This window comes from Lolium rigidum, unplaced genomic scaffold (genome assembly GCF_022539505.1).
Source record: "Lolium rigidum isolate FL_2022 unplaced genomic scaffold, APGP_CSIRO_Lrig_0.1 contig_32528_1, whole genome shotgun sequence".
In the NCBI taxonomy this organism is placed as follows: Eukaryota; Viridiplantae; Streptophyta; class Magnoliopsida; order Poales; family Poaceae; genus Lolium; species Lolium rigidum.
The window spans coordinates 72376-131291 of NW_025900202.1; the positions used below are offsets into that span (position 1 = coordinate 72376).

Consider the following 58916-nt stretch of genomic DNA (forward strand, 5'->3'; position numbering starts at 1 on the left):
TAATTTGAAGTAATAGAAATCAAGATTGTCCACACAACATAACAATCTGAAAGGAGTACTAAGTTACATCGCGAGGGCAAGAAACTTAGGTCTTCCGCGTCTCCCAGGCGGCGGCGGCGGCGGAAAAAAATTTCCTGCTCCAATCTCCGGCGTCTACGTTGGGCCCCTCTCCTTCCGCTTGCCGCTCCGGCGGTAGGAGGGAGGGGGACCCCGTTTTTTTGCATGGTACTTAGGGCTAGGCCGGAGTTCTCTGGCATGGCGCGCCGTTGGGGTGGTGGGAGCGGCGTCCAGGCAAATAAATCTGCCTCAACTCTTCTCCCACACCGGCGTTGTCCTTCATGGCGGCGTCTCGGAGTTGATGGCACTGTGTGCTTGCCGATCTTTCAGATCGGTGGCTTTAGGGTTCATGGATGGTGTTGGCGAGGCGGCGGCGGCGACTCCATCAGATGGTTTTTTCCTCCTGCTCTGTCCCCGTTGCTGCGGCGTTGTCTCCGGCGCCAAGGTGGAGCAGACAGGATTCGTCCAGGAGTACGTGCAGACGGTGGTCTGCACTGGTGACGACTAGAAGATGGTGCACCTTGTGGTGGGTTCGTGGTTGAAGGCTGATGGTTCCGGTTCCCTACTCCGACATCGCCGTGCGTGGGTGCCGGTCGTTGAAGTTCGATGGCGTGTTCAGGGACATGCTGCCCTGGTCTGATTCTTTCAACGGCAATGGTTTGTCCTATGGCAAACTACATTGGAGGTCCGAAAAGCTGATGATCAGCGATGGAGCCGCGTCGAGCTCAGGTGAAGAGGTGATCTGTCCATTCTTTCCTTGGTGGCTGCTACGGTGGTGCCAAAGAAGATGGATAGGCATTGGTTTGTCACATAGGTTTATCCTATCTTTCCAGATCTGTAAGATTGGTGTATACGTACTTTGTATCTCGTCTTTGATTTATCAATGAGAATCGTATTACCATGCAAAAAAAAAAAACATAACAATCTGAACTTTTGTTGGCAGATTGTAATCTTGTACTAGAGGAATAAAATCTACTCCATAGATGTTTTGCCCGTCTTTCTTTTTATCTGAATGTTAAATTAGGCAGCGAAATTGCCACATTATCTCCATGTTTGTCGACCGATGTGGGTCGTTCCCTATGGGGTGGCAGGGCAACTGTATAGGATCTCTACATTATGTGAGATCGTAAAATCAGCTCTTAAAATCCATATTTGTGAAATGTGAAAAAATATGGAAAATGTATACAACATAATTATGGGTTGTATCTATAATGCAAAAAAAAGCTCAAAACCCAATCTTCATTTAGAGAAACAAAAACGACAAGTTCCAAGATTTGGTTTAATAGTATTTCACTCCCAAATTTATCTTTGTTAGCTCTCTAAATGTAGGTCGAATTTGAATCAGAGTTTTTTTGGTGTTGCATATATAACACACATGTAAGTCACCAATTTTTAAAGAATATTTGAACATGTTTTTTTTAATAATCTCATAGATCCTTTCTAAAGAGAGATATCTCATAGATCCTGAAAAAAAAAAGTTGTTCCCCCTATGAGGTCCTCTGCCATTAGTTTCCATTGCCGTACGTGCATGGTAGCTTCCCGTGCTCGATTTGCCGCACCTCGGTCGCAGGCCACGTACGTTTGCTTGACCAGCAAGACCGATGGACAAAAGCCACTTCGCTCGCTTGAGACTGTACGGTTCCGTTTAACCTCGGTAGCAAGCCAGCAAGGCAAGCTCATGCTCCTGGCGTGCACGTGAAGGTAAGGCGTTGTGTGTCGACGTGCACATACCATGCGCCGTGCAGCCTATTTCGCTCGCTCTAAATTGACTTTCATCTTATACTAATATATCAACCACCCGATACAAATGCTAGAGCCTAAGGCCAAACAAAAAACAACAGAAAGAGAAGAGAAAATGCCGTGCAGCCTACTTCGCAGCCGTGCCAAGTTGTCCCCCATATGAATTTCTCTTTTCTATATTAGCTAGGCAATCACAAATTAATAAATCAAGGTAGTTGCTGCCTTGAGCTCATCCTCCACCCAGCAGACGAGATTGTACATTATTGTGGGTGTGGCGGTTAGGCATTGACCACGGAACCACGTAAACGATGGGATTGTAGCGGTATGTAATATGTGCTCACGCCTTACGTACGTAGTCGTAGCGGCGGCGAACTGGCTCTTGACCGATCTGACTCTGACCGAACATTGACCGATGATTTAATTCGAGATTTACACTACTACAGGTACGGTAGTAGTATGTAGCAAGTTCTTGCACGCGCAGGCAAAATATGCATCCTATGATCGCTGCTGATGTCACCGTATATGCATTACCATGTCGATACACTTAAGTGAACAGTGAAAACGTGTGCGCCAGTTAATATGTACTTGATAGCTTAGGACAATTAAGTTCCGTGCCTTGAGACACCGATTTTAGATAAAGACAAGTGGAAGAATGACGACGACGTCTCTATCCACCTAGTATATATCACCCGAGTCACCACAATTAACACGGTTAAGCTAATCATACCTGGTCCATGTCATGTGCATCTAACCTGGTCTCTGGATCTACCTAAAAAAAACCCTGGTCTCTGGATCAACGCATGCATATCCATCAGTTTTGGATCGATTAGTTAACATTTTTACTAGGAAGTGTGCAAACTTTGTACTCACACTTTTAGGAGCACACGGTGAGAATTAGTTTACTTAAGGTATCGTACAAACCGTGCACTCGGCAAATTACGCGCTGCGGTAGTGGTGCTAGTCCAGCCGACAACTGCCGTGCGTGGACAAACAATGCGCTTAATTTTTTGGAAAACGCTTAGTATCTGCCCACCGATCCACTGCGAAAGATCGGTCGCTTCGCTGGCCACATGTGTGACGTAGCTAAAGAACCCAGCACCCCATGGGCCATCCACGTTGCTCCCACTTTTTCGTTCTTCCTTATCTTATCTTCTTTCTTCTCTCTCGCGTGAACTCCGCTGGCCACCTCTGATCCGCACCGCTTCCGCCATGGATTTCCTCATCCCAACATCCCGCGCTCACGCTGCTGCAAGAGGTCTCCGGTGCCACTCCCTCACCCTCCCACATCTCTGCGCTCGCGCTGCTGCAAGTTGTCGAGAGTTGACTCTCTTTCACGCCTCCGCCTCTTGCAACTGGTAGAAACTGGACAACCTGTCCTACAAGCTGTTGCTGCTGCAAGCCGTGGGCCGCCTTCGCTGCGGCGGCGGCGCTGCAAGCCTCCCTCGTCGTTCCCCCGCCGCCGTCATCTGCTCGAGCTCCGGCGCTGATGCCCCGGTGGTCAGCGGCCACCGCATTCAAGGGCCGACCGCAATGTTCGGTAAGTACTATTCCCCGTCAAGTCGACTGCTTCAATCTGTCGGTTTCTCTCTAGGTCCTTTTTGTGTTCTGCCCAAAGATTTTTGTAGTTTTTGTTGCTGAGTTTTGTGGTGAACCGTGCAGTTTTTTGTTGTAAAGATATTCTGGCACATGCAGTTATTTGTGTTGAGATTGTTTCTTCACGTAGCTGAATATTTTGTTATTGTGTATTGCTGTAAATGACCATCATTTTTCTTGATTTTGTTGTTGATTTTTGTGGTGAACCACTTGAGAATCAGTTGGAATTGTTGAAAATATTTATGATATCACGAGACCAATCACATTTATTGAAATGGTTGTTGACTATTTTTGTAAATAGCTAACATTTTATAGAAATTGTTGTTAATAGTTGTTGTAAATAGCTATTTTTCTGTTATATTTGTTGTTAACCCAACATTGTAATAGCCCATAATTTTGTTGGAATTGTCTTTAATGGTTATTGTAAATTGTCAATATTTTGTTAGATTTGTTGTTAATTATTGTTGTAAATAGATAGACAACATTTTTTGTTAATTATTGTTTTAAATAGACAACATTTTTATTGTTAATTATTGTTGTAAATAACCAACATTTTTGTTGGATTTGCCGTTGATTATTGTTGCTAATAACTTGCTGATTTTTGCAATGCAACATTAGTGTTTTATATTTTATTGTAAAACTATGCAAGTTTTGCGCTAAGACTTTGTTTTAAAGACGTAAGAAAAGAATTTTTTCTGAACCGGACGTGTAGTGACATCGGACGGTGGACGCGGGGACCGATTTTCTGGGCAAAATCGGTCGCCCGACGCCTAGCGCGTCCCTAAATTTTTTTTTTTGCGATAACGCGCTTAATATGTTCTCAAAGAAAAAAGGGAATACATACTAGCTGCAGCCTCTGGCGGCGACTGAAAGCAGGCCACAAAGAGAACACCGTGTCACCGTCCAGTTACTGTCCGTCTGCTCACAGCGACTAGCCAAGCATACGAACAGATGCAATGCTTATGGTCCTGTCATTCTCCGACTTTTCATTTGGCGGAGAAACTTATCCAAAAGGTGTGTGAGGCGACGTCGATCGGCGGCTACGTGCTCTCGTGAAAAAGCGGAGTTCGACCCACATCACATCAAGCAGCCGAATCAGAATCGTTAGCCTGTGCACATGTTTGATCCATTACAAAAGTTCCAACAAGCATCTCGCTTCCCCGTACGTGTTGCTTTCTGCAGGGTCTGCAGGTCGGCCATAAGAAGACTGTTTCCCGGCCACCACTGCATTACCAAACAAGAAACGGCCACGACGCTGCGCTGAAAAGTGGTCTCTCTGCTCGCCACATGTTGCAAGGGCAAGCAAAGTGGGGATGAGGGAGGAGAGAGAAGATAGAGGGAGAGTGGGTTGTGTCTGTTTTTTTCCCTTAGTTTTTAGATTTTTATTTTCAAAATGAAATATCTCGAGAACAGTAAATCTAAATTACGATCTGTTTTCACTTTTGAGATTCTCGCGTCGAGATCTTCAAAACTAGATTCTATGTTAATAGATTTCGAGATATTTTTCCCGTACTTCCAATATTATTATGATTACACTCGTGGTGTGTAACTAACTATACTCATACTTCAACTCATAAGTACTTCTTTTTGAATATATTTGTTGGTGCAGTTTTTCCTTTACTCGGTAACTATATTTGCTTGTGTGTCTAACGGTACTTACTATATTTGAATGTATTTGGTGCGTGATAGTGTAACTATACTTGCTCGTGTGCGTGACTATACTTTTGTACGTATATATACTCGTGTACACGACTGCACTTCTGTACTTGTACTCGCTCGTGTGCACAAATGTATTCGGGTGTTCTTTGAATTGTACTTATTCCTTTGTTGTAACCGTGCTCAACCGTGCGTTATCTTTTTTCTCTTTCTTGTACTCCACCTCTCTACTGTATTAAATATTAATACGTACATGCATAAGTTATGTTCCCTTGCAGGGGTGCTCACTAGGTAGCGAATCCATCGCTCACTTGCGTTTTGCTCTACTCCAGGTTGCTAATCCAGTCGATCGGCCCGAGTCCATCTTGTTGAGATGGTGGTGGCTAGGGTTGGGGAGAGAGACGCTAGGGTTTGTGTGTGAGAGGGACGATGAGAGGCGGCCTTTTTTATAGGCCGGAGGGAGACGGGGGAGCGGTGGCGCTCATTAACGCCGGCACGCAGAGCTAGGCGCGACGAGACGCGTCGCTGCGCCTCTGCGGGAACTACACCGTTGCTGCGGGAACTGCACCGTCGCTGTGCACCAATAACTTCCGTCGCGAGGTAGGCGACGGTTAGATTAAAATTTATTGTGCCGCTGACGGGTCGGCCCCACCACTCCCCGCCTCGCTTTTCGGTGTGTCCGGCGGCCCCGGTGCGTCCCCTGTGGGGCGGGGACGGGCTCGGGGCGCCAGACACCGTATCGGGGCGCGTCGGACAAAAATGGGCTTTGGGGGACGCGGTTGGAACCGTTTTTTGATCCGGTGCGCCCAAATTGATTTGGGGGACGCGACTGAGATGCTCTTAATATATAGTAGAGCATCGGTTTTCTCTTTTGCTCAGAAAAAAGAAGGAACGCATCATGTTGGTTCAGTTCAAAGCCATACGAAGCTATAGAATATACTATCTAATCTGACACAGAAAAAGAAAGAACGGGAGCAACCAGAGCATCGGTTGCAGGAAACAGACAACAAAAGAAGGAGTTTATGCTGAAAACTGGACCCCATTGTTACTGCCACAAGCGACTCCATACATGGCAGCTTAATTGGATCGAACCGTTCTTTTCCTTGAATCACACCCACCTAGTACATGGTCTTACAAGTTACTAGGTAAGAGATGTCACCTCTACTAAGTGAGTGAGAAGAGATGGTGGTCACACGCACTCCTCCTCTTCCGTAGCCCATCTCAGCGTGCATATAACTTGAAATACGTGAATCTTTTTAGTGACATATAACTCATTTTTTTGTTTAAATTGTTAGTTAAATTAAGTTATACCCTGAAATACGTGGTGGCCTTATATTTTAGGATGGAGAGGTACATCAATACCGAGATAAAACGGCAATTCCCCTATGTCCCAATTAATAGGGTTTGCGCGTTAAAGATCATAAATTTAAACATGATAATACAAGATACATATTAAAAAACATATATCATTAGAAAGGTTAGATGTTCTACTTTGTACTGACATAATTTTTATGTTGTATAATTAATATTATGTTGATCAATTTGACAACTTAAAAATAAGTGCAAACCCTATGAACCGGGACAGAGGTTGTATCACTTAATTTAAAACGGAGGTTGATGTGGCATTACCCTTCAGGTACTCGATATTGCTATACCCGATACAGATTATGAAGATGGACCAGCACAAGGACTCGACAAGCTGAACCCACAAGGAATATCAACTTGGATTACAAGAAAGAAGACTCCAATATGAATCATACTAGAACTCTTGTAAACCCTAGCTTAGCTGATATATAAAGCCATGCAGGGGCACCCCTTAGGGGAAGATATTGAGAAACATAAGTAAAGATCGCACACATGACACGTCTAGACATCGCAGCACGCAGATAGAACTAGACTAGATACAACAACTCCGCTTATGGCGGCACCCTGTACACATATATTCATATAGTGGATTGCTAGCAGGACGTAACGATCATCCACCGCGGAGACTTGAACCTGGGTACGTCGTGTCTTCTCTCGCTCCCGGAACTTCCATCGTCACCTTTCTCTAAACTCAAGCCCCTCATGATGGGCTTTGCCGAGGAGCTGCCTCGTCAATTGGCGCCGTCTGTGGGAAGCGCGACGACTAGATTTTGTCATCTGGGCGAGATCCATCATATTCAACATCATCCAGATCGCATCTGGCTAATTCATCTATCAGCAACAACAATGGCGAATCCGTGTGCCCTAGATTCCATCTGGCTTCAACGTGATGAAGATCAACATCGACATAAAACTATATTACGGCGCAGCAGCCAACCGGTCACGCTGTCGAAATTGTCGCTGGATCCGATACACCGTGTTGTTCCCAAAAGCAGCTAGAACAAGCTTCAACGATATCAGTGTGTGTGAATAAAAAAAGAGGATAAGCTGATGCTACACGTCAAGATCAAGAAGGCTTGGCAAAATAAGCAGTTTACATGCAACACATTCGTGATCTTGTCGGTCAAGTATCGAGGAGCAGCGGTCCAAACAGTCTTAGGCAAAGGAAGTCAATACGGATCAATCAGGTGATATTCCCGTAAAGCTAAGAAAAAAAAAGGTACCCGAAGGGTTGATCAAGCTGCTAGCTAGCTCCTAAGTGCGTATGAGTTGAAAACACTACATAAGTAATCGGGCTGCATGGATAACTGGGAAAACACTTCGACTTCTCCGTAATCGCCAATGACTTCAACTACAGGAAACTACGTCATCTTCGACTCCGGAGAAACCTACATTGCCATCTAACACAAGGATCATCAGGTGGTATATTTCTTCGACTCCGGAGAAACCTACATTGCCATCTAACACAACGATCATCAGGTGGTATATTTTCAATTACGCAAAATTTATTTGGCCAATTTTTTTTTTGGCTCGTACTATTATTTGCGCACAGCTTTTTACGCCGCAATATAACTGCAGATTGGAACAAAGGTTCGACTACTCTACTCGGTCGATCGCGTCTAGCATCGCGCATCCTCCATGTGCTTGGGGCTCGCCTATCGTGGACCCGACATTGCGGACTCGATATACTCGGGTGTTCGCCAGTCACGGATCCGCCATATCAACTATGTCTTCTTCATTGACCATGCCGGCTAGGCGCCACGCGGCTAAATCAACTATTTTCTAGCCGCGCGACTACTTCAACTGCGCCTGCTGCATCGACTATTTCTGGCTGCGCAACTGTTTCGATTGCGCCCGCCACATCGACTATTTCTGATTGCGCAAATTACTTCGAATGCGTCCACCATGCGACCTGTTTCCACATTGACCTCGTCACAGCCGTCTAATGGCTTCATCACTTATGGTTATTAATGGATTTATCTTCTTCGGCTCTAGATATATCTTCTCCCGATGCACTCCTGGGTCAGTGGCTTCATCACTTATGGTTATCAATGGATTTATCTTCTTCGAGGATATATCTTCTCCCGATGCACTCCTGAGTCAATGGCTTCATCATCTATGGTTATCAATGGATTTATCTTCTATGGTTATATAAATATCGACCCGATTATTCCCGGGTCGGTGGCTTCATCATCTATGGTTATCAATGGATTTATCTTCTATGGCTATATTGCCCGATATACTTCCGGGTCATCGACTGTGATCTTCAATGGATATCATCTTATATAATATTGACTCAATACACTTTCGGGAGCGCTGGAATCACTCGGGGGCTCCTGGAAGATCTTCGGCTATCACAACTATCACTCCCATCGGGAGCGCTGGTTCGCTAGAATTCAAGCAAACATGAAGACTCTTTATACTATCAATTGATTTCATCAAGGCCTCAGGGAACATGTGAGTGCTGCAATTGATGAAAATCTTTATCGGTTACTACCACTCCCACAGGGAGCTCTGGTTATCAACGTATTGTGACTTACCCGGCAATACTCGGGGTTATAAGGTTTATTATAAATTCGTCGGTTACTACTTCTCCCATCGAGAGCTATGGTTATCGGCATACCACAGCTTACCCGGCAATACTCGGGGGCTGCAAGGTGTATTATGATTCTCCTCAAGAGCCTCAGGGAACATGCAAGCGCTACGATTGGCGGGAATCTTCATACAAAAACGATTTTTTCACCAAAAGCCTTAAGGAAAATACGAGTGCTGCAATTGGTGGAAGCAATAAAACATATGGAAGGCTCACACCGGTGCACTGGTTACGAATCCAAAGAGGTGCATGGTTCCTTCGTTTACTCGGGGGCTGCCGCTATTACATACGAACTTACGAACGGCCCTGCAGATGTATTTGCGATTACTATGGGGTCGTCGAACGAGCTAACTGACCTGATCCCTCAGTTGCCTTCGACAAACAAAAGATTCGACTGGGCTCACAGTTCATAGATTCGAAAGACAAACAAAAGATTCGACTGGGCTCACGGTCTATCGACTCGAAAGAAAAACAAACGACTCGACTGAGCTCACGGTCCATCGATTCGAAAGAAAAACAAAAATCTTTGGCTGGGCTCACGGTCCATCGACTCCTCTTCGACAAACAAAAAAGCTTCGGCTGGGCTCACGGTCCATCGACTCCTCTGCGGCTTCATAAAAATCATCGACTCCTCTGTGACATCATCCAAAAATCGCCTCCTCTGCGGCATCATAAAAATCATCGACTCCTTCGGGATATCATCAAAATCATCGACTCCTCTGTGACATCATCCAAATCATCAACTCCTCTGTGACATCATCAAAATCATCGACATCATCAAAAGCATCCAAATGTTCTCAGAACTCGAAGAAGTCTATGGTATTCAACTCAGCATTTTTTACACCCTATACATGACTATTTCATATTCATCTACATGCTCGGAGGCTACTCCTATCGGGACCGCTGGCCGTGCACCCGATAAAATGATGGAAGCCTCGTTGATAAAGAAGAAGATCGGACCAATCCAGCTCTTCGGCTTCTCTCGAAGCTTGCACTATTTTGAAGACCCGATAGATTTAAAAGTATCAGATGATGGAATAATTTCAAGATGTCGACATCAACATCAAGTTCTTCGAGTAGTACAAATTAAATCTACGCACGGTTGCAAGCATCCGTCCATAAACTCGGGGGGCTACTCCCATCGGGAGCGCTGGTCGCGCATCCAATAAAGAATAATTTCGACTCTACATCAAGCACAAGATTCAACAGAAGATAGAGATATTCAGACGATGACAACTTTAGTCCCTGCCCGAAGCTTTACTTGGACCAGACACTCGGGGGCTACTGATGTGGGCATTACCCTTCGGGTACCCGACATTACTATACCCGGTACAGATTATGAAGAAGGACCAACACAAGGACTCGACAAGCTGAACCCACAAGGAATATCAACTTGGATTACAAGAAAGAAGATTCCAATACGAATCCTACTAGGGCTCTTGTAAACCCTAACTTAGCTAATATATAAAGCCATGCAGGGGCACCCCTTAGGGGGAGATATTGAGAAACACAATATGTAAAGATCGCACACATGACACGCCTAGACATCGCAACCCGCAGATTAGAACCGGACTAGATACAACAACTCCGCTTATGGCGGCCCCCTGTACACATATATTCATATAGAGGATTGCTAGCAGGACATAGCGATCCTCCACCGCGGAAACGTGAACCTGGGTACGTCGTGTCTTCTTTCGCTCCCGAAACTTCCATCGTCGCATTTCTCTAAATCCAAGCCCCTCATGGTGGGCATTGCCGAGGAGCCATCTCGTCAATTGGCACCTTATCAGAGGTAATACTAGTTCTCCCTCAGTTCACAAATATGTGTACGTTAGGACATGTCTTAAGGCAATCTTTATTAACTTTGACCAACTTTCTACAAAAAAGTAGCAGCATTTAAGACACTAAATTAATATTGTTAGATTCATCTTGACATATAGTTTAATAATGATCTTTTCGACAGAATCGAGAACGTTCCAGGCACTTCCGAGCCCAGTCGCTCTCCAAAAGTTCACGTGCACGCGCAACCTAGATCGAGTATTCGAGTAGCCCAGTCCAAACTCCAAACCAACGAAGGCTGGAATATTCGTGCTGCGATTAACAACTCTCAGAGGTCCTCCTCTTCAGGTATACTTTCTGGAGCTCCTGGAACGATTCCTCCTGGGAGGAGGTGCCTGGGGTAGAAGATGGCCGGGGTGGATCGATTCCGGTGGGGAGGAGCTGCCTTGGAGGATCGATTTCGGTGGGGGACAACGGGGAAATCGAGATCGGGATTCAAATTTTGACAAGGGTATCGATGTCATTTTACAACATTTTCACCTGGTCGGAAAACCTCCCCAGCGTTTACAACATTTTCACCTGGTCTTCTGCTTGGCGGCTTTCGGCTTTTTGAGGCTCAAGGAGCGCAAATGTAGGAGCTCGGTAACCTACCCAAGGCACGCATTTGGCGCCAGCGGGGCGCCATGTGGGTTCGATGGATCAAGGTAATGGCGCGCGCACTCACCTTTTCCCTGTGCGGGGCATGCGGGCTCGAGGCGCCAGAATTGGCGGGGCTTGAGGGTGGAGCAGCTGGGGCGGGTCCATAGATTTCGGAGACCCTAGGGTGAAATGACATCAAGGGCCCCTTGTTCACAGTAGCGAAGTTTTCTTAGGGTAGGGGGCAAGGGCCCCCTTACTCCAGATTTTTTAAAGATATATCTATTTATACTAAAATTTTATATATTACTTAAAGTTTAGGCATGATTGGTGTTCTGGCCCCTTAATAATCTCCATCACACACAAAAGACTTAAGAGAAATATTAGGTAATGAACAAACTAAATAATATTTACATTTGAAAGATCCATGGTCTTCAAAATCTTAAAGAAGACGTTTGAAAATATTTATTTCTATTGGTCAAGCGAACTATGACATGATTCTTATTTATATCAATAAGTACTTATGTACACGTGTATATACATATATATTTTAAATTAATCATAACAAAATTATGAGGATCGGTGTTGTTCTGGACATTTGGGTAGGCCAGAGAGAAATCGTATCTTAGAAAAAGATATTTAATTATTTTTTTGTTAAAAGAAGTTGGAGTAGAGGCACAGTAAGCTGCAACTTGGATCTTATATATTTTATAGAATTATTATAAACGTTACATCCGAAAGCGTAAATACTAAAATAAATGTTTGGTAAAAGGCACGGTAGGGCATCTATATTTTCTAGAATTATTTTAAACTCTATAGCCTAAGTACAAGTATGTAAAAAAGTCTTGAACCGAGGCCCTCTCTTCTGAAGGCCCGGGGCGAGCGCCCCTTTGCCCCGCGCAATGAGCCGGCCCTGCATATAGCATTTCAGTCTGCCGTCGGTTATCTTCAAATAATTGTTGTCCCGCTTTATAAATAAAGCAACCATATGTATACAAGGTTTAACAACGAAAAAATAATAAAGACCGCTGCGACAACAACATAGACATACCTAAATTAAAAGAACACAAACGATACAACCCTACATAGAACATCAACTCATCGGCCGGATTGCATAGATAAACGGAGTGCCGCTGCTAGTTGATCCTCCAACACGCCATCTGCCAGTTTCTATCCCACTCCCTACGGAGCGAGTACCACTACTGCGAAAAGGGTCAATAATTTGAACAATGATTCAGATGCCCATCTAGAAAATATTGGCTCAATGACCATCTTATTGTTGTTAGTCTTAAGGGCCATAGTACCAAACACTACCCAGAAGAGGCGCCTCCTACCGTTACAGTTTGCCTTTATTTCTAGGAATTCACCAAAGTCTAGCGCCTGCCACTCAGGTCCGAGCGCCTCAAGGACGAAGATCAGTAGAAACTGCGCCACAGAACAATAGAGCATACTGTGAGAGTCGTAGACTCCGGAACCGCATAAAATAGGCACTTGTTCGTTCCTCGGCCCCTGCCGTTTCAAGACCTCCACGCCTGAAGGTATGCGAGCCGAAGCAATTGCCGCATAAAGATTTAAGTTTCAGAGGTTGCGGAGCTTTCCAAAATGGGGAGGCCCAAGGAAGAGAGGGCCCTCTGAATAGGGCCCGGTATGCTAACCTAATAGTAAAGGACCCCTATTGAGATATATCGAATATTTGTATAAGTAGTGCTATAATTGGACTTGTAATTGCACAGTATCTTATGTATTAGAGACTTGGAGTCGAACTCTGTAACCTGACCTATTATATGAAGGCACTGAAAACAGCTAAAATAGACTTGACGCAAGTTATACGTTAGGCACAATATCGATTTTTTGGGAAGGTCTGGCACCCGTGGAAGTAGTGCTGGACCGACATGGCGTTGGTAGATCCGGTATGTCTGTACACCTCAGCGGGCTTGTCGTGGATGGTACCGTTATGGTATATGGGGAGGAGCGTCCGTTAAGTGAGTCCCATAGATGTAGGCGTTGAGCACTAAACTGTGTTACCAAATCTCAAAATCGTGTTGTGATTGCTTGTCCATGATAAATTGATTTAGCACCTCCAAGGTTAATGAGTGGTATCAGAGTAAGGTTTAGAGGCCAGGGAATTGATCTACTCTTCGGTTCCGTTTTCCGTCCGCACTCCGCAGCAAGGCAAGATGCTGTACACGTCTGCTGCTGGTCATCCACTCATCTTGCCGTAGGGGAAGGTCACGCACACACACACGGACGTGTCGTACGCGTTTTGTGTGGACGAGTACATACTCTGCTGCTTGCTGTTTGGCAGCTGGCCAACTACTAGCTACGGCAAGCAGAACATCATTCCCTTAAGCATTGACCTACGAATCGCAAGTTGCATATATACCATGCTCGGTCTCTCTCGATCTCACAGCAACACGTACGTAAAACGATGAGATCGTGTACCGGTATGTATGTGCTCACGGGTTACGTACTACGTGGTCGTCGTGGCGGCGAACTTGACCGATCTAACTGACACCAAACGTTGACCGATCTAGCTATTTGACTTTTTTAGACTCGCTCTAGAAGCAGCCCGTTCGGCCGCCACAAAACTTCGAACAACCACATGCGCTCTAATTAAAGCGTTAATCTAGGTAAGAGGTAGCGTAGTACTAGTCGAGTAATGCTACACGTACGGAATTTTTTTACAGAAGAGTCATACGGACTCACACGGCAGCGCTAGAAATCCAGAGTGTGGCCCGGTTTTTCAGGAGGGAATCACACAGCAACCAACCATAGCAGGCTATTGTCCGTAACGTTTCCGTAAACCAATCTGTCTGTAAGTCTAGTATTACCGGTACTAGTCTAGTAGTAGCAGTACCTATAGCAACTTCTTTCATGCGAAGGCGGATTATATACTCCCATGATCGCGTACATGCTGATGTCACCGTCCATGTATACATGCCCATGTCAATCTACTTGCTTGTGTCCCAAGTGAACAGTGAGAACGTGTGCACCAGTTAATTTCTGGATAATGGGCATGTTCTGAATCGATCAGATAAGCAACCATTGTTCGTTACAGAGAAGTGTCCAAACTTTGTACTCCCACGGTAACTCTGTATACTCTACTGTTCGGGCATTTCCAGCGGCGCGACGCATTTCGGACGCTCAAAAGTGGTCGCGAGCGTCCGTTTGCGTCGCCCCGCGGACATATTTTGTCCGCTCGTCCGTTTGCGTCTGGGTGTGCTCCCACCGGGGCGGCCCATTTTTTTGAATTGCAATATAGTAAAAACATTGAAAGTAGTACATAAAAATGCATAAAAACTATACAAAGTAGATCTATAAGCCTAGACTACTTGCTTCCTGACGGGCCGGCACCGTCGTTGCGTCGCTCCGTCGCCTGCTTCTCCGTCGCCTCCCGCGCGGCCGCTATGGCTCGGTGCGCCGCCGCGTCCTCTTGCAGGCACTGCTCCAGCCTCGCGTTGGCGGCCTCGTCCTTGAGCGTCTCGAAAGACTCGACGAGGGCCCGCTGCTCCGTCGCCTTCTCCTCCGGCGTTGGCGCATCAGGGTCATCGGATGACCAAGATATCTCCGAGTCGGAATCCTCGGCTGCAGCGGCAGCCGCCAGCCTGCGCTGTTCCAGCTCGGCGTCCAACGCCGCGTGGCCCGCCAGCTCCTCCTGTGCTTCCTTCTCCGCTTCGGCCCGGGGCCGCGGCGTCCCCGACCGGGTGGAGGAGATCGGTGCTATCTTCGGAGTCGACCTCCTCGGAGGAGCTCGACGCCGGAGGAGGTGGAGTGGGAGGTGAAGGTGGAGGTGGAGGCGCGGCGGCTCGGCCGCGTCCGGCGCTGCTCATGGTGGATCTGCTTGGAGGAAGCGGCGCTACAGCAGCGGCGGCTAGGGTTTGTGGGGAGGAGATGAGATGCTCGCGCCCCTGTATATATAGCGCGGAGGCAGGGTGACGGCCGCGCCACGCGTGGCATCGCCATTACTACGTGCGCGAGAGGTAGGCGACGGCCGCGAGCCACGCGAGGCATCGCCATTAACGCGGCCGCGGACCGCCGAAGCGACGCCTCGGTGCCGCATCGGCGGAGAAGACGCATCGACGCCGCGCACGCTCGCGGAAGCCGAGGCACGCCATTAACGCGGCCCCGCAAAGGCTGCAGCCGCGCCGCCCGGAAGTAATGCCGCGGAAGACGAGCGGTTGTGCCGGCCGTCGAGTGGGCCCGCGCGAGGACCGAGCGGACACTCAGAGCGACCGCCGAGCGTCCGCGGAGACGCAAACCTGGCGCATATTTGGGCCAGGTTTGCGTCTCTGCAGACGGCCCGGTCAGTTTGCACCGCCCCGCTGGAACAGGCCCCAGACGCATTTCCGGTCACGGCGGACACAAACGGTCGCTCAGCGTCCGTTTACGTCGCGCCGCTGAGATGCCCTTCTAGGGGCACACGGTCACACGGTGGGAATTACTTTACTTAAGTTACAGTACATACACACTGTGCAGTCGGCAAATTACGCGGTGTGATGCTACTCCGGCCGACAAATGCCGCGGACAAACAAGGCGCTTCATTTTCTCTTAAAGGAAATAAATAAATAGCTGCAAACTTCGTCTGGCGGCAACAGAAGGCATGCCACGGAGGGAACGCCGTATGTCCGTGTCACCGTCCAGCTACTGTCCATCTGCTGACAGAGACTAGCCAAAGCATATATACGAACAGATGCAGCGCTTTTGGTCCCGTCGTTCTTCGCATTTTCTTTTCTTGGAAAGCTTTGCCTGAAAGGTGTGTGCGGCGACGTCGGTGGCTACGTGGAAAAGCAGAGCTCCACCCACATGCATGCATATACTCTTCCCCAAGTAACCAAGCAGCCGAATCAGCAATCACAAGTGATCGGATTCCTTAGCTCCTGAACATGTTCGAACCTGCATCTTGCTTCTCAGTGTTTCTTTCTGCAGCGGTTGGTCGGCCACTGCCACGTTGTTGCGCTGCGCATGCACTACACCACCAGGACCATAGCGCACTACTAGGCAATTTCCGAGGGAAAATGATTGTGTTCCCCCGGGGGACGAAGCGTTTCGATCCTCCGTCTTGGCTGCGCGCCGCGTGTCTCCTTGGGCCCACCGTTTCTCTTATCCTCACACGCGTACCTTCCTCCTCCACTCGTTCGTTCCAGGGAGTCAATCCCTTTTCTCTCTCCAGCTCGCTGCCGCACTACCAAGCCGCCGCCGCTAGCTGGCGACCACTGCACGCAACGACCCATGGTCGGCCGCCGCGACCAGCGCCGCCTTCCTCGCCCGCGCGGACTGCCCCCAACTTTTCGCGCGCCACCGGCCCGTAGTCGAGCGCCGCCGCCGCCACTGGCCGGTCGCCGCCGCCGCAGCCAGCCGACCGCGTCGACGCAAAGGGCCACGCCACGGAGCTGCGGCCTCTTGCGTCGTCGCGGCCGCACACGCAGGCCTTCCACCTCGCCTCGGCTCTCCCTCTTCGCTCGCTTCTCGCCGCCTTCGCCGCGCCGCCCATCCTCCCCGCGCCGCGCCCGACACTCGTGCTCGCTCCGTCCGACGCCTCCGCCGCCGCCGTCGCCTCCTCGCCGCCGCGCTCGTCGGGCGCCTCGCCATGGGCTCCGCCTGCGACCTCCTCGGCCCGCGCCGCGCGTCCGGGGTCGCCAGCCTCGTCTGCGCGCTCGCCCTCGCGCTGGCCGCCGTGTACGCGTCCTCGCCCGCGGGCTTCGTCGCGCTCCGCTTCTGCGCGGTGCTCTCGCTCTCCAACTTCGTCGCCAACCAGCACTGGATGTCCCGCATCTTCGCGCCCTCCACCGTCGGCCTCGCCAACCCCGCCGTCCAGATCAGTGCTAGATGGAGGCGAAATCAGTGCTAGAATATAAAGCATATTTTTCGCGAATTTTTGGGAGTTTGCTGCCTTAGGCCTCGGAGGTTGCTATCAGCGAAGGCAGACTTTGCTACCTGACGTTGCTACTGGCGGAAGCCGGGTTTTGCTACCACGGAGGTCGTTTCTGCTACATTAGGTGTCAGGTGTTGCTGTCTTGGTCGGAAAGTTTTGCTGAATTAGTATTTTTTTTTTGCTACAACTTTTTATGTGGTTTTGCTACCATTGTACAATACGGGGTCTCCGGCGATGTCTCTGGTGACTTTCCGTTTATATCTGTTTTTGCTACAATAGCATAATTTTTTTGCTACGAGCTCGCCGGCGAGGTCTCCGGCGAATCTCCGGCGAGCTTAGCCTTTTTATTTGATTTCGTGGCTGAACCGTTTTTCAAAAGCGGGTTATTTTTTGCTGCCGGAAGATATTTTTTTGCTGCATCCGGTAACAGTAGATCTGACCGTACAAGATAGCCGATCCAACGGCTGGGGACCCGGGGGCTGGGAAATCAAATCCCCCGGGGGACGCCCAGCACTGTCCATTTCCGAGCGCTTGTTCCATGGATGGACGTGCTCTCTCACCAGATTAACCATGCATTATCTTTGTTTAACAGTATTTTGGTTGGGTACAAAGATGTTTGGAATCAAATTATCAAACTTGGATTGGTCATGAAGCGTGGTTCCTTCGGCGAGATGATCTACCTACAATTTGCACCAATTCACACTCCACTGCCAAGAAGTAGCTAGGATCCGTAGAGATGGAAAGCCAGTAATCGTTTTGGATCTCCGGCTATACACAGCTTGGTTTATTAAATAATACAGTATAAAAGCACATATACATGTCTAGTGCGCATGCATAATTTTTTATGTGTCTTCTTCAAAAATGCTGGAGCTAAAATTTCAGTTTCTTTAATCTTTATGCCTTTTAGGGCCACAATTTGTGTAATACCCCGAGCTTCACGTAGCTCGTTTGAAAAAAGAAATCAAAACGACTTTTAAAAGTTTCGAAAATATGCAAAAGGTACAACCAAGATGTAGATCATGAAGTGTTTATCAACGTGCAGAGTATCAGCTGCAAATACCTGTATTCTTGGCTGCGCAAAAGTAACACAATCTAACATCTAAAAGAACGTGTGAATAGTCCAAAATTTCAATGCCAAGAATACGAGATATTTGGAGTTCATGTTTTGCATGTGAAATATTACCACAAATTATTTGGAACCTTTTGGCACTTTAAAATGTCGTTTGTGAATTTTGTAAAAAGAAGGGGCTATATTTGTGTCTCAGGCAAAAAATAAATAAAAAATCCACGCTCCGTTTACACAAGACTGGAAAATATCCCAGCTGGCGTTGCCCAAACGCGGCTAAGCAAGTGGGACACGCCCCTAGCCGCGCACAAACTTGACACCCAAGTAACCTGCCTCGACACCGCCTCCTACGCAACCTATATATAACTTCGCCGCCGGCCTCCCGTGCCGACCCATTCATTCTCCCGTCTTCTCTCGTACGACAAAACAACACAGAAGAGAATCGATATCCATCAAGCTGATAATCAAGACAGGCAAATCATCCATGGTAGCGGGGATGAAGCGCGCGAGGGAGGATGAGCCGGTGTCTCTGGCCCTATCGCTGAGCACGGACTCGCCGACGACGTCCGGCAACTCCACTGCGTCGGCGGCGGCACATAAGAAGAAGACGCGCCGCGGCAGGGTGGTTGCGACCTCCGGGGAGGGGGACTTCGTGTGCAAGACCTGCAGCCGTGCTTTCATGTCGTTCCAGGCGCTGGGCGGGCACCGGACCAGCCACCTCCGGGGACGCCACGGGCTGGAGCTCGGCGTCGGCGTCGCAAAAGCCATTCGAGACAGGAAGCGGAGCGAGGAGAAGCAGCACGAGTGCCACATCTGCGGGCTCGGCTTCGAGATGGGACAGGCGCTCGGGGGACACATGAGGCGGCACCGGGAGGAGATGGCGCTCAGCAACGGCGCCGGCGGCGATGACCAGTGGATCTTACGCAGCGTCGCGCTGCTGGAGTTGGTGGTGCACGCTGTGGACCGGCCGCCCGTCTTACTCGAGCTGTTCGTCTAGTTAGTTAGGTGTACGTAGCTGGATCTGACTGTTTCTTGATTGATTGTTTGATTTTGTTACTTACTACTACATACCTACATATTCATGTTACGATCGATAGAGCGAGTTTTGGTTTTGATCGTAATTTTTGAACCTCATGTCCGGGTATTCATTACCTCATCCCTTCTTATTTATTTATTTATTATTACTCCTTCCGCCCCGAAATATCAGACACTATTTTTGCACGGTCTTTGATACACCACTTTGACCACTAATCTGTACAGAATTAGTATAGTTTTAGAATGTATATATGGTATTGTTGTATTCATGTTGGAAATATCTTTTATTTCATATATATATTTATACCAATTTTATGAACATAATATAAGTAATCCATCTGTCTCCAAATAACTTGCTCAACCTTTTCTAAATACTGATGTACATATAAATGAAATATGTCTATATTTCCGTATTTGCACAAAAATTAAGCAACTTATTTTAGAACGGAGGTTGTACAAATCATAGTTAAAAATATCAACCTTCATAACACCAAATACATATAATATAAAAATATAACTTATGACAATTTTAATACTAGCTCCGTTCAACAAAGGATCTCTCTACTTGGTCCAAGTTTGAATGTATCTGGACGTGGATACATCCAAATTTAGATCAAGTGTTGTGACATCATTTGTTGGATGGAGAGAGTAAGTCTTACATTGCAAATGTATGTCTTTTTAACTAGATAATTAGTCAAACTATTAAAGTTTGACTTTAAATAAAGCCAGGAAGCAAAGTGCGGAGTAGTTATGAACGGAGGGAGCAGTCTATCTCACATTCATATAACACGCTCTAGTAAATTCTTTAGTTCATGATGGTATGTCTCGCTCTTGTAAATGCATCCATTGCCATGCCGCTGCAATTATAAATTTTAAATCAATTTTTGAGACTTGGAGTAGTCATGTTTCGTAATTAAGATTTGAAATTTCTGCAATAAGCTTCAAAATTAAGATCGCCCACAATGACAACTTGTGTTGGGAATGTCAAATCCTGGCTAAGGTTTACAAACAGTCTCATTCTCTCCAACAGTATGTTGTCCCAATGTAATAATTAATCGGCGGTAGCAACGAGTCATTGTCATCACATGATCTGCACGAGCGGAATTTCCAGCCTACGAGGGGTATATTCCGGCCGGGGAGGAATCTCTCGCCTAGTTAGACCTGAATCTCTGGTCTAAGCCTGGGCAGATTGGTTTGACCCCTTTCAAGCGAATTCCGACCAAGAACTCCACGCTCGGTATATATTTCTTCTCGAATATAGGCTGGAATGGTCTGGCCAGCCCGGGCATAATAGCCCTTGGTCTTACCAATTTGGTCATAGTGGTCCTGGCCAGTCGGAATGAGGACCGGAGATTCCTCCAACCACCCCTCCCCTCCCCACCAAAATCCGGGGTACACTTACCCTGGAATATCTGGCCCTATGTATGTGCAACAGCTAGAAAGCTGAGGATGGCTATAAATATCCACCCCTTCTTCCCAGGGAGACATGTATCCAGCTCGTGGGTTTTAGCTCTCCTCCATTAGTTTTTATCTTTCGGAATCATCTGAATCCGACCTACTATGCAGTCCATAGAGAGCTGACAAAAATCCAGGTAGTTTTTCAACTGATAGCTCCGACCTGAAGTTCAAAATGGGCTCGGAAATGCTTCAAGACGACCCTAGATGAGACAACGCTCAACATGGAAGTTGTTCATATCATCAAGATATACAAATATGATGTGAGTCCATGTGGATTTGACATACCTTTCGAGCCTCATAGCTTTGACAAGATCCGGGTAGTATTCTGCCTAACGGATTCGACCCGAAGCTGATGATGTGCCTGTAGATGCATCAAGAATTCCCTGGATGAAATAATTCTCTACGCTGAAGTTGTTCGTATCCTCTAGGCGCATGACTTTGCTATTGGACTCATCCAGATCCGACCAACCGTTCGGCCCACAGAGCCATGACAAGACTCGGGTAACCAAGTCTCCTGCCTAATGGATCCGACTTGGAGCTGAAGATGAGCCCTTAGATGCATCAAGAAGGGTTTTGATGGAAAAGTGATTAATAAAAGAGTTGTTCGTCTTTTCGAGACACACAAGTTTTACTTTTAAAGCATCTCCATCCGAGTTATGATGCAATCTCGAGAGCCAAGACGAGTTGTAGGACAGAAACATAGTCAAATCCAGATTATATTCAAGATAGGCTGTATCTAGGATTTGTGGACGGAAATTAGAGTCCTTTCCTTGTATGGAAACTACAAACGAGTCATTTTGCTTGTACGGGAATACCAACCGCCTTATATACATGTGAGAGGTGATGACCGATTAAAAAACATCAATCAAATCTATCAATCTATTACACTTTTGTGTGTTCATCTATCTTTACCCTTGTACATATGCTTCTCGTTCTTCATTAGTTTACCCATGAAGACAAGCTGTGAATCCACGAGGCTCTACCTGTCAGGCCGACCTGGAGCATCCCATAGCTGTCGGAACCTCCGACGGGGTACCTCCGAAGGAACTGAGGCTCCGAGCTCTAAAAAGCGCTAGCCGGATCGTATTGTGTATCGCGCTTCCGGCTAGCCTCCTTTGATGCGAGTTACGGCGTATTGAAAAATTAACCCGTAGTCCTAAGTTTCTCCACTTAAACTGTACGGCTAAACAACTTAGGCTCTGTCTTTCTCCATATTTACAACAAATGTGTCATCGTACTGGCAAACGGTATTACAACAAAAAAAAAACGTCACCCATGTATACAAAAGAATAAATACTATCACCACAAAATGACCTAACATTTGTAAAAATAATAATGTTACAATAAAATGGTTAAACCAACAATTTTCATGTACATCCATATACAACAAAAGTCGCAAACATTATCCACAAAAACCGCAGACTATTTACAACAAAAATATATACGTTTGCAAATAATTCAAAAGTTATTAAGAAATAATTTAATTTGCTACACTTGAATTACAACAAAAATCATCATCTATGTTACAAAAGTTAGAAACAATTACAACAAAAATTCATATGTTTACAAACAATTAAAAGTGGTCAAGCAACAATTAATTTGCTATAGATTGAATTACAATAAAAGTCGGCAACTATTTTTTGCAAAAATCACAAACAATTACAACAACAAAAAATGGTGCACAAATAGCCACACAGTCAGAAGAGAAAGGTTCAATGGCTTTTTGAGGCCCACCCAGGTCACAACCAGAGAAGACGTGCATATGCATCAGCGGGGGTTAGCCGTGCAGCGTGAGTGCGATGCGATTGGGCCGCAAATCAGGTCATCCAACCCACGCGAGCGAGCCAGCGAGAACGACCGATTGCTGGCGCGTGATTGGTCGCCTGATGGGAAGAAATGACAGAATATCCCCTGGTTGGAGATCCCGGCTGGCTCTTGGGATCCCATCGCCGTCGCCCAAGGCCATCCCCCCATTGATATAAGAAGTCACACTACAGCCCGCATCATTGTTTCTGATGAGCGGCGCGAAAGAACGATATGTTCTGTTGCTGGTGCTGGAGACGGTGGTGCTCGCAGTGAAAGGAATCGTCCATGCCTTGCAAACACACTTGCACTCATCACTCATTAGAGAAAGTCCAGTAGGACCCCTACATTTTCTTCCATATATCTTCATGTAGGGGACACCCCTAAAAAGATTCCTCCCCTATATTTTCTTCTTTCCATCAGCTTCCCTATAATTCCTCTCTAATGTTATATTTACATGTATTTTAATAGTGTAGAGTCCACATGTAAGATTATAACAAGACATAACTGTTGACGTCAGAAACCCCCTGGCGGGCAGAGACGGGCAACACCGTAGAGCCGGGAACAACTAGGGCTGCGGCTGGCCCCAGTCCCTCAGAGTGACGGCCCGCAAAGCCTCCTGGTCGCACGCGCCGATGTTTATCACAAGGGCGTGCCACCTGACCTATACCCGGTCGGGAAGGTGTGGATGATGCCTCGCTTAGTTTCCTGCAGGGCACACACGTAAACGTTAAATACGAGCCTCGATCGGCTCTCGAGTTATCTCGTGAATCGGCTCAAAGAGCCGATCCACCCATGATTCGGACGAGGTGTCCGAATATATGGTGGTCCCGCTTGATCAAGATAAAGCTGATTAGATCTACGACGATTTGGGGTTTTCACCGCATAATCGGATCATCCTACTCCAGGTTGGGCCTCGCGCTCGCGCACGTTGATCGTAAGCCGATCCTAGACAGGGCCTAAAAACCAACACGAGGTTGATCCCCGGAACATCCTTTCTAGGGCTAGCAAACGTCACCCTACACGCCGCTGGATCCTCCCCCCCTTTGTAAGGCCTAACTATTGCAGATATTAAACTAATCCTTGTAGAACAAGGAGCAATCGCAACGGATCAGATCTACTAAACTATGATCAAGCGGGGTGCCGTCCCTACACCTAAGATAGGTGTAAGGGCGGCTAGACATGCAAGGGTTGCACTACGAAAGCATGTAATATGAAGAACAATGCTAACCCTAACATGTCTAAGATAGCTACGTTGCTCGCCATCAAAAAGGCTTCAGTACGAGCAACGCATGAACAACGTAGGCAGGCTTGTGCTGCCTAGATCGCAAGATGCGATCTAGGCAGCATGATGCTTACCGGTAGAAACCCTCGAGACGAAGGAGTTGGCGATGCGCCGAGATTTGTTTGTGGTTGAACGTTGGTTGTTGTTTATTCCATAAACCCTAGATACATATTTATAGTCCAGGGGACTTTCTAATGTGGGCGTGCACCAAACCGTGCACGAGTAAGATTCTAACTTCTAAACTAAGATGCGATCTAATATGTTACGTGATACATGGGCAAACAAGCCCAACTTGGTATAAAAGGCCGATTCACCAATTCCTTCCATGTATATTCTTCAAGTCCATCCCGATCGCGGCCCACCTCCGACTCGGTCAAATTCCGGTGATAACACATGCCCCCTGGTTTTGGAAATGACATTTCCAAAATCATTATGCTCTTCTTTCGTCGGGTCATGTCGTGGCGGAACCGTTGCGATATCCTTTACCATGATGTCTTGTCTCCTCGCCTTTTTGCAAAACTTGATAATTTTAGCACCATTTCCTTGGACACCGCAATGGCTTTAAATCCCCCATTAGGCTTCTCCTTATTAAAGCGTGCCGAATGACTCCTCCTCCTCCACCGGATACCCGCCGGCGAAGCGCCTCCGTGTCTGGGCAGATAGTGAAGCTGACTATGACGACGCAGAGGAAGAAGCTCCGGTCGAAGACTGGAGCAGCAGTGATGAGGAGTTCTCCAGAAGCAGCGCTGGTGACAGCTACGATTCCGACGATGAGGGCAGCGAGGATTAGTGACATAGCATCAGTAGTTATGCGAGCAATCGGCTCTCCTTGAACAATCGGCTCTTCATTAAAAACCCTCCTTTGTTAATGAAGAAGCGTTTCCAGTCAATGGTTTTGCCGATAGTCAAAGTCACACAATCTTCAAAAAAGAACCGATGGCATCGCATCGGTCTCTATCATAAAAACACTGGTAACGTCGACCTAGCCGTCCTTCCAAACGGTAACCCGCGACCTCCATCTGAAAGGCAAAGTCAGATCCCCAAAATCGCCGCCTGAGCAGCTCCAATCCACAACCCCCTACACAGATCTCGACCGCGCCGCCCCCAACTCCTTCAACGCATCTCATGGCGGAATCATCCAATACCGATACCACGGCTTCCGGACTGAAGGTAATCCTCAACCTCCTCTCACCGTTCGACTTGACATGGGATTAATGGCAAACACCTGAATTAATGTCTCGCTCCGCTACTAATTTAGGTTTCAGACATTCTTCTGCCACATCCTTCTCTCGCAAATTCGATGTGCCTCGGTCCTCGTTCTTCCGAGAGTCCCGCCCTGTTAATTTCGTGCGAAGCTAACGGAATCCCCTTTGTGAGCCGGAACCTAGATCCGACTTCCCGGGCCGACCGCTCGCGAGCCCGGCCTAATCCTCCCGAAGGTTGGGTGGCATGGTACAATAGAGTATCAAAATCCCACTATGCCACTTGGGAAACCATAGGGATAGCCGATGCCCTGTCATTATCATTATCTCCTCTTGAGAAGAATGAGAACATCCCGAAAACCATCGGCTACTTCGGTCTGATGCACTGAACTGCTTCATGTTTGGTCATGGCCCTATGACCCCGACCCTGCTGGATGTGGCCATGATCACAGGGCTAGACATTGCATCCCCCAGCCCTTCTGCATTCAAACTGCCAAAAGTCCCTTTCACTCTCTCCTCTAAAAAAGAGTGTACCAGCTGGGGCGCCTATCTCAATCGTTATATGAAAACCAAAGGCCCCGTGACAGAGAGGGAGCACACAGCCTTCCTGAATTTCTGGCTGGAGCACTTCATATTCTGCGGCCCATCACTTGCTCCCACCAAGAATTACCTCTCCCCGGCCTATGAACTTGCTAAAGGCACCCAACTCGGCCTAGGCAAACTATTTCTTGGAGAGATTTATCGATCCCTTCAACCGATGTCCGTCAAACTGTTCTCTCGCAAGACGATTAAACCGGCGGCCCCTGGTGGTTCATTCAGTTATGGGCCCAACTATACTTCCAAAACCAAATCCCAGACTTCCCATCGCTGACCACCTGCACCTTTCCGGATGTAAATGGAAAGGAAATTCGATGTACCAGCTACGGCCAAGCCCTGTATGGTCTCCCGGGCAGCAGGCTGATCCCCAAGGAAGCAGCAGGGTGGTTCAAGATTTTCTTCCAAGGTTTGGACAACCCCCTGTTCCACCCTTATACTGAATCGGCAAATTTTGAAAACCCAGTCTCTTTCCGATTGGATGAATTTGCCGCTGACGCCAGCACACAGCACTTATACTCCCTCATGATTCGTCCTTGCTTCCTCCCTGTTGGCATGAGTACCTCGAACCGGATCATCAAGCCCGGTTATGAGTGTTATCAACCAGTAGTAGCAGCTCGACAGCTGGGTCTCGGACAGGTGCCTCCACACTTCTTCTTACACCACCCGACGAGCAAGTAGAGCTGAACCGCCCGACATCCTTATCGCCCAAAGGTGCTATACCTTCTTTGACGCTTTGGCCATCCCAATTCCCCATAACCTCCGTTTTTCCTTCACTACCGATGGTTTTGAAACTTGGTGGTCTATGTGGAAGACCCACGTCTTCAGGAGGGCCCTAGGACCGCTGCTGAAAGAGCTTGACGCCGAGTATGATCCCCCTGCAGACCGTGTACCGTCACTTAAGCATTTCTTGTAACTCGCCTTATGGTGATCGTCCGTGACCCGACTCTTTCTCCTAGCGAGCAACAAGATGGTCCGGCTCCCACACAAGCCGACGGTTCCCCTTTCGTATTTCTTCCTCCGGCACCGCGTGGTTCTCTTCGCGCGAGCTCGCCACCCCCGAAGAAAGTCATAATGCGAGTCGGCCGATTTCACCGAAATCGGCTCCCAAGAGTAAAGCATCTTCGAGGGCCGGTTGCCCCCGAGCCTCGACTCGGGCGAGGACGGCGAGTGAGGAAGGTGGCTGCCGGGAAAACCCCGAAGCGTAAAGCTCCGGCCCAAGAAAGCTTGCGTGTAAGTTGGTTCGGACCACCGTAGGCGCTTATCTGCTTTCAAAAAATTTGTTTATAACACGCTTGTATTCTTTCCTACAGGCCTCCACTGAAGGATCCTCCAGCGGGGCCGAAGAAACCAGCCAGGGGGACTCGAGCTCGGGTAATTCCGAGAGGTCCACCACCCAGAGCCAGACGACTTCACCAGCGCCGGCTTCCAAGAAAAGGTCGATCACTGAACCCCCTGCCCCCCAAGCCCCGACCAGATCGGGGTCACGCACGAAGCGCCGCTGCGTCAAAAGGGCTCGTAAGAACCCACGAGCCTCTTCATCAAGCCAGGAGGTCTCAAATGTAATTATCTTCTCGGTCATATTTCATGCTGTCCCATCGTCATTCGGATCGGCTAATCACTTCCTCTTGCAGGCCGCAGAAACTTCTAGCGGAGACGTTGAGGAGGTACCGATGCCGTCCGCTACCCTGGATCTAGCTACCTCGACGATAGCGGCTGCCCGAGTGGCTGACCCATCCGAGTCCATAGAAAAGCCGATTGTTACTGCGTCGGCTGTTCCTCCTTCCTTGGGAGAGGTATGTCTCCCCTCCTTGGCTCCATCAATCCCCCCATTGCCTGCCACTCACTTTGTTTACCCCACCAGGGTTGTGATCTCTCGAGCTTGCTTACGTTCGACCCAGAATCCATCGAACCAACTTCTTCCAAGGCAAGTGGAGAGCCGAACCCTAGTACGGTCCGTGGTCCACTCCAGCGTCTCAAAGACTTGCTTTCCGCCTCGACCGAGACTCGATTGAAAATTCCGAGGAAGCCAAAGGCATCCTCGAGGAAATCCAGCCTCATCTCCCTATGACCCTGCAAGTGAAGCTCTGGCCCGCTGTTACCTTGTCGGTCTTCAAGTCAAGGGTGCAATCGGCTCGCCAAAGGATTACTCTTCGCCACTCCCAACTTCCGCTGAGAGCCGATATTGCCGAAAAGTGCCGAAGGATCAATGAGAAGAAGGCTGCTCTGGACGCCAAGACGGACACTTCCGCCACTCGCGCCGAACTCGAGACCCTGCGCAAGGAGCTGGAGAATCTTGAAGAGAGGGTAAGGGTGACCAAACAGCTTATCCAAGACAAGGAAGCCCTTGTTGCCCATTCTCAAGACGAAGCAAGAGGCCTCACAGCCGATCTGAAGACCGATCTGGCTGAAATCCGTACCCTGAGCAATCAGCTGGTGACGGGTAAGGACGAGGATGACCAGGCTGAGATTGCTGAGGCAGATCGCATCCGTGTTGACGCCGTTCTTGCCCTCGGTGTGTTTCTTCAGTAGGGCCTTCAGAGACAGATGATGTTTCGCTGGACTGGGTCTTTTTGTACTTGCTACATTTGTACTTGCTAATTTTTGTTTTTTTTTTACTGGCCGATTTTCCATCGGCTCCTGACATTTTCTTACCCATGCGTCTGTCTGCTGATCATATGCCTCCCCCGAGCCGAATCTGTCAGGTGACTGCAGATATCGGCTTTGTATTATGCCAAGGGATTGTACTCGTACGCCGGTTCCGTTGGGATTCGTGTAGCCGACGTGGCCGCTGTTTGTTAGATCGAAGCGCTCCATGAAGGTTTCGTAATATCCCTCGTGTGATCCTGGAGCACCAGGCTCCGTCGGGAGGACGAGCATTGTGTTCGTACCAGCCGATGTCTCGTCATCGGCTCTCCTTTACTTCGGTGTCCCACCGGGCGTGCCAGAATGTGTTGACGTCAGAAACCCCCTGGCGGGCAGAGACGGGCAACACCGTAGAGCCGGGAACAACTAGGGCTGCGGCTGGCCCCAGTCCCTCAGAGCGACGGCCCGCAAAGCCTCCCTGGTCGCACGCGCCGATGTTTATCACAAGGGCGTGCCACCCGACCTATACCTGGTCGGGAAGGTGTGGATGATGCCTCGCTTAGTTTCTGCAGGGCACACACGTAAACGTTAAATACGAGCCTCGATCGGCTCTCGGGTTATCCCGTGAATCGGCTCAAAGAGCCGATCCACCCATGATTCAGACGAGGTGTCCGAATATATGGTGGTCCTGCTTGATCAAGATAAAGCTGATTAGATCTACGACGATTTGGGGTTTTCACCGCATAATCGGATCATCCTACTCCAGGTTGGGCCTCGCGCTCGCGCACGTTGATCGTAAGCCGATCCTAGACAGGGCCTAAAAACCAACACGAGGTTGATCCCCGGAACATCCTTTCTAGGGCTAGCAAACGTCACCCTACACGCCGCTGGATCCTCCCCCCCTTTGTAAGGCCTAACTATTGCAGATATTAAACTAATCCTTGTAGAACAAGGAGCAATCGCAACGGATCAGATCTACTAAACTATGATCAAGCGGGGTGCCGCCCCTACACCTAAGATAGGTGTAAGGGCGGCTAGACATGCAAGGGTTGCACTACGAAAGCATGTAATATGAAGAACAATGCTAACCCTAACATGTCTAAGATAGCTACGTTGCTCGCCATCAAAAAGGCTTCGATACGAGCAACGCATGAACAACGTAGGCAGGCTTGTGCTGCCTAGATCGCAAGATGCGATCTAGGCAGCATGATGCTTACCGGTAGAAACCCTCGAGACGAAGGAGTTGGCGATGCGCCGAGATTTGTTTGTGGTTGAACGTTGGTTGTTGTTTATTCCATAAATCCTAGATACATATTTATAGTCCAGGGGACTTTCTAATGTGGGCGTGCACCAAACCGTGCACGAGTAAGATTCTAACTTCTAAACTAAGATGCGATCTAATATGTTACAGATACATGGGCAAACAAGCCCAACTTGGTATAAAAGGCCGATTCACCAATTCCTTCCATGTATATTCTTCAAGTCCATCCTGATCGCGGCTCACCTCTGACTCGGTCAAATTCTGGTGATAACAATAACATGGGTTGGGACATGTGTAGGGGACACCTCCACAACCCCAATGCATAGGGGAGAGAGGGGGGCTGAGTTGGGGACACCAATATTTAAGAGAGGCAATAGGAAAGCTGTTGGAGCAATGTTTTTTTCTTCTTTCCCCCCTATGTTTGATATAGGGGTGGTTATAGGGGTGCGGCTGGACTTGCTCTTAGCGACTTGACGGGGAGATGAACCAGGATGTGTGACACCACGAAAGTTGTTCTCCATGAATAGCATCGATATACTCGTGACCCTTCCGTCCGCGAAAGTTCCTCGTGACGTACGTCCTTCGGTTGACCGGTTTAAGCGGCACATTCAGCAAGATTTGATCCTCGACTCCTCGTCGACTCTTTTTGCCTACTTTTGACACACATGGTCTATGTCTCGTGCACATGCAAGTTTCTGTCCAGAGCAAGAGCAGGTTCGAATCTCCAAGGTGTATGTCATGATGGAAGTTGGTTAACCATTTCAATATTTAATTTCAAACCTATTTGACGATTTTTCCTAAAGGGATATCGATATATAGGCTAACCATTAGGTATTAGGGTTATAAATAGTTTTTTTGCGGAAAAAAGTGGTTATAAATAGTTACCGTTGGTTATTAAGGGTCAACCCACTTTTTTTTTGAGAAACACAGCAGACCTTCACATACACGCGTATACACTCATCCCTATGACGCACACATGCACACCCTACCCCTATGAGCACCTTCGGAAGACTGAGCCGGCGGATTGGATCTTGAAATTGACGAAGTCACCACAGGCGTCTCGCTGTCGACGAGAACGTCGCCTCCCACTGAATGAATATTCTGCCTTTATGAGACACACAGATGTTAAACCTGAGGTTTGAACTCTGGTGGGCTAGGGATACAAACATTCTCCTGACCACCCAACCTCAGGTTGGTTCTCAAGGGGTCAAACCACTTTTAACATTGTACTACGATGGTTCATATATACTCGCAATGCTCAACTTGCTAAGTAGAACACTAGGTGAAAACCTGCCATGACTTTGTAAAAAACTAACAATTCACAATTCATAATCATATTCAAAAAAAACAAAATGTGCAATAGTTTAATTGGCTCGCTATGTTCCGCACAAAACTGACCACTGTCCTCAGCCTGGTTACCACATGCGCGCGAGCAAATGTAACCTTGCATCCAGGCTTCCAGCCAGCGGCGCAGTCTATTTTGATGAAAATTTCATCGGGCTTACAGTGCACACAAGCTTGATGAAAATTTAGGGTCCGTCACTGACTTGCATTGTTCTAAAAAAATCTTTGGCCATAATACTTTACTAACGCTAGCTAGTTAATACTTTACTAACGCTAGCTAGTACGTACTTTGACGCGGAGTCAGTTCAGCGAGCATGCATGTGGACAATGTGGTAGCGCCTGAGACTTAATAATTCTAAATCGTTGACAAGAGTAGTTTATTAAGCCATGTGCGACTTTAATTTTGGCGTCCAGTTTTGAGGTTCGTATTTTTCACTAGAAAAAAATAATCTGTGCAACCATTTAAGATATAAGAAAAATCTTAGTAGCAGTTTACGTGTAACTGGAAAAAACTCAGTTGCAATCCACATGTAAGTGGAAATTCTTAGTTGCGATGCATGCGTAACTGGAAAAATCTCAATTGCAACCCACATGTACATGGAAATTTTTAGTTGCAACGCTCATGCAATTGGAAAAAAAATATATCAGTTGCAACCCACATGTAACTGGAAATTCTTAGTTACAACGCAGGCGTAACTGGAAAAATTCTCAGTTGCAACCCACATGTATTTGGAAATTCTTAGTTGCAACATATGCGCAAATCTAGTTGCAACACTCATGCAATTGGAAAAACAAAATCAATTGCAACTCACGTGTAACCGAAAAAACCTCAGTTGCAACCCACGTGCAACTAGAAATATGTCGTTTGCAACACATGCGTAACTGGAATGCGCGGTAAGCGGTTCCATGAAAGAGAGAAAGACGCCTTATAGATAGAAACCGTCACCACGAGGCCACTTCACAAAGCCCGCAAAAAACAAGTCAGCCCGCTTACACGTCGGACCAACAACAACACAAACACACACAAACAGCCCAAAAGTCAGAGCACGAATCTACAAGCACAAAATACGAATCTACAAGCGCTCGACTTAAACTTATTAAGTATAAGGCGCCTGATTTCCAGCAAATCCGATATATATATATATATATATTGTATTATGGAAAGTCTTGGGGAGTACAGAGTACAGACTTGTAGTTGGACTCAATGCCGTACACGTCATGGATGGCTCTAATTAGACGTAGTCCATATAATGGTGATCACAGGTTGGATCGGTTGACGACATACGTACATACTACGTCGATCGCATCGCCCTCGGTAGAAGACGATGGGATCTGGTCGTCATCCCAGGCGCGAGAGCAAAAGGAGGATGGAGATCCCCAGAGACATACTACGCGAGATCCTGGTGAAGCTGCCCACGAAGGACCTCGCACGGTCCCGCTGCGTTTGCAGGCTGTGGCGCAGAGTCGCCAGCCGCCCCTCCTTCCACAACCTCCACGCCATGGCCAGCCATGTAACCTCCGCCCACACGGAGGCCTTGCTCGTCACAGTGAGGCGTGAGCCCGGCTGGAGCGACGAGGCTAGCGTCTTCAGCGTGTCGTCGGGGAAGGCCATGTGTTGTATTCCCATCCCAAGCGGTTACCTCCTCGTCAATGTCTGCAATGGCTTCCTTTGCTTCGCGCACCAGCATGGTGGACCCAAGGCACGAGTGGTGGTGTGCAACCCTGTCACAGGCGAGACAGTGGCGCTACCCAAGGTGCCCCCCCTAATCACCCATGATCATATGTTCGCTTTGGGATTCAGTCCCTCCACCAGGCAGTACAAGTTGTTCCGGCTGTCGTACCCGTTATGGTCTTCCTCCTCCCAGCAGCGCGTGGAGGTGGACGTGTACACCTTGGGCGACACGCGCGGGTGGCGCCACCATTCATTCAACTCCCAGTCTTGCCCGTCCAAAGTTTCATCGCCCGTGTCAATTGACGGCAAGCTATACCTGGTGACTCTTAGCTGGATGCATTACAACAAACATGAGATTCCAAAGCGAATATTGGCAATAGATGTCGCGACGGAGTCTTACCGCACCTACAATCTCCCCGAATACGAGACTTGGCCCTATGACCAACCAACGGTGGGTGCGTTTGAGCTCAACGGGCGTCTATGCTTTGTCGCGCACATCATAAACTTCACCAACTTTAAGACTATCCACTTCTGGGTCATGTCGCCTCCACTCGAGGACAATGATTTGAAGGGTGATCACCAGCAGCCGTCTTGGGATCTGCGCTACAGCTTCCACATGGAAGGCCACCCTTTTTGCTTTGAAAGGCCCTGGGGCTGCTGGCTTGACGATCAAGAGATGATGTGCTACTTGATGAATAACATCCTACACAAGTATGACACGAGGAAATACACATCGGTTTCCAAGGGTGGTTTTGTACAATGGGACAAGAAACTATATCTCGCCAAGCCACCCTCATTGGATGAATGCTCATGGAACGTCTTAGGGGGGTACCGCCCAACCCTTCTCTCGCCTCTCTCCTTCCCGTTGGCACCGTCCCAAGACGATGATGGAAACAAACACCAATTCGAGCATGACATGTTGACCGGACTACGATCGTAGGTTACAAATGAGGTTTGCCTAAGATTGATTATGCCAAACGTGCCATTCAAGAGGATTTTTGGTTGCGAACAATATAGTTTATGGGTATGATAGATATATCAAAATATAGCTTTCGATTAGACATTCTTGTACTGTTTCTGAATGACTAATTTAGTTCCTGTATATTGCTAGCTATTTTGATGTCTTTAGTGAGATGAAAAGGATGCTGTCTTTTTCTACAAAACCTCTCAAATATTCCTTGATTTGATTTATTACAAGATGAGCAAGGAAGGATGAACCACGAGTACTGATCAAGCAATTTATCCCCCAATCACACACAGAAAAACAAAAATTGTATGTAATACAAAAATAACAGTCGTAGTACGGTGCAGGCGTCACGTTGTCCGCTTGAAGGCACTGTTTGCCTACCTGTGGACGGTGTTAGCCGCCACGGTTGGGGTTGGCACTTCAGATGAGCGAAGCCGCATGGTCTTGTGGGTGGACAGGCAACAACGTCTTACCATCAACATGTTTTTTCGGCCGCGCTCCTTCCAGATGTGCCATATAACATATACTGACAGTGAGATGTGCATCTTAGCCTGCTCATCAACCCTATTTCGTCGAATGTTTGCCCACCAGCCTCTTAGAGTCGTGGAAGATGAGGCGAGCCGCACCGCATCTGTTTGTTTAATCATTTCCATAAGTACCACATCAAAACCATCTCCATCATAAAGAAGCATTTATCAAGCAGTTGCACTACAATATGCATGAAAAAACCAACCCGTTAATCTTCTTGGACCTCTTTGGGAGAATATCCTCACCCTCGAGATGAATTTCCCGGTGCATATTTATCCATAATACTCCGAACTGGCTGCAAAACTTAACTTCTGACCAGACTTCATCCTACTAAGAAGATCTCCAACTTTTCTGTGGATGTCAGGCCCCAGGACAGCAGATGGTGACAGTGAAAGGAACTCACGAGCTTCCTTAAAACATGGCAAGACATTCCCCTTAAGCAGAGCACAAGCAAATACCTTCGACCGAATGGAGCCATCTTTCACCGGTAAGCAATGCAGGGGAAGCTGCCAGTTATGCTGAGAAAAGATAGGACGGACAAAACAGTAGACTTGATCCTCTTTAGGGTCGTAAAACATTTCTTGGTCTTTCAGTGGTGCAGAGAAGGTGCACAGAGAGCTAGCATATTTCAAAAGCCAGGATGGCTTTACACTAGTTACACCATGCATCCATGGTCTATTTTTATTAATTAATTCTGAGTAAACTACAAAGTCTGGTGCGATTTGGGCTGCAGAGGAAGATTGGTGGAGATATATTGTATCACTGAGCGCACAAGATTGGTAACGAACAGCTTGAACCTTCCTCGCGTCATTTGATGATGCAGACAAGGTACCGATCCTCTTTGCAACCCTATCAGCCCACCCAGCACATATTCCTTCCCCTAGAATTTCTTCTTCAATCAACTGCATTGGGTTTTTGTCAGATTGACTCCTCCATGCCTCTTCAACATCCTCATAACCCCCAAATTTCCAAGAGAATTCCTCGCAAGACTTACTATGGTGAAATATTAATCGAAGAAGTTGCTTCCTCAATTTTGACATCTCTTCCATTGTTTTCAGATGAAGTGAGTTTGATCTACAGAATTCCACTGTATTTTCTGACAGCTCAAACATCCGCAAGGCATGAGCAATTGTTAAAGCATCACTGCTAGGATTGATAAATTTTGAATGGGAATCTCTAACCATGACCTTGAGTTTCTTCTTCTGTCTATTTCTTTCCTGTTGATCCTGATCGTACGAATCAGAGTTATGTTCTTTCGACTCACAACTAAATTCATTTTGCATGAGAAAAGGATTTGGAGAACTCAAAGATGCAGCAGCTGGCAGCTGCTGCATATCCCAATATGAAGTTAGGTCTGGCAAAGCCTTGTTGACTCTTCAAAATTTTAATTATTGTCAGAAGAAGACGAGAATGTTGTGGGCTCATGGGGTACTGCGCCATAGCCTCTCCCAATGGTGTAATTTTGCCATGGTTATCAAGTGCTTTCACTGCCTTCAAGGAGTGCTCAGCCTCAACCAAACTTTCCTCGTTAGGAGGCGTAGGGAATGGAAATTTTGACTGCAACATAATTAGGAAAGGGATCACATCAGAAATTTTTAGAAAGAAAAGGTAGACACATGTTTTACGGTCAGGAAATTGTTAAGCTTGTCAATAGCCATTTGCACATAAATAATGATGACAGCAGCATTGCATAAAAAATAGCGCCAAATGTAATAACAGAAGATCATCTGATAATGCAAAATTACTTGTATTCAAATTACCTCATCGATACCCTTAAACTTGAGCATAAGCACAACTCCATGGAGTTCAACTTTTTAATCTCAGGTTCAGAAAACTCTGGGAATAAATTGTCTTTACCATATGCAGCAGATGAGTAGAGACGGTAACAATGCCCGGGCCCTGTTCTTCCAGCTCTCCCAGCACGCTGAGATGCAGATGCCTTGCTTATCCACTGTATTTCATAACTCGCCATCCCAGTAACATGATTGTAGTTCTTAACTTTTTGTTTACCAGTATCAACTACATATTTTATGCCAGGAATTGTTAGAGAGGTCTCTGCAACATTTGTTGCAACAACAACTAATCTTTCGTCGTTGGGAATATCCTGAAACACTCGAAGCTGCTGTGAAGCTGGTAACATTGCATAAAGTGGTAACACCCGAAGCTTACCATGTGAAACAGGCATTGGTTTTGTGCATTTACTGAAAGAAGGAAAAGGAATTGCCTGATCTAAACTTGTAGCATCACTCCATTTCGCAACACTTTCCGGTACTCCAAATCCTTCTGATACAACCTTAAATGAAGCCTTCAGTACAGATGAACCCTTGGCACTTCTCAAAAATTCTAATACTGGTGCATCCTCTTCTTTGGATTCATAAGTATCGGAAACATTGTCCTCCCAGTCGGTGTCCATCTCACTCTCTGTTTCAGTATCAGAAGAATCCACATTTGGCCCAGAATTTACCTCATCTTCTGAGGAAAACATGCCATCGTATGCTTCATAAATTTCCTTCCCGTCTACTTCTGGGTTTGAGCTACTCTCACCTCCCTCAACTTTTTTAGGCTTCTTGTCAGTCTGCTGCCTGGATGCTCTTTGCAACTTTTTACATAAATAATGGACTTCTTGTTGTCCAGTAACAAAGACAAGGATTCCACCAAGTGGAAGTCTCTTGTGGATTGACATAACCTTGTTATAAGCATACCTTAAATAATCATCGTGTGTCCTCTTTGAGAAGTGAACACTTACTGGGAATTGACGCACAGGTACCTTTAAAACTAGTGGGATCACATCAAATAATCTTCTATTCGAAATGAAGTTCTTCAGTAGCACTCATCAGCACAACTTTCAACGGATTAATCACATCTTCTGGCTTTGTGGGCCCCAAGCGTGATTTTTCCAGATACTCGAAAGGCCAATGGCCGATCTTTATTAAGGAGAAAAGAGAGTTACAGACAACATAGGAGCTCCGAGCTGGAGGAAGCACCAAGCTGGTGCAAGCACTCCCAGACAGGCCTGGGGCCAAAAGATCAAACAAACCCCCAAGGTATACATCATACACTGCCCTAAATGGCAGCGATTGTGCCAGCAGCACGCCACTGACCTATCTCCTCTCTAATCGACTCAAACACCTCCTCAGCAGAGTGTTGTGTGTTATCGAACACTCTGGAGTTCCTCTCCTTCCAGATGCGCCAGTGTACCAAGATAACAACACCATCAAAATCTCTGCGCAAGTTCTTGGGTGCCGTCTTTCGCACCTGCAGCCACCACTCCTCTGAGCTTGCGAAGTTGCTACATGGGATGGGGAAATCCGCGGCAGTCCAAGCTCTGATCCGACTCCAAACCTGAGTAGTGAAACCACAATGGACAAAGAGATGTGTGCATGACTCTGGGGCCGAGAGACACAGCTGATAGGAGCTAGGACTTGGCCACCCTCGACGCTGCAGATTGTCTGCCGTGAGACAACGTTGGTGCACCACCAGCCACATGAAGAATCTACAGAGAGGGGGCGCCTTCGACTTCCAAATGGCAGATGCGCAGGGGAAACGAACATTGGCAGCAAAGAATAGCCCATATGCACTGCTAGTGGAGAAATCTCCATTGGCAGAGTGCCTCCAGATCAACCGGTCGTCCTCATGCGGCCGGAGCTGTACAGACGCAAGCAGATCCCAAAGGCGCAGATATTGAGCCATTGCCACCGTGGAGACACCGCCGCGGATGTCTCTGACCCAGCGATTGTCTTGCAGGGCCTGAGCCACGGTCAGGTGCGACCTGCGAACGAAAGAGAACAATAGAGGGAACATGTCAGCGACGGATTTCCCTCCCGGGAGCCATTGATCACTCCAGAACAATGTGCGCACGCCATTCCCCACACATACATAGGTGGTGCTCCGAACGAGGGCTGTAGAATCGTTCTCGTCTAGGGCTGGGACAAAGCACCATGGCCTGGGGTCAGCTGCCCAACGCAGCCAGGGCCAGCGACATCGAAGGGCACAACTGAAGTACTGCAGGTTCAAAATGCCGAGGCCGCCATGTTGAGTGGGCATGCAAACCTTCTTCCATGGGAGAAGGCAGTGGCCACCGTTAACCTCCATCTCCCCACGCCAGACGAAGGCTCGACACCGTCGGTTGATGACGCGTAGCGCCCAAACCGGTAGAGGGAGGACTGTCAGGAAGTGTAGTGGCAAGGCCATTAGCACTGATCGTGTGAGCACCGTCCTACCCGCGGGGTTTAGAAGCCTTGGGATCCAGCCTGGGAGTTTGTCCGAGAAGCGATCAATGAGTGGCCAAATATCAGCCCGACGAAGGCGACCCGTGGTGAGAGGTAGACCCAGATAGCGGATCGGGAAGCTACTGACTTGGCATTGAAGCTCGTAGGCCACCTGATGTGTAGTGTCTTCATCGCAACAAATACATGTCACTGTGCTCTTCCGAAGATTTATGTGTAGCCCTGAAGCGTCCCCGAAGAGGTCCAAAGCCGTGCGCAGCACCTCGCAGTCCGTGGCATTCGGGCGAAGGAAGACGACCGCGTCATCTGCATACATAGAAGCCCTGGGAACGCGATGGTGCAGGCCCAGGTCCGAGAGCAGACCATGATCTGCAGCCCACTGTAGGATGGTCTGGAGCGCATCCATGGCAAGGATAAAAAGGGCCGGGGACAACGGGTCCCCTTGGCGTACCCCACGAGCCAGACTGAAGGACTCACTTCTCTCGCCATTGATGCAGATGGAGGTGGACGCTGAGGCAAGCAAGGAGCTGATCCAATAACGCCACTTGTTCCCAAAACCTCGGTGCCGCAACACGTCAAGCAAGAATTCCCAGGAGAGGGAGTCAAAAGCTTTGGAGATATCAATCTTCAGAATTGCTGCCGCTATCTTCCGTCTATGCAAGAGCCTGGTAATGTTTCGCACCAATTCTGCATGCAAATTCTGCCATGTGCATATAAAAGTTAGCAATTGCTATATTTTATCTTTCATACAGATGAAAACAAGGCATTGTATTAAGTTTCAACCTTGCGAGCATTTACAACTCTAGTTAGCATCCCAATAAGTATATCAGTGTTCAAGCTCCTTTCATGTGCCTCATCCAAGATGATTACAGAATAGTGCTTCAGCGCAGAGTCAGTCTGGATAAGATCAGTAAGTCATGTGATGAGCAGGATTATGATTTATGTCTAAGACAGCTTACGTTGGAAGACAAATAACTATGTAGGCATTTCAGGACAATCAATCACCTATTGTACATTGTACATTACAATTATGGAAGAGGCTATTAGAAAAACATGGAAGATGATTAACTGAGTGTCGAATAGAAGTTATATGAAGATTAAGTGTTATGACAACAGTTATCACGACAAACCCTTGACAGCTATGACTTTCAAAGTTCAATCAGATGCATTTTTAGTCCTGGTTAACCCTTTTTTTCATAAGTTGTCATGATAAAGTGTAAGTCGAGTCGAGAAAACATGGCTCTTGCTTAAATAGACAAGGTAGATTCAACGAAAACAAGTAATCAGACGCACAACCTGGATCTCTCGCAGCAGAATGCCATCTGTCATAAACTTGATGGCACAGTTACTTCCTACCAGTTTATCATGCCTAACTTGAAAACCAACTTCCTTTCCAAGCTTAAGTCCTAGCTCATACGAAACTCTCCTAGCTGTGGCAAGAACAGCAACACGCCGTGGTTGAGTGATACCAATAATCCCTTTTCTGTCCAATCGATTGCTTGTGCCAAAGCCAGCTTCATACAGGAACTGCAGAAATCAAGTAGCACAAGGAGCAATGATTAATTTGGCAACTGTTTACCACAAGCCGACAGTAGTACCTTAAGCACTCAGGTTAAAGAGTTAAAAAACACCATGTCGTTGCAGATGCTCACCTGTGGGACCTGGGTAGTTTTACCACAGCCTGTTTCTCCACAAAGAATTACAGCGGGATTTTCATAGATAGCTTCCATTATTTCCTGTTCCATCATTATTATTGGGAGATCCCTCCTTGCTTTTTCAACCTCATATGGCCTTGATACAGTTACAACAATTGGTGGATTGGAGCACTCTTGTACAACAGCTTCCTCCTGTATCAGTTCTTCCTCCTACCAAAAGAAAAGAATTGTGATTGAGTAAACTCTGAAGTAAGTACAGCAGCCTTTGGTTGCAATGTCACTAGGTAATAGGTGAAACAATCATCTAGATAATGAGGTGAACATAAACACAGTAGAGATATAGTTCACCTGCAAATCTATCTCGTCACGAGTTGGAACACTTGTTTTTTTTTCGCGGGCACGCGAAAAGCGTGCCAGATCTTTATAGAAGGGAGCAAAAATATACAAGAGACCAACGGGGGATGCAAGCATCAACCCGCGGTCGACCCACACACACACCACCCTAGCCTAAAAGCCTACTCTCGCGGCATGATTCTCCACTCCCCTCCTCTCGCAGCCCTCCAAAGGGCGAACTCCTCTAACACTGAGTCTATGGTCTGTTCGGTGGACAGCTGCCTCTCAAGGTTGCCAAACACCCTGGCATTCCTTTGCTTCCAGAGCGTCCAGGCGATCAACAGGACTAGGGTGTCGAACTCTCTCCTATCCTCCCTACGAAGCCTCTTCCTCGCCTCCGTCCACCAGCGCTCCAGATTGGTGTTCTCCTGTGGCACCTGGAACACTTGGTTTAATTGTTGAATGTGCCAATATGTCAGAAAGATCAAAAGTCCCTTCAGTAATTGGTTCTGGATTTCTCATCCCAACGTCTACCATTTGATCGCATTCCCACTGGTTTCACTGTATCGTTCTCTACGACATTCTTACTTTTCCCACCAATCAGATCTCTGTTACATTCTTTTGCATCTGTTAGATCAGCAAATTTATGTGGGAAATCTTCCTCTGAAGTATCACTGTTTTCAGAATCTTCCTGATAACCATGTTTCTTGAACAACGAGAGTTCTTCAGGAACAACCAAACCTGCCCTGGAGAACTGCGCGGCCCGCCTAAGTTTCTCTTTCAAAGTCTCAGCCTGCAGTACAATAAAAGTGAATGAAGAATTTAGATCTAAACTGAGCAAAGGTGACAGATCTGACAGTTACGATGTCTATTATACTTGACCAATAGTGCCAGAGGCATGCAGCAGCGAATATCCATCAACTGAAATCTTATGATCCCTGTCATGCCAGACCACCACCATTTGCAATCATCAGAATATGTACACCTCTAAACAGAATAAGTTGAGATCAGCATACCGTAAAATCTCAATGCTTCTTGCTTGCAGTAGCTTCTTTTGCTTTCCCTCCTGGGAAAATTTAGTCTGTCAAGACACTACGGCCAATTATCAACAAAACAACTACAGTACTATGTTAAGCAGGTGTACCTCCAATTTCTGCAGCTTTTTCAGCTCACCCTTGCCTATCTTCGGGTCTTGTCTGTTTTTCTTACCATTCTATAAATATAGAGGTTATGTAAGGGACAAGATCACGCTGCTGGTGACGCTACTGACAGCAGGACCAAATGAAATCCGAGAAATCAGTTCCAAATAAAAATTGGCAGTACCTTGGCTTTCCCTTGAGTGTTGTTCTTCCTCTTGCAGGGCAAAACCAGTGCGTTACTGTCGTCGATGCTTCAACTACAAATAGAAAAAACAATAACTGTAAAAAAAATCTTGCAACCAGGGGATGATCATGGTTTGACATAATGTACAGACGATATACTATTTTTTGCAAAAAAATCGAGTAAGTAGATTTAACAAATTAATACACTTGGAACTGGTTCATCTGAAATTCTGAATGCAAATCTTACATTAGGGTTTTGGGAACTCGGCTTCGCACAGAGAGAAGGGAAGGCGGGTGCTGGAAAAATCGCAGCGGGACTGCAGGAGCTCACCCTAGCGCCGCCGTCGGTGCTGGATGAAGAGGAGGACGAGGAGAATATAGCGAAGGGCGGAGAGGATGGACGGCGCCGTATCTTCTTGATGAAGGAGGCGGGAGCTCACCAGGCCGCCATTGGTGCTCGAGAGGCGGACGACGGGAAGAGGGGACGGAGGGAGGCGAGGCGCGAGGGAGATGTCGGGCTTGGGACTTGGGCGGGGCCTTTTTGCTCAACTGGTAAGTGAGTGGTCGTGACGGGTAAATAAGTGCAAACTCCAGGCCCAAAGACATAACTCGGGGGAGCAGATTATAATGGCATATACTCTGTACGGTTTCTTATCTATTCCACGTTACATAAAGATGAAAAAATACTAGCATGCTTCTAAATTAAGTGAGCAAAAGAAGTCATCATGTCATTGCTAAGGGATTATCCCTTAAGTAAGTGAAGTTAAACATTTTTCATGTTTATTTCTCTTCCATCTTAGTAGCATCATATGTGACATTGCTAAGATGTCACTGTTGTATATGCATTAAGGGTGTGATTGGTTGTTCGCATTGGTTTTTCTCATTTCTTCCCGACGCGTGTAGTTTGACTCGGTAGCTATTGTATAAGTGCAAACATGACTTAGGCCAACTTTGATACTACAAAATTGTTTAAACTTAAATGTATCTAGTCACGATTTAGTGTATAGATACATCCGAATTTGAATAAATCTTTGGTATCTATTTATGAACGGAGGGAGTACTACATTTGGATGCTAGCAATTTTACTTGAATATGGTTGGAGAAACGATGGGCAGTACGATTGGTAGGCTGCACTTTAAGAAGGATTGTAGTTAACTAAACTAGTTCAATTATAACCACCTCTATCCGCCTAACTATTCATCGTTTCAAGATAAGATCTACCCCCTCAGTTCGGATTAAATGGACGCAGGTGAATATCGTTTTAGGCTAGCATTCTTCAGAAATGTGGTACGAACCGCGTTGATTAAAAATGTCCAGAGTTAGTACATGAAAAAGATGTGTCTCGATGTTGTGGTTTCATTTCCGAGATCGGTTTGTCATTTCATCGAGTGTTTCAAACTCAGTTCCGTGTTCCTATTAGAGCCTTTTTTGGATAAGTTTTGTCAACTTTTCGCACACAGTGAGTCCACGGAAGACAAAGGGCTTACTAACATCCACTTGTGCGGTCAATACAAAACCAAAATGAGGCGGAGGTCACTCTCGGGTCTAATTTCAATCCCATAGTCCTAGCGCAGTGGGCAATATCATCTCTGTTCCGTTTACAATACTTGTCAGAATATTTTATGTGCGTAGGTCACAATATGATGTTTAGTAAATTATCATATTCAAGGTGCTTAGGTTCGTGAAAAGATTTATAGTAGAGACCCAAACTCACATTCCACTGGCACTGCTAACAAGTAGTAGGAAGGATAAAGGTAGTGCCAAAAGAGAGGGAGAGGGCCTCATAATGTTTATAGAGCTAGTTGCCAACCGGCACATAGCCACTCACTGTGCGAATTACACTACCTCAGTATGAAGGTATCTACAGGCAAAATGATTTCACTGCACCGAGGACGTGACGCATAATCTGGGACTACTAAGGTTTAACCAATTGGATGACCATTCCAGTGCTCTAGAAGATCACAAACAATGCTATAATGCCAAAACTTGAGATTTGAGGTCGATTCCATTGAATATGAATGTTCCCATCAACGGTACAAACTGCTTGGTCACCAGCTGGAGAAGGGAGAGAAATGCTTGTTAGCGACAAAAGCCCCATGTGAGCACAAACAACAAACTCCTGGATAAACTTCAGTGAAGAAAAGATAGCATACCTTGATTACTTCCTGGGAGGCCATTCCACCAATAAAGGCAGCGACAGGGTGGATCTCTGCACCCGCAAACCGGCACACTTCAGTTATCAGGTCTTCAGACAGTGATGCTCCGTTCAAACCCATTTCAGTTAGCACCGCGACAGCAGCTAGCTTCAGCCTAGGAACATCCTCATCAATCTCACTAGTGAACCCAGTGCTTTATCAGTATTATAAAAACAGGATGTTCATTAAAAGTGTGATATCATAGTGATCACCAGAAGTAAATGCACACTTTTATCATGTACCTGTCGAATATTCCAGGTAATCTGCTATAGTTGGCAGCAAGCCGGTCAGCAGCACGTAGCAGAATATAGAAGTTCATTGCGAAGCTGCATCAACCAAACTGCTTGTCATTTGAGAAGCCAACTGATTTAGAAAATAAAAAGAATGCTAATAAACCAGTGGCTACCAACTCCATTGTAGATTAGCACCATGTCATCTGTATTCTAACAGGAACTCCCTTTGAAAGAACCTTTACCTCTAAATTTAACAAAGAACAAAAGTACAAAACTCATGCTACTATTGGAAACAAGGACAACCATGCATCTGTATTCCAGTAGTTTCACAAAGAAATGTTTTGCTGCCTTCAAAAAAATGGCAATTCTTTCACATTTTAGAATTACATATTTGTCAAATGATCGCTATTGAAACTATCAATATATTGGAGATCATGTAGTGATAGACTGATAGTAATAACATGAAATTTGGAACCTGTATAATAGTTTTCTAATTGATCACAGCTGAAGAGATGGAACAGAGCATAGAAGTAATAGATGCTGACCAACTGTCTTCATCAGCGAAGTACTTTTGAACTTCAGATAGGACTGGAGCGCTAAACTCCTCTTCCATGCTGCGGTATCTGCATACCTAGACAATAGAAACCACGCAATAAGTACCTAGACAATAGAAATTACACGTGGGCAAGAGCACATATAGTTGATGCAAATGACACGCGTGGAAAAAGCAGATACACAATAAATATCAGACTCTGATAGGAATGAAAGCCTTGTTGGGCATCTTTTATACAACATTAATGTATTTAGCATTCCCCTACCAAAACTGATTTACTAACACCTCACAGCCATGCGTGCATACCAAAAAATTTAAACCAGAAGAGTTGCATTACCAAAAAAGAGACTTGAATGTCCTGTGCAACCTACTCTTTTTATAGGGGAATCTACACTAATTCAGTTAGCTTTTCTTTTTTGAAGCAGATGTATGAGCATAATTGGCACATCATTTGCATGGGATAAGATTTATAATTATTACCAAACATGGGAGTGGATAACAGAACACTTAAAAGATTTAAACATGAAGACTTCGTGCAATAAGATACTATCTAGCAACCATAAAAAGAAGTTACAAATAATGAGATGAAGCATCTTACTCTGAGTTTTCTAGTGTTTTTGCAAAATGTTTTGATATATGCCCTTGAAATGGATTCAGGGTCTCTGCCAATTCGTTTCAAGATACTCTTTACACGATGCTCCATCGCAAGACAGTCAGATTCAGCCTTAGCTTGGTAAATCTTTTGTAGGCTTACATAATACCTGTATTGGTCCGAAAGCAGATACTTTATCAAATTCATGTAAAAGAAGAAAACAGTTGTGCCAAGAAAACTTGAATCTGAGATCGTAGACCAATTAGTTAACAGTTGCAAGAAACTGACTCTGTAAGGGATGTCATGTCAGGTATTGTTCCCTCAAGAGGTAGCTCACCATTGCCCTCATTTGCAATAAATTCCTGTAAAATAGAAAGAACATAACGCAACTTGAGAAATTGAAAACCATGGTAAGAAAGAAATGATGATTGCACTAAAGAAGATGTGAAAACCCTGTGCCGCTTTAGCAGGTAACATTGTAGACTGTTTGTGAATAGTCCATCATGTTTGCATTCATTTCTTAAAATAGCTGTCTACATATAACAGGTATAGGGCTTATTTGCTCTAAATGGGGCCTCTTCAGTAAGATAACTCATATGTGGCTCTAGCTAATATACAAGTTATAAACCACCTGTCACCTGTTTTAGCTGAGGCTTCTAGCTAGGGTTACTTCAAAGTTCGACTTTGAATAATTTTAGCATAAACGCAACTATAAGCTATATCAGTTTAACAGTAGAGTCTGACACAGACAGACACAAAACAAAATAGAACAAAACAATCTGAGCTTATGTGATTTACAGCAAAGGATTTCAAGAGGAGGTGGTATTTCACACAACACAGCAGCAGCAAATGAATTACTCCAACAGTATAAGCTCGGTATGTTCAGAAACTGAAGTAGCATGGGTTATTACATCCAGTAAGGGTGAATTATAGTGAAGATACCTTCAAAGCAGCCACTAAAACCCAGAAATCTGAAGAAGACATATTGACTTCAGAAGAGCTATCATCAATTATCTGACGGATATCATTGCCTAGCAGAAAAAGATCATGGGTCAGAACTTGCAAGCACAGCTGCGCTTTTTGTATAAGAATAACAGACCACAAGCATCATTTGGAAATAAGACTATGCAGGGTAAATTATTGAAACATATATACTTATTAAAGGTGTAAATAACGAGAATTTTTCTTGGCAATACATGTAATAAATCATTTTAGATGCCATGTGGCTGCCATTGTTCTCATGACATTCATCGTGCTACCACCAGGTACCACGTGACATAACATGAAAGGTAATGTTTTACCGTCATATCTACCATTCATACCAATATTAGCTTGCACTCACACCTTGGCACTGATTAATAAAACTATAGAGAACAATAAATGAAATGTACTGTTTTACTGCCATATATACCGTGCATACCAATATTAGCTGACAATCATTCATATACACCTTGTGAACACCCTAGGATATGCTTGCACCAGAAAAAATAGGTGACAGTAAGTTATGTTTATAGAATAGTCAGATGGTGCTCAAATATTGCAGTTTCTGCTCTGCGATGGCAGCATACAGGCATACACTGTAATAAAGCCGGTTATGTTTGATCAACCACCTCAAATCACTAATAGTCTAATACCAAGCTATTACAAAACATCTAGAACAAAGCCTTAAGCAGATTACTGGATTCAGATCTAGGAGTAGATCCACAAATTATTCCATTTTAACATTCAATAATAAATATCTGAAAACATCACAGATCCGAATGCAGAGGTTTTGGTGTAACCACATAGGTCAAAAAAATCATTAAATATTTAGAGCGCAATAGTAGCCTCACTTTAATGCATGTAGTCTTGCAACAAGATACTAAGAAAAGTAAGCACCAGTTTAAGTTACATTCGTAAAAGCATATATAACAATCAACTTACTGATTCCTGGAGTTACTGAGACTTTATATGAAGATTCTACTGCTTCTTTGTAATTGTCTTCATCTACATTCAGCATATGCGCTCGAATTAGGTCCTGACAGAAACATTAGCTTAGTCAACGATCAGTATTTTCTACAGATCTCTACAACTATTCAGCCAACAAACCCAAAAAAAACATGCACCTTAAATTCCCTTTTCTCTTGCCTGGTCGAAGGTAACTGCCCATCATGCGCATCTGCCCATTTTTCTGCAAGCCTCACAAGGATAACAATGTATGGAGTATGCTTGTGCACAACAGCATCTTTGTCGCATATATCGATCGACTTTGCAAATCTGAAAGTCGATAGCAAGTCAGGAACAAATATTTCCTTGAGAACGAGATAATCAGCATTCAACTTGTTCTGTGAACAATCAAGATATGAATGTATCTTACTGCTTGAGTTCAGTCCATGGTTTGTGCAACCGTAAGTCATCCAAGAAGTGGTCCGGTTTTGATTCTATAACACAGTGCTCCTAATAAGAAATTACAAGGAAAATATTGTCAAGTATCTCATGACTACCTCCCAATATGGTTAGACTCACAGTCTATAATGAACCACCAACCAATGTTAACAAGCAGTGCATATCAAATAAGCTAGAATGTAGAGCTGCCTGGCCTTGCTAATTTTGATAATATGCCAATGGTAATTTGGTGCGCAGAGGCATTTAACATATTTCTTGGGGTTAGATATATGAAGTACCTTGATGCTGACCCTGACAAGCCCAGTTAGACCATAAGAACGTGCAGCAACTAACACGATATTAGCACTCCTGCATATACTATCTAACTTCAATAAAGAAGTTTCCGGAAGCTGCAGTAGTGAAAACACAGTATTAGTAACTTTGTCTGAGAGAAGTAACATACAGATGTTCGTAAGTCATTAAGGGAATACAGATGTTCTGCCTACAAATAGGCAAAAAGACATTCAACAGAAAACTAGGAAACTCTACTAGCAGCAACATTACCAAAAGTATGAGAGAAGTAAACGGTAAAAAATGAATATAAGGTACTCCCTCTGTCCCACAATAACGTCTTATCTTGTGGGACAGAGGGAGTAACAGCGATAGACCAAACATATGAATGAAGGCATTATATTCACTTCATGAGTCTACTCAATAAACAAAACAGCCAGGAGGTATATGAACCAGGTCATACTCTTACACTACACACACAGCAGTTCGTAAGTCATTAAGGGAATACACTACACAATATTAAGTTAATGCTCATTCAAATGCCTGCACAAAAAAAAGGTTTTGCAAACATGGTGCAATGAAATTTGTGGCTAAGTCTTTATTTAACACGCTAGTGGATTATGGTAATCATGTTTAGTTCACCAACTTCTACATACATATTTGGGTGTTTGGCTAACAAATTTTCTCATCAAGTTGCAAGCAAATGTACTATAGTCTTCCAAACAACTGAGATGAAATCTTTAGAGGAAAAATAAATTTATCTAATTTAATTTATTTCTCAACAAGAACAAAAGAATTTTTGCAACTTTTTTTTCATGGCAATGCGGTCACAGGCTCACATCTTTTTCTTTGCTATGAAACATGCATTTCTATAAGTCACCCACTACGATTCAGGGTTTTAGTGCTTAAAAATGCAACATGGAGGGTTGAGCTTTACTTTTCAATGTACAAAGGATTCACTACTTGCCCAACATAAGAAAATAAGTTATCTCTGGTATCCAGTTATGAATATCTGATGCATTGCCCTGACTCTACAAACATCCTAATCCACATTCCATGATTTGTAATCAGTCCATATTATTATTTTTGGCTTCACGAAAATTAGAGGTATTCATTCATAACATACAAAGGACCAGCAAATTAATCACTGATTTTACAGATAAACTTAAGAGTATGTCAAAACACAAACCTGGGTAGCAATGACAACAGTGAACTGGGAAAAGAAGGAAGGATTTGTATCTATCATTGTCGCTGGAGACTCCTCAACATACTTGGCTTTCACCGCATCATTGAGCTCTTGTAGGAAAGAACAGATGGATTTTGCCCTTGATTGACCCAAGCACCCTTCATCCACTGAATAAAATTGTAGAGCACTCAGTAAATATGAGTTTCATCACTTCAATGTAAATGTATTTAAGAACATAACAGAGCAAGGGAATTACATAAAAAATTGTTTCCCAGGTCAGCCTGTTCGACTTTGGCGCCATCAACAACAGTAACGCTCCCTATCCCTCCAAGCACAAGGTTCTTCAGTGCTTCAGTTCCGGTAGGGCCACAGTTAAGCAAGCATATGCTAGCCTTCTCCAGTGCAGCCTGTCCTTGATCACCCCATATCCTGTACTTCACATTTACAACAGCATGTAACTTTCAATATATGTATAGGTAATAATAAACATATATCATAAGACACTATTGGAAGAAGTATGGTTTGAAGGTCATACAATAGAATATGATTCATATTAAAATTATGAATTACAGCCTTGTGCCATGAACTATACTTTTGGTTTGCAGTGATTGATCATCACCAAGATTTGTAACAGGGAAATGCAGTTGTTATCCTGATCATGAAACGGTATTTTTGGATAATGCTGAGAATTGCTGGTTCCAAATCGCACAATTAAAAAAAACGGACAAATAGTGCAGATTAAACAAGGGGGGGAGATTGGAACTTAAAACTAACAGCTATGTTGGGATGACAGATGACAGGTGGCAGACACCCCCAACTCATCCACTTTAACAATGTCCAAATTAAGGGTTTAGCATCTTAGCTTTGCAGGGAATTGGGTAGCAATTGTCAAAAGTGCTGCTTAAAATAGCTACAAATCTTAGTGGACGGGTTAACATGTTATTGTAGCATACATATGCACAGGAATTTAAACTGCCCATATCCAACCCCACCTGCGGCCCTAAACAAGCATTTACTCATAAACTACAGCATACCATAGCACACTTAAGCACACCATCTGAATTTCTAAAACATCATCACGAAACTAACAAGCATGGTGGTCTAAGCCAGCAGCATAACACTTGCCCAATCAGTACCCAAACAGTGTTTCAAATCCCAAACAACATCAGCGGCCCAGAGTCCAATGCAAGGGCCTGCATCGTTCGAATCTAGAAGCAGAGCAGGCTCACAGACGAGGCGCAAACCCCGCTTCCCTGGGACAGCTCAGGCCGCCCGCGTTCCCGAATCGCAGCAGAAGCATAAACCCTAGGTCATAGAGCGGCCCTACTAAGACCGAGGCCAGAGAGCTCGAGCGGAATCCCATCCGGGGCTGAACCCTAAACCCCTCGGATCGACGAGGCGGGGCGCTCGGAATCTAACGCATCAGTCACGCGGAGGAGATGCGAGCGAGGGCTGGGACGGAGGGAGAGCGGGCGGGCGGGAGGGAATCGACGCGTTACCTGAGCTGGCGATCGTACTTGGTCTTGGGCTCGGCGACGGCGACGGCGACGGCTGTGGCGGCGGCGGCCATGGCTGCGGAGGGGCAGTGTTGTTCGCCTCGCCTCCTCCTCCTCTCCGGCCGAGGAATAAAGCGAGGAGCGCAGGTGTTGCTGGAGAAGGAAAAGGTGAAGGGTATTTGTTCTTGTAGCACGGACCGGCCCGATGCAGCCCGCATCCCTTTCGTGCCGGGCTGGGCAGGCCCACGTGTCTGGAAAGCGGAAAAGGCCCGGCACGGCTAGATTTCGTGCCGATAAATCAAGCCAGAACCGTATTTTTCCGGCTGATTTACGGGGGGTGATATACACCGACCTGGTCGGTGCGGTGCACCCACCGCACACCCTCCCCAGCCTGTGGGCCGGCCCAGTAATGTTTTGTTTTTCATTTCTGTTTTTTTTTTGCGTTCGATTTTAAATTCGTTCAAAATTTGGAAATCGTCCATAGTTCAAAAATTATTCAGAACGAAATTCGTCCATAGTAGTAGGTACGTTTTTTTTTCTTTTTTTGCTGTTTCTTTTTTGTTAATATTTTTCTTTTTTAATATCTAACTTTTAAAAAATATATTTCGGAGAACAAATTTTCAAAATCTGTTCAGATTCGAAATTTTGGAAATTTTAAAAATGTTCAGATTTTGAATTAATTTTTTTCGAAATTTGAACATTTTTTCAAATTGAACGCTTTATATATTTGAACGGATTTCAAATTTGAACGATTTTATAATTTGAACATTTTTGTATTTGAACTTTTTCAAATTTGAACGGATTTCAAATTTGAACAATTTTTTGTATTTGAACATTTTTCGAATTTGAACGGATTTCAGATTTGAACATTTTTGTATTTAAACGGTTTTAAAATTTGAACGTTTTTAAAATTTGAACATTTTTAGAAAAATTAACAGTTTTCAATTTTTGAAAATTTTCTGAATTTTAAATATTTTCAAATTTCAACAAAAATAAATATAAACAAAAAAGAAAAAAAGAAAAAAAAGGAACAGAAAATAAAAAAGGAAAACGAAAAGAAAAGAAAAGAAAGGAAGAGAAACAGAAAACAGAAAAAAGAGGCGAACTGGGCCGACCAGGCCGGCCCATACCGCGCGCGGGGGGTGTGCGGCGGGCAGTAGGGACCGACCTGGTCGGTGTATAGGATTTGCCGATTTACGGGTTCAGATTAAAAATTACGTAGAATAGAGACTGAACTTGTTGCCTGGCCCAAAAAAAATTTAGGGATCCAAAAAAATTCAGACTCGACCTCCATTAATACATACTGAAGATCATTTTACATGCCCAAAACTGAACGGATTTCTCCACTCATCCAGCGCCGCCGTCCGTACAACTGCCTCCAGCCACCGATTTCTCGCTGCTTTGATAAAATTATGTACCGCCGGTTAAACATCCTGTCAGCCTGCTCCAATTTCAATGATGTCTATGTCAATTCCCGACGAACCTTCTCGATATAGACTAATTCCGGCGAGCGGCACGGTGCACGTTCTAACTATTTGGTGCTAATCATCTCCCGATTGATTCACAAATATCCAATCGATTACATAGCTAGCTAGCTAGGTGGTGCTACTATTCTGATTAACCTTGCTAGCTAGGTGGCGGCGGGTGCTGAGGCGCGGGCGGTGGGCTCTTGGGCGCGGGGAGGTCCAGCTAGGGGCGCGGGCAGCGGCTGCGCGGGGAGACCTAGGCAGTGGCGCAAACAGTTCGAAGAAGATGATGATTTTCAGAATATTCCGTTTTTCAGTGTCAGTTTACAGGGTTGATATGTTCTGTGTCAGCCGTTTTGCGACCCGTAAACACGTTTTCGGAAGCCTAAACTCGAGTTTTTCGGTTTGTATTTTTATAGGCTCTGTTCGAGATGCTCTAATGTTGTGCTGAGTATTGTTCAAGGTAATGAGACTGCGGAAAGTATTAATGATACATGCTTAGTTCTTATACCAAAAGTCAAGAACCCAACTCTTTTGTCTCAGTTCCGCCCAATTAGTGTGTGCAATGTCTTCTACAAAATCTCCTCTAAGGTTATGGCCAATCGCCTGAAATTGATACTACGATATTATTTATGAGGAGCATTCTGCATTTGTATCCGGAAGATTGATCACATTATTTCTTCATACGAGTGTCTACACTTTATGAAAAGGAACAGATCAAAGAATGAGAGTTATTGTGCCTTGAAGCTAGATATGATGAAGGCATATGACTGTGTAGAGTGGGACTGTCTGGAAGCTATTATGCTGAAGTTGGGTTTTTCACAACAATGGATACATGTGATCATGGGAATGGTCAGATCGGTATCTTTTTCGGTTCTTTTTAATGGAACTAAACTTGACAGTTTCAAACCCACACGGGGGATTAGACAAGGTGATCCAATCTCACCCTATCTATTTTTATTAGCAGCAGAGGGCCTTCCGTGCCTGTTAAAAGTTCATGACCGGTCGTCGCAGATTCGTGGTATTAAGGTGGCACCGTCGGCACCACCAGTGAATCAACTTTTGTTTGCAGATGACAACATGTTGTTTTTTAAGGGTAGTAGAGAGGGAGCGGAGGAGTTGTCAAGTCTCCTTGAGGTTTATTGTCAAGCATCAGGACAACGCATAAACAAAGACAATTCCTCTATCTTTTTTACAAAGGGATGTCCACAAACTAGAAGGGATGAGATCAAGCACATCCTCGAGGTTCAAAGTGAAGCTTCGAATGAGAGGTACCTCGGGATGCCCACGGATGTGGGTTCTTCAAGATATGGCACGTTCAAATTTCTTAGAGACATAATTTGGAGTAAGGTTAAAGGGTGGCTAGAGAAGATCATCTCTGCTGGTGGTAAGGAGGTTCCGATCAAATCGGTAGCTCCGGCTATTTCAGTTTTCTCAATGGTGTTTTCGGTTGCCCCGGGGCCTTTGTGAGCATATCAATTTATTGATTCGACAATTTTGGTGGGGCAGTAAGGAGGGAAAAAGGAAGCCATGTTGGGTTTCTTGGGAAGAAATGACCAAATCTAAACACCTCGGTGGTTTGGGTTTTAGAGACTTGGAGTTGTTTAATCTATGCTAGGATGGGGCAAATCAATTTTAAGTTTTGGTCTAAATAGGTTGTATTCGAATCTGAATGAGTGAATGGACGTGGGAGAACGGAGTACTCATCTTGGTTGTTTACTTCTATGAGTATGGAACAAATAAACGTGCAATTTATTTGACCAATTCAGAAACTCAAACTTTATTGACATAATAAGACAAACCAACATCTTAAGCATGCACTTCCTACAGTCTCACTTTTCCTTACATAACAGTACATACCAAACTGTATTTTTACAATAGTATATTGGCAGCTGCCAATACATGTGGCATTGCTGAAAAGAGTAGATATATGAAATGCATGCTTAAGAGTGCCTATTCTCTACTCCTAGACAATGTGGTTGGTGTTTCGATAAATTCTACATTTACATCATCTCAAGTTCTCCACCACCTAGAAGAGGGTCGCGCCATGGGAAAGTCTATTTTGTCAAGAACTAACCAGAAAAGGTTCCATAACATGAAAGGCTCTCCGACAGACCTCAATTTACAGCTCCAATATAAGAAGGTGGGCATATAGTCCATTCCATATCTATATAGGTTGTTGTCAAAGCAGCATCCAGCTACGATGAAAGAAAGGTATCCGAACTCTGCTGCCATTCTCAAGATCGAAGTTGCCTCTGGGTCTCCAACTCGGGGCATCCTAAATCCTGCTGTACTTGAATACCTGAAGAGGTGTTTGATTAAAACATTAGGCTCACATGTTCAAAAGCCGCGTGAGTTGCTAGGAAACTAACAAACACAATCAAATCTTATGGAAAATCGATCTCCCTATACAGGAATGTCCGAGAAACAACGTAGTAGTTGGATATTGCATGAGTAAAATTTCGTAGAAACATATCTTATCCAACACTCGTTAAAAAAAACGCAGAACAACCGTACTTGAAGGCTGAAGCAAAAGCAGAACAAGGGAGAAGCTTCGGTGATGTCTAGTGCGGTAGTGCCACGAATTTGACTAGCAATCCATTGCGTCGGTTTGACAACTGTATTCAGAAAGGTGTATGTTCTCACCTTGCTCTGATGGAGGGACTGAAGGTGGCCGGCGGTCTAAAGTCCGGACGAAGCGGCGGCGCAGAGCAGGAGGACGACGGCGGTGGACTAGGGGACCCTAGAGCAGCAGCTCGAGTTGGCCGGCTTTCAGTTGTCGTCGTTGCTGAGGGGTTTGGATCTATCGCTTTCGGTTGCCAAACCGCAGCCATGATGAAGCTTAAAATCTGCCCCCAGCCCATCCTAGGCCTACTCGTAGTCTATCCCGTTTCAGCCTCGCCCAGTCCGAAACTGAGCGAAAGAGGCTGACCAAGCTTTGGGAGCACTGGGCTGGGCCGTGGCGCCAATGCCTGGGATAAGTCCTTCTACCAGGCTACGTTGGCCCAACTTTACAAGCGGGAGGAGGGAATTCGCGATGAGGAGGGGGTCTCTTTTATTTTTTGAACAGATGAGGGGGTCTCTGTTGAGACAATTAGATGTTTTGTATATAGTGTCAAGTCTCCACTTAAGCGAGGTAAGACCCGCACGAAACGTTTTGTCCCTGCTCCTCTCTCCCAGGCGGCGGCGGCCAGATCCCATCTCCACCGGCGTGAGCTCTGGGCCCCTCTCCCTCCGCTTGCCGCTCCGGCGGCAGGAGGGGGAGGGGACCTCGTTCCTCCTCCGTTTTGTAGTTTGGGCTTGTCCGCCGTGGTGCGTCGTTGGGGTGGTGGGAGCGGCGCCCGGGCAAATAAATCTGCCTCAACTCCACTCCCACACCGGCGGCGATCTTCACGGCGGCGTCTCGGAGTTGTTGGCAACGTGTGCTTGTCGATCTTTCAGGTCGGCAGCTTGGTCTTCTCGCCGTTCTTCAGATCTGGCGAGATCTGTTTCTCGACGTGTCACTGGCGTTTGTCGTTGTCCACAACGGCGCTGGGGGCCGGGGCGAGGTGGTTCTTCTGGAGCGAATATGTTGGTCCGGAGGTGGTGGATATATCGTTCTTCTCCGACTTCGTCGATGGGAGGCGGCGTATCTTGGTCCAAGACAGCACGGGGATGTCCCCCGGTCGACGTGCCACAGCGACATGTGCCTCGCTGCTTACAGCAGGCCTGTTCATCGACTCACAAAGCCTCGTTGGCGATGGTGCTCTTTTGGATCTTGCAATGGTGGAGGTTCGGCGTCTCTTCTTGCGTTCGTCTCGGCGGCGTTGGAATTGGACGGCGGCCGCTGGCTACGGTGGTTGCAGGAAACCCTAGGGATCGTTTTGTATTTCTCGATCTTTTAGGATTTTATCTGCAAATTCAGGATAATCATTTTATCCCGGTTTGTCTTTTAGTTTCCACATGTGTTGCTTCATGTAACTTGATTTTCGATTAATGAAATATGTGGTTGCTCTCAAAAAAAAGTCTCCACTTAAGCATACCAGCCGTATTTTCTTAGTTGCTAATTAGAAGGAAAGTGCTGAGCGTCCCCCAGGGGATCAAATCCCTGATCCCCGGGTCTGCAGCCGTCGGATCGTTCCATACATACGGTTAGGATTGGCCATTGACTATTCGTCTGACGAAACCCACGCTGGCATGTGCTCCGCGTCGTCTTCGCCGAAGAGGAAAATATCCCCACCACTCCCACCAAATTGTATCTCCCTTCCGCTGCTTGCCTCGCCGCGGCGTGCTAGAAAGCTCCGGTCGTCGGTGCCGCCGCTGGTAGAGGCACTACCGTCGTTTTTCTCAGAGCTCGCCGGCTCGTAGCAATACCGACCGCTCGTTGCAGCAACGCCATCCAACGTTGGCGGCACACCAGAACCTCCATCTAGCTCCTTGCAGCACCGCCGGCATCATGTCACCTCCCGCCTAGCAGCACCGCCGCTGAACGGAGCAAGGTTGGCCTCCCATTGTAGCAAGGTCGGCCGTCGCACGGAGCAATGCAAAACGAAGCAGGGAGCATCTCCGTCGTTCCCTCGCAGTACCTCCGGCGGCCACTCGTAGCAGCGATGTCAGCCTTCGTTAGCATCGCCGTCGTGCCATAGTAGCAAGGACCACTGCCGCATGGAGCAAGGCTGTCCGAGCCTTGTAGCAGAGCCGGCCGGCGTATGGAGCAAGGCCGTCCGCCCTTTGTAGCAGAGCCGACCGCCGCACGGAGCGACACAGAAGGTTGCAGGGAGCAATGAAGAACGCCGCAAGGAGCATCTCCACTGCCGCCGGCCGCTCGTAGACCGCCACCGCGCCATGGTAGCAAGGCCTGCCGCCCCTTGTAGCGAGGCGGGCCGCCGCATGTAGCAAGAGCTGGTCTACCCCTTGTAGTATAGCCGGCGGGAATCGGAGGCACTAGGAAGGAGGACGCCATAGGGAGATGAGGATGTGAGAGGGTGGCCAGCCGGAGGTAAAGGAGTGAGGCGGCGGCGCTTGGCGGCGGCGGGTGGCTTGGTGGTGGCAGCTGCACGCGGGGAAGAGAGTCTCTCCCGTGGCAGCACTCACGGAACAGGATGAGAAGAGAAAAGCGAAAAGGAACGAGAGGTCAGGGAGAGAGGATAATGCTGTGGCGCGTGGCTTGATGGTGGGCCCCGCTAGAGGCGCGTGACGCACCCAGAAGGAAAACTGCAAGGCGTGTCGACTCGGACGATAGGAACGAGAGATCGTCCGGGGGAAGCACAGCTTTTTCCTAATTAGAAATTGTTTGCCCAAATTGTTGCACTGCACTCCTAGTAACGCTTGAGTTTGTTGAGGCGTTGGACCGCATAATTAATAATTAGAGTGCTCATTCTCCACTTAAGCATTTATTTTTGCGGGTACGGTAAGAGTAGTTGGAGATGCCTCGTTGAATTTTGGAGTTCCGGCCGTACTTGTTAATTAACAACTATATCCATCAAGTCACAAGAGATTTCCAATTTGTTAATTAACGAGTCAAAGGATGAGTTCTAATTATAGAACACCAACACTAACAGGGCCCGGCAAGAACAAGTTCGGACGACAAAACTATACAAAGGACGGCCGGTAGGACGAATAACACACTGAATTGATCTCATTTTAATTGCTTAATGGTTTTGCTTCCGTGTCCCCTCTCTAAATTTTGAACCCACTGGAGGGTTAGGATCTTCTGACACCCCTTCGTGACTAACTTACAAAAAATCTATATAACCCTAGATGTTTTATGTTTTCGACACAGCACCCCTCAAATTATAACTGGCATAACTTCAGCAGCAGTGGCAGGCAAGACTAGTTGCACGACGATGTTGTTGCCAACCCGCTATGGTATGATGTCCTTGTCGTGGGGACGGCAAGCACTATACCAGTAGCTGCGAGCGGCAAACCTGGGTGGATGGCGTGGGTGGCAGCAACTTGAAACATCTGGAGTTCTTTTGCTAACTTACTCATTCAACCAGGGGGGGCACCGGAGTACACCTCAGAAGCCGGCTGTTGATGGGCGCAAGCTAAGAACATTGTTAACCCGAGTAACTACCCAAAGGCTAGCCATAGTGAGATTGTATCATGCATTACATAAATACAAACGACACGTGTGCCAATAATGAGCAATGATAGTGATATCATAACACATAATTTTTTTAAAATATCAATAGATCCTGTACACTATTTTATATTGAGATTTTACAAATCATATAGATAATATCATACACCATGATATTGGTATATAATAGCACCCACTATGGCTAGTCAAAGGACATCTCCACCTACGCGCCCCATAGCGACATCAATAGTTGTTTGGGGGTCCAACGCTGTTTTCGGGCCACATCATCGTAGCCGCCTAGTTTTGAAACTCGGTAGAAGCGCCGATAACCCCGTGCTGACCCTTACTCGCAGGGTGGCGAACGGGGGAGCCGGCACCCAATGCCACATCTGATTTAAGGGGTAGGACCAGCATGTCAGTGACTCTGCGACCGTCTCCATCCTTAAATGCGACACATTGGATACTCTATGGCGGTTATCGTTAATGAACAGCCGGTTCGATTATCATAGTGTTCTATTGCGATGGTAGGTTCAGTAATTGTAGCTAATTTTTGACTTGAACTAGCCATCTCCTGATTTGATGAGTTAGACATGTCTTTCATAGGAATGGTGTCCTCAAACAAAGTCGCATCATTCGACTCCATAATTGGACTAACATGCATGTCAAATACCTTATATTTTATCATCAAAAATCTATAGCCAATGGTATGGAACGCATATCCCAGAAAAATACAATCCATGGGTTTTGCTCTAAGCTTGCGCTTCTTGTGTATTGGCACATTCACTTTCACCAAACAACACCAAGTTTGGAAGTAGGAAAATTTCAACATTTTCCTTTCTCATTCCTCAAAT

At 46.2% G+C, this 58916-nt stretch overlaps 3 protein-coding genes, 1 long non-coding RNA gene and 1 pseudogene across 4 annotated transcripts in view; 3 read left to right on the forward strand and 2 right to left on the reverse strand.

Annotated features, from left to right (window-relative positions):
- The window catches only part of LOC124680998 (zinc finger protein ZAT5-like), a 1444-nt gene extending 879 nt beyond the window's left edge, over positions 1–565 (forward strand). Inside the window, exon 2 of the mRNA XM_047216004.1 lies at positions 388–565. Coding sequence (XP_047071960.1) covers positions 388–565 — 178 coding nt within the window. The remainder of the gene's footprint in view (positions 1–387) is intronic.
- Positions 566–3264: 2699 nt separating this feature from the next.
- On the forward strand, positions 3265–3636 carry LOC124680994. The gene is made up of 2 exons (XR_006995650.1): positions 3265–3421; positions 3457–3636. It is a non-coding gene; the product is annotated as an uncharacterized LOC124680994 (long non-coding RNA).
- Positions 3637–18774: 15138 nt separating this feature from the next.
- On the forward strand, positions 18775–19354 carry LOC124680995 (zinc finger protein ZAT8-like). The gene has a single exon (XM_047216002.1). The coding sequence runs from the start codon at positions 18842–18844 to the stop codon at positions 19352–19354; it is 513 nt and encodes a 170-aa protein (XP_047071958.1). The 5' UTR covers positions 18775–18841.
- A 14918-nt stretch (positions 19355–34272) lies between these two features.
- Positions 34273–42079, reverse strand: LOC124680999 (annotated as a pseudogene).
- Positions 42080–43383: 1304 nt separating this feature from the next.
- LOC124681000 (NEDD8-activating enzyme E1 regulatory subunit AXR1-like) lies at positions 43384–50612 on the reverse strand. The gene is made up of 14 exons (XM_047216006.1): positions 50542–50612; positions 49299–49471; positions 49046–49209; positions 47865–47975; positions 47558–47637; positions 47307–47457; positions 47125–47218; positions 46144–46232; positions 45490–45563; positions 45208–45370; positions 44602–44687; positions 44066–44149; positions 43782–43962; positions 43384–43683 (listed from the first exon to the last, which is right to left on the reverse strand). The coding sequence occupies exons 1-14, from the start codon at positions 50610–50612 to the stop codon at positions 43600–43602; spliced, it is 1605 nt and encodes a 534-aa protein (XP_047071962.1). The 3' UTR covers positions 43384–43599.
- Between the last annotated feature and the right edge of the window lie 8304 nt (positions 50613–58916).

Excerpts from the sequence above, each read along its gene's own strand:
- LOC124680995 (XM_047216002.1), top strand. The coding sequence starts at position 18,842 with ATGGTAGCGGGGATGAAGCGCGCGAGGGAGGATGAGCCGGTGTCTCTG.
- LOC124681000 (XM_047216006.1), bottom strand. The coding sequence starts at position 50,612 with ATGGCCGCCGCCGCCACAGCCGTCGCCGTCGCCGTCGCCGAGCCCAAG. Across the intron at positions 47,638-47,864 it reads TTGTCAGGGTCAGCATCAAG|GAGCACTGTGTTATAGAATC; the intron begins GTACTTCATATA and ends ATTTCTTATTAG. Across the intron at positions 47,458-47,557 it reads CCATGGACTGAACTCAAGCA|ATTTGCAAAGTCGATCGATA; the intron begins GTAAGATACATT and ends ATCGACTTTCAG.